The 72,089-nt window shown below is 43.0% G+C and overlaps 1 protein-coding gene and 3 long non-coding RNA genes across 16 annotated transcripts; all 4 read left to right on the top strand.

Annotated features, from left to right (window-relative positions):
- The first annotated feature begins 8,691 nt into the window (after window positions 1-8,691).
- On the top strand, window positions 8,692-18,165 carry LOC147971059 (uncharacterized). Its single transcript, XR_015604479.1, has 3 exons — window positions 8,692-8,974; window positions 13,557-13,768; window positions 17,921-18,165. It is a non-coding gene; the product is annotated as an uncharacterized LOC147971059 (long non-coding RNA).
- A 13,595-nt stretch (window positions 18,166-31,760) lies between these two features.
- LOC147971060 (uncharacterized) lies at window positions 31,761-32,630 on the top strand. The gene has a single exon (XM_087523804.1). The coding sequence runs from the start codon at window positions 31,761-31,763 to the stop codon at window positions 32,628-32,630; it is 870 nt and encodes a 289-aa protein (XP_087379930.1).
- An 8,289-nt stretch (window positions 32,631-40,919) lies between these two features.
- LOC147971061 (uncharacterized) lies at window positions 40,920-42,864 on the top strand. Its single transcript, XR_015604480.1, has 2 exons — window positions 40,920-42,375; window positions 42,443-42,864. It is a non-coding gene; the product is annotated as an uncharacterized LOC147971061 (long non-coding RNA).
- Window positions 42,865-55,904: 13,040 nt separating this feature from the next.
- On the top strand, window positions 55,905-59,896 carry LOC125508308 (uncharacterized). Of its 13 annotated transcripts, none has more exons than XR_015604488.1 (6): window positions 55,905-56,136; window positions 56,524-56,574; window positions 57,084-57,556; window positions 57,790-59,056; window positions 59,415-59,508; window positions 59,573-59,896. It is a non-coding gene; the product is annotated as an uncharacterized LOC125508308 (long non-coding RNA). The 13 variants fall into 13 exon arrangements; XR_015604490.1 differs by having other exon boundaries at window positions 59,415-59,482; XR_015604492.1 differs by having other exon boundaries at window positions 57,790-58,629.
- The last annotated feature ends 12,193 nt before the right edge of the window (window positions 59,897-72,089 follow it).

A 72,089-nucleotide genomic window follows, 5' to 3' on the forward strand; every position in this document is an offset into this window, starting at 1 on the left:
GTAACTGGGTGATTATAAAGATGCTCTACAGGTGTCTCTGATGGTGTTTGTTGAGTTGGCATAGATCGTGATTAGGATTTGTCACTTCGATTGTCGGAGAGGTATCTCTAGGCCCTCTCGATAATGCACATCGCTATGAGCCTTGCAAGCAATGTGACTAATGAGTTAGTTACGGGATGATGCATTATGTAACGAGTAAAGAGACTTGCCAGTGATGAGATTGAACTAGGTATGATGATACCGACGATCGAATCTCGGGCAAGTAACATACCGATGACAAAGGGAACAACGTATGTTGCTATGCGGTTTGACCGATAAAGATCTTCGTAGAATATGTAGGAACCAATATGAGCATCCAGGTTCCGCTATTGGTTATTGACTGGAGATGAGTCTCGGCCATGTCTACATAGTTCTCGAACCCGTAGGGTCCGCACGCTTAACGTTCGATGACGATATGTATTGTGAGTTATGTGATTTGATGTACCGAAGGTTGTTCAGAGTCCCGGATGTGATCATGGACATGACGATAAGTCTCAAAATGGTCGAGACATAAAGATTGATGCATTGGAAGGTTATGTTTGGACACCGGAAAGGTTTCAGATAGGTTCGGGCATTTTTCGGAGTACCGGAGGGTTACCGGAACCCCCCGGAGGGTTAATGGGCCTTCATGGGCTTTAGTGGAAGAGAGGAGGAGGTGGCCAGGTGAAGGCGCGCGCCCCCCAAGCCCAATCTGAATTGGGCGGGGGGGCTTTCCTTCTCTCACTCTTCCTCTTTCCTTCCCCTCCTAGTTGGACTAGGAAAGGGGGGAACCTACTCCTAGTAGGAGTAGGATTCCCTCCCTTGGGGCGCGCCCCATGAGGCCGGCCAGCCCCTCCTCCCCTCCTTTATATACGGGGGAGGGGGCACCCCATAGGCACACAAGTTGATTTCTTAGTCGTGTGCGGTGCCCCCCTCCACATATTTCCACCTCGGTTATATTGTCGTAGTGCTTAGGCGAAGCCTTGCGTCGGTAACTTCATCATCACCATCAACACGCCGTTGTGCTGACGAAACTCTTCCTCGGCCTCAGCTGGATCTAGAGTTCGAGGGACGTCACCGATATGAACGTGTGCAGATCGCGGAGGTGTCGTGCGTTCGGTACTTGATCGGTTGGATCGCGAAGACATTCGACTACATCAACCGCGTTACTCAACGCTTCCACTTTCAGTCTATGAGGGTACGTAGACACACTCTCCCCTCTCGTTGCTATGCATCTCCTAGATAGATCTTGCGTGATCGTAGGAATTTTTTTGAAATACTACGTTCCCCAACAGGGGTATCCCCAAGCTTAGGCTCTTCTTACTCATTATTCCTTCATCCATCGTGATCTCACCCAAAACTTGAAAACTTCAATCATACAAAACTCAACAAAATCTTTGGGAGATCCGTTAGTATAACAAAGCAAATCACTACTATAAGTAATGTTGCAAACCCATTCATATTTTATTCTTTCATTTATCTACTATATTCCAACTTTGCTATGGCTCATACCCCCCGATAGAGTTCATAGATTCATCAAAATAAGCACACAACGCAAAGAAAACAGAATCTGTCAAAAACAGAACAGTGTGTAGTAATTTGGAAACTTCGAATACTTCTATAACTCCAAAAAATTCCGAAACATTAGGACAACATGGGAAATTTGTATATAAATCTTGTGTACAAAAATCAGGATTTTATCGCGTTTCTGTTAAAAAATTAAAAAAAAATTACTGGACGCAAAAGTTTCTGTTTTTCAACAAGAACAAATCAACTATCACCCAATATGATCCCAAAGGGTTTGCTTAGCACAAACACTAATTAAAACATAAAAAACACAATCATAGCAGTAGCATAATTGTGCAAACACTCAAAAAAAGAGAAAGGGACAAAAATAAATTTTATTCATTGGGTTGCCTCCCAACAAGCGCTATCTTTTATGCCCCTAGCTAGGCATAATGCAAAGATCTAAGTATTGTCATTTTTATTTTCCAACTCCTTACAGGTACTTTTGTCAGGAGGTTTTGCAAAAACGACATAGAACACATTATCCATAGAAACCTTAGCACTATCAAGTTGCTTATCATCATATCCCCTTTGATTTCCGGCAATAATCCAAGAATAGCGTTGGTTAACATCATTGAAAACTTGTTGGATTATATCTAAAACAGGGACTTCCTTTTTAAGATTTTCATCAAAGATTTGATTATCCTCAAGCAAATGTCTTAGCACATAATCACTATTATAAAGAATCTCATCTATCACCGGTTTTTCACGATTCATACCATAGAAATCAAAAATTCCCCTAGCTTCCCGTATTATGTAATCAAATTCAATCAAGGGCAAGTTGTTCCCCTGCATCAGTATCATGTCACGATTCGGATGTCCTCTTCAACTTCGGCCAGTTCTTTTCTGCTTTCTGCAGTTTATGCACCTTGTGTGAGCATTGAAAGGGTTCGATTTTTTGAGGCTGTTAATAGTGTTGCAGCAGAGGCACACACTCCGTGGATAGTTTTGGGGGATTTTAACATGTACCGTTTTGCGCATGAAAAGTCACGTGGATGGATCAACTGGAATCTCATGGAAGTGTTCAATGCTTGGATGAGAGAGCACGAGCTGGATGATATCCATGTTGACAACAGAATGTTTACTTGGTCCAACCAGCGATCTTCCCCCATGTTGGTCAAGCTGGACCGTGTGCTGGTTAATGCAGCATGGGGTTTATGTTTCCTACAAACCTCGGCCTCTGTTGTTCCTGCCACCACCTCAGATCACACCCCCTACTTGTCCAGTTCCAGGTTGATACGGCTAGAAGTAGTTTATTCAGGATGGAGAATCACTGGCTTCATATGGAGGAGCCCAGAAATATCATACATGATTGTTGGTCCAGGGGCTGCCCTGCATCCCTTTCCTCTGCATCACTCATTAACTTCAAAATGAGACGGATTCGGGCTGCTCTACGACAATGATGTAGATGTCAGCCTAGCCTTAAGATGCTCATTGATAATAACAAGCATGTTGTCAGCTTTGTCAATGCAGTTGAGGAAAGAAGACCTTTGTCTTTGATGGAGGCGGTTCTAAGGGAGTTTGCTGCTGCAAAGGCTGAGCAACTTATTTTGTGGCAGGCTGCCATGTGGAGGCGGAGGGCAAAATTAAGATGGTGTGTATCAGGTGACGAGAATTGCAAGTTCTTCCATGTAGCTGCCAACTGTCAAGCAAGACGTAACAAAATCCGGGTTCTTGTTGATGACAGTGTACATTTTTACCAGAACAGACACAAGCTTAGATTGGTAACTGCTTACTTTGCCAATATCTTGGGCCAGCCTGCTCCTTCATTGCCAACAGTGTCACTCTCTGAGTTATACAATCCTGTTGACTTGACTGAGTTAGCCAACGTCTTCTCCTGGGCTGAGGTGGTCCAGGCTATTGACATGTCACCTAACAATAGAAGCCCAGGGCCTGATGGGTTTACAAACGAATTCTACAAAGCTTTTAAGCTGCCGATCAAGGATGACATACTCAAGTTCTTTGGGGATTTCCATGCAAACCAAGCTACTTTGGATAGCATTAATATTGCATATATAACCTTGCTGCCTAAGGTTGATGCACCTACAGAGATGAGGGATTTCAGGCCAATCTCCCTCGTGCACAGTGCTCCTAAACTAGTGTCAAAGGTTCTAACATGTCGTTTGCAGGGAAGAATTCCTGAGCTGGTGCATTCCTTGCAGTCGGGCTTCCTAAAAGGCCGCTCGATTGTGGAAAATTTTGCTCTGGCTGCTGAAATGATACAAGCAGCGCATAAAAGGAGGCTGTCGGTGATTGCCTTGAAGCTGGACTTTCGGAAAGCGTTCGACTCTGTTAGTTGGGACTGCCTTACACAGGTTTTGCACGCAAGGGGCTTCCCTTTGCGGTGGACGCAGTGGATCCATACGCTCCTCTCTACCGGACGCTCCAGGGTGCTCATCAACGGTGAACCGGGCAGTCCCATCTTGGCAAAGAAAGGTTTTCGGCAGGGGGATTCCTTGTCGCCGTATCTCTTCATCATCATTGCTGATGTGCTCCAACGCTTATGCTGCTGGCATTTTCAGAATGGCAGACTGGTGCACCCTCTTGGCTCAGATGGTTTCTTCCCAGTCCTGCAATATGCGGACGACACTCTGATTCTTTTTCAAGGGAAGTGGAGCAAGCTAGAGTTATCAAGAGCATCCTCACGGCGTTCTCGGAGTTCTCGGGACTGACTATTAATTACCGAAAGAGCACCTTGGTGCCTGTCTGTGTGCCCGAGGATGTGGCCATGGAAATCGCCCAAATTTTTGGATGCCCGGTCTCTTCCTTTCCATGTACATATTTGGGGCTGCCTCTCTCGTTGCATAAGATCAAGCATGGTATGCTGCTCCCGGTTATTCAGAAGGTTGATCGTTGTCTCTCCGGTTGGTTGGCTACTTTCCTTTCTTGGGGTGGTCGGCTAACTCTCATCAATTCTGTCCTAGCTGGCATACCAAGTTACTTCATGACTTGTTTTCCATGGCCCAAGGAGTCTCTCAATAAGTTAGATGCCCTCCTTAGGGCTTTCTTCTGGCAGGGCAAAAATAAAGCCAAGGGAGGTCACTGCCTCCTGGCTTGGGATGTGGTTACTCTGCCTCGTGTCAATGGTGGTCTGGGCGTAAGGAACCTGGAAGCCCACAATCAAGCCTTGCTATGTAAGTTTGTGGCCAAAATTCTTCAGTCTTCTGATATCCCTTGTTTTAGTTGGTTTGCCTCCCAATACTGCAAGGATTCCCTGCCGCTAAAGGGACATCACAAGGATACTGCTATATGGAAGGGTTTCAAGAGTTGCATCCCTATGGTTATATCTTCCTCATGATGCTCTGTTGGCAGTGGCCGGCATGTTTCTTTCTGGCATGACCATTGGCTGATTGATGGCAGTTTGAGGCAAGCCCTCCCAGTTCTGTTCTCCTTTGCTCGTAACCAGGACTGCTCTGTTCAATCTCAGTTTATCAATGGGAGCTGGAATGTGCATTTGCACCCCAACCTCTCTCAGACCGCTACTCAAGAGTTGCAGCTACTTAATGAGCTTATTGTTCACCTCACCCCGGATGTTTCAAGTTTGGATACACGGGTCCCCGCGCTTGGAGGAAATAGCTTAAGTATGAGCTACTTTTATAAGTTGCTTACCTTCCGTGGTATTCTTTGGGCTCCTGCTTCATGGGTTTGGGACACTATTATTCCCATCAAGTACAAAGTTTTCTTGTGGCTAGCTTGCTGGGGGCGTCTAAACACCAAGGCCAACATGGTTCGGAAAGGATGGTCAGGTATCGCTCCAACTGCTGGCTGTGACTCTTGCCCGACTGTAGAGACAGCTGATCATTTGTTTCTCCGCTGTCGTCCCGTTCATGCCCTTTGGCGCAGGCTATCGCTGGAGTCGTTGGCATGCGACTCACCCAACATTCAGCACTTTGTTTCTCAGGCGACAAATCATCTTCAGTTCAAGGTCAAATGGAATGTTGCGTTCGTGGCATGCGCTGTCACTCTTTGGCAGGCTAGAAACGACCGGGTTTTTAATGACAAGAGTTGGTCAAAGCCATATATCAGATTCTACACAGTTAATCTGATTCGTCTATGGAAACACAGGGCCACCAAGCAGCAGGACAGAGATGATTTGCAGACCTAGGTTAGCTTGCTCTCTGACTAGGTTTTAGGTCCTGTTATCCTCCTTTTTTCTTTCCTCCCTCCTCCTCTCTCTTTTTATCCTAGGCTGCTTGTGGCCTTGCACCTGGGTGCACATCACAAGTTTTGTAACCAAACCATGTGGGCTCATGCCCTTTTTGAAATATAAGGTCGGACACGCGCCACCTTTTTACTTTCAAAAAAAAAGTTCACTCATAAGAACAAGGGTGCTAACTTTTTAGCTTTGGGGTTCTTTATAACGGGTAGCTCAAAAAACAATCTTTGCAAGGTAGGATGGGTATAGATAAATTTATTTTCAAGTTTCAGAACTAGTGCTGATATGGCTTCTACATAAGATTTAGTCCTTTTAAGTACAGGAATATTGTCAAGACTTAAATTTCCTACACAATTGAAAAATTCTTGGATACGTTCTTTTCCTATAACATTCCCTTGCCCTAAAACAAAAGTTTTAGCATCAAGATTGCCAGTTCGTCCAATTTTAGGAGTTAGGCCATCATCTATTCCTGCCATATCAAAGTCACTCATGGTCACAAATTCAAGCAAATAAGAGATCCGACAAGAATTACGCATTTTCGTCACAAATCTGCCTAGGGCAAAAATAAATAAGAACCACAGCCAAGATGATGGAAACTCGATGAACTTCCATTATGCACTCTCATATTTGAAAATAGAAGTAATCCATGTTTAATAAATTTACAACACTGTCAAACAACATTAAAATGGACGGGCGCGGCAACACGCCTCATCAACGATCTAGTACACTTGTAAAATCCGCCTCTCAGGATTAGAGTTGATGTAACGAGCGATTGCGCTAGGTCTATGCAATGTTAGCATATTTTTTAAACATGTTGACATACTTTTATGTGTATGACAATTTATGAAACTAATTACGTATTCTTTTTAATAAAATGTTTGCACATTTTAAACATATGTGCATGAAATTAAAGCTCGCAAAATTTTAGAAGTGTTCACGGAAATCTTGAAAAGGGTTCATGTATTGCAAAAAAATTATGACATTAAGTGTCTCCATAGATTTGTTAATTCAAAATTTTAATTATTGTTTGCAAAATAAAAAGATAGAAAAATATTCATGTAATTTATAAAATTGGCCATGCAATTTTAGAAAGTGTGTCATGTAGTTGATAAAATATTTATGTAATTTTGAAAAACTACTCTACAAATAAAAATATGTTTTAGTTTTTTAAAATATTCAACTTTTCAAAAACTGTTTTGACTCATTTTAGAAAAAGTGTTGAGATTAAATTATCAAAAATATATATTTATATACTTTGAACAAAAAGCTAAACCAAAAACGGAGAAATAAAAAGACAAGAGAGATAATGAATAGAATATCAGCACACAAACTGACAAGAAAAAAGGAAACAGGAAAATATCCCAAAGAAAAACAGAGGAGAAGAAAAAAAAACACTAAGAAAAGGGTAAATCCAGTTTTTTCTGAGGGAAAGGATCAGCGAACTATTAGAAACCCTAAATCATTGTTACGGGTTACCCGCTGCAAAGATGACTCCCCACATTCTCAGGTTTGACAAGTGGCGAACTGTATGTCCGATTTGCGCCACTTGTCATAACATGTGAGTTTTCCCTTTTTTCGTAGGTTAGTTTATTCAAAATGTTTTACATCTTGAACCGTTCATCCAAATTCGAAACCGCTTTCACTGTTAACCTTTTCACGTCAAGATCTTTGAAACTAGATCTCGTGTATATGTTTCAAAAAATAAAAAATAAAAGAAGCCGAAAAACCAGAAAAAATACAAAGAAAGCAAAGAAAACAGGCAATTGAAGAGAAAATGAATACCAAAAAAGTGGAAGAAAAAAATTGGAGCTTGAAAGGACAATTGAGGTCTTCACTTTTTTCCTTTTCAGGAGAGCACAACTGTGTGCTTCTGCGAAAACAAATATGTGCTTCCACGAGAAGCAAATTGTGCTTCTCGTGGATGCACAAATTGTTTCTTCTAAAAAACGTAGGTGTGTGTTTCTCGCAGAAACAAGTATGTCCTGACACGAGAAGTAAAAACGAGCTTCTTGTGCAAGCAACGATTTTTTTCCTGTTTGAGAAGCATGTTCTTTTTGTGCTTTTGCGGAAGCAAATCGATGGTTCCCCAGAAGCAAACATGTGTTTTTCTTGGAATCGCATTTTTTTCCTTTTCAAAAAGCACAGTTTGCTTAGTAAAAACAAACAATTTTTTCCTCCAAAACAAAGAAAAAACCAGGCGAAAACTGAAAAGCAAAAAAAACCAAAACAAACATCCAAATACTGAAAACGCGTACGGAAAAAGTAAAAATAAAAATGAGTGACCAACACGCGACAGGTAGGTGCGTCCGGATGCACCAGTTTGCACGCTTCCAAGCCCAAAAAGTAAAACTTGCACAATGGGCCGACCCATCGCGCTGGTCGTCCACAGGCCTTAAGCGCTCGTTTTTTTTTCATATTTTTTGTGTGTTTCTGCTTTCCTTTTTTACATCTATTTATATTTATAAATATTTAAAACATATATAATAAAAATAACTTTACATAAAATTTTGTATCTCTACTCCTAATGAAGCAGTTGGTAGGATTGTGTCTAGGTTTTTTTCGTCCCACCACTTTCATCCGGTTTTATTTTGATTGGTTTTTTCTGTCCCCCCCTCCCACCACCCCCTCTCACTGGTTTATTTTCGCCTCATTTCTCAAACAATGAAAAAAATCTGAATGGATCAGAACTTTTCCATGTGAGGGCAAGTTATTTAGTAATGTCTTTATGTGAAAGAATCAATCACGATCAAACTCTAAAAATCAAATCTAAATTAATTAATCTTACCATAAACCGCTCGATCACATAAATTAATCTTTTCGTACATCACCAAAATTACAGTTAACATTACCATATGTTACCTAATCACATTAATGTCGCATGACACATCTCGCAAATCTATTCCTAACAAAGTCGTACCCCTGGCATCCACCGATCGATAGCCTACGAGGGACACATCACGCATCTCTCCTCCCCCTTCATCTCCCCACCAGATCCCGTTCCCATCAGCCGCGTCCCTCCCGCCCAGCGGCGGCACCGGCAACCGGCGACGATCGGAGACCTAGAAGACGGCATCGCGCCCGTGGTACTTCCATTCCCAGTCCGCTAACTCTCTACCCTCCCTCTATCGAGGCCCTTGGGCCCTGTCCGCCCGACCTCCAGGCGACGCCACGACGACAAAGGATGGTTGTGCATCCCAGCGCCTCTCTTCTCCATCGATCCACCAACTCCTTCAGGTGAATCTTCTCCAAAAGTACCCCTCTTCTCTCCTATCCGTCAATCCACCATCTCCTCTGCTCTTTTTTTTCTATCACTCATTCGTTAACCCTGGAACTTGACGGCTCTAGACTGATATGTAGAGTTCCCGGTAGAACTGCGATGATCATTTACTCCCATTAGCAGCGGCACATCTCTTGCCCCACTAGGTACATTCATTTTAACCTTCATTAGTTGAGCAAACCATCTCAACAACACTATCAAATGTTGTGCATCCATCAGCGTTTTCCCAATCACAAATATATTTTTTACATTTTTTGCGGGCGATTTGTTTAGGTTTCTTGGTCTATGTGTGTGTGGATGTGGCATTAGAAGGGTCTTGGGATGCCACAACTGACTGCCACAATGTTATAGTTAGTTGTTCGTTAAGAGGACTGTCACAATGATTTGCACAGTAGCGCTCTTGGAAATAATTATGAATGTTGGTGAAAACTGCAGATGTTATAGTGTCAGGGGGCCTCGGATAGAACAACGGACGCATGCACCTACTCTAAGGCGACCTCCTCTTCTGAAGTCGTCAGATGTGGAGCTCAATGGACCTACCCTGATGCACACGCATCAGGGTCCAAAATCATTTTTGGTAGTCCCTATTGTCACTTTGAACCCAATGCATCACCCAAGCCCACGTCTTATGCATCACGGCGGCCAGCTATTTATTAGATATTTTGGCGTACAGCTAGCCCATTAGGTGTAGATGGTAGGTACCAGGAATAGGTTTAATTCGGCTGATCAAATAGATAAGCCGTTGATTTTTGGGTTACCCTGAGTGCTAGATAAGATGAATCTATCATTCTTGTGCTGCTTTGCCGGAACTGCTCAAGTGAGATATTTAAGCTTGTGGTCATTTGCTTTATATAATACATATGCATCATATTTTTTTGAAATCGATTTGCTTCATATAGTTGAATACTCCATCACAATTGCTTTACATTTTTATAATAGATGCATAAATTTATTTAAGGAGTACAAACCCAAATTAATTATATTATTATTTACTTTTTCTTCATAATGCTTAGCAAACTTCTATGTTGCTTATTAGACCGGAGTTAATTTGGATTCATAATGATCTACTTGACACCAAGTATCTTCTAATGTATGTATTCATGTGTCTTTTATCAAATGTACATACATTATAGACAAGTATCTTCTGAAAAAAGCGCAATGGCAAGAACAAAATGATACAATAACAGAAAATGAATTGGAAAGAAGAAATCCTATATGATTATAAAAAAAATGGTAACAACAAAGTGATACAACATTATGAATATGTAGTCTCAAAGTTCAGGAGTAAATTTTACATGCGCGTCCTGAATCGTTTCTCCCCTCCAATCCGTTTTCTGCAAAATAAATGATATGCGAGAATGAAAAGAGAGTCGAACTGATACTACACGTGCTTGAGAAAAATGAGAACCTCTACTATACCATATGTGCTCATACCAGTTTATTATATTTACACCTTCTTATTTATGTGTAACTATCATAAAACTAGCTGGACCAATTTTGTCTTGTTTTGTCAGGATGAATGATAGCAGAAGGAGTAGCTTTAGGGCCAGTCATTTTTATACAACTCTTTTCACTCATAGAAGTGTAGCACCTAGGAACTACAACCTTTTGTTTAATAGGCCCGAAGCTTTATTCATTAGAAATAACCAGTACAGTTAAGAATTATAGCCCTTCTTGTACTGTGGACGAAGTTTCTACAAAAAAATAGCACATAATGAAAGATAGATTAGCATTAATTCAATCTTAATGCAGCTATTTTCTGGAAAAAATAGTATTGCCATTGAGCTGAAGGAGCAAGGTGCGGGGGTTCATTGGGATATTTTCAGTAGCCCCACAGCCAAAGAGTTGAAGTGGGTGGTGCGTGACAGGGTACGGCGGGTGATGCAAGCTAGACAATGGGGCTGAATATGTTGCCACTATAGGTTGGTAGTAGAAAAAGTGCAAATATGCACTCGAAGGCCATTACCTTCAGGTTTAGTAGGGCGGAACAATTTTGTAGAATGACTTGTCATTTGATGTGATTTATGGCGAAGAGTTTAGGAGTCCACTATAAGAATATGTGTCAATTCTTAATCTAAAAGCAAACAAGGCGTGAAGTATAGGAGAAGCTTCACCTTTCGACCACCAAGGATATGTCATTAACTACATTGTTCATCAGGCTGCTTAGAAGAGATATGACCAAAAAGTATTATCATTTGTAAATACTCTTTTTGAGTGTGATGAGCAGCAGTAGCAAGATAGATAACAAAGTTGATGTTTATTTTGATTTTTTAATTTCTTTGTTTTTTAGAGTTGGCATTTATCTGAATAAGATTTATCGGTTAATAAGATTTTTTTTGACTTCAAACATTTTGGTAGAATTCACTCATTTTATTATGAAGTTAATAACTATGGATCATGCTTTGGCCTATAATTTCTAATCAATATTTCTAAATTATGATGAAGGTGTGCCATAGAGCTGATTTTTAGTGCTTATGAAATGTGCAACACATGTACAATGAAGGGGCACTTAATTTGATTTGCTCGGCTATAGTTTACCCCCACCCCACCCCACCCAAATCCATAATATAAGTTGTATTTTGATTGTCTAAATTATTACTTTGTCTATGGATCTCTATTGAAAAAAATAGTTGATGGTTACAAATCATAATCATATGAAAGCGAGCTTGAGTACAAAAACGAGATAATGCTCAACTGATTAATCACCAAAAATGGGATAGAAAATATATTTCAAATCGTTAAAAAATTATAATATGTGAAAGTACATGATTTTTGAAAATAGTGATTGGACATGGTGGCAAAAATGAAGGCGGATGTGGGGAGAGGATAAAGATATATATGCCACTTTGTATTCTTGCAATGAAAGGGTGGTTAAGTAGACACAATGATCACCAAGGAGGAAATGAATGGGAGAGATGAGGGTCCCAAGACAATGTCATTGAAAGAGGCCGAAAATTCATCGAGTTTTATACACCAATTAGGAAAAAATTATAAGGCCCGTCACCCGTGGCAACGCACGGGCGTTCTACTAGTAAACTTAATTCGTGCATTTAAAAAGTGTGAATCATGTATGGGAAAATGTTTCCGATGTATACGAAAAATGGAGAAACTGTTTGAGAAAAGTAGATATAAAAATGTATATTTGAAACAATTGATAAACTTGTATAAAATATTGTTTTTGATGTATAAAAAATGTACATGGCGTATGGGAAAAAATAGACATCAAAATATTTATTTCACGAAAATGTTAATCATGTACTTCCTCCATTCTAGAAAGTGTCTCATTTAGTATAACCTTCTTAGAACCTTGTACTAAATCAGTGACACTTCTTTTGGGATGGAGGGGTTATTGGAAAATATTGAATGTGTATAAAAAAATATTCCTGATGTAAAAGAAATATGTACTATATTTATGAGCAAATATGTCAATCATGCACATGAAACATGTTAAACCTGTATAATAAAAATGGTTCTTATGTTACGTAAAATGTACAATTTGTATGAAAAAAGTAGACATAAAAACGTTATCTGAAAATATGTTACTCATGTACTCAAAAATGTTAAACATGTATAAGATAAATATTTCTTATGTATACAAAAAGTGTACAATTTGTATGGACAAAGTAGACAACAAATCATATCTAAATAAAGTTTAATCATCTTTTCGGAAAATGTTTAACAAGTATAAAAAATGCTTCCACTTTATTCGGAAAAATATATAACTTGTATGGAAAAAGTGTACCTAAAAATATTCTAAAAAATAGTAATCTTGTATTTTAAAATCATAATTGTGTAAAAATATTTTATTTGTATAAACATGTAATGTGTGTGAATAGAAAATAGGCATAAAATGATATTTGAAGAAATGTTAGTTATTTATTTGGAAAAGGTTAAACATGTATAAAACAAATCTAATGTATCTGAAAACACAGACTTGTGTTAAAAGCCCAATGAAAACCAGAAAAAGAAATATCAGAGAAAAGTAGGATAGCAAAAGGAAGAAAAAAAATAAAACACCAAAAAAAAAGCTGGAAGGAAACAAATAAAACCAAAATAAAAATAAAAATAAAAACTGGAAAAATCCATCGCAAAAAGTCAATATCCTTGCTACAGTACTGGGATGGCCCTGAATTGTAGCTACGTACGAGGGGTGCTTACTTTTTGCTTGGTTGTTTGGATACAGGGGATTAGATGTGAGATTTTAGAAAACAAGTTTTGGAAGGATTTTTAGAAAAATCAGTTTTGGTTAGTTATTCTGTTAAGGTAAGTATACACAATACCTTGTTTGGATGGGAAAATTAGAAAAACACGATTTTGAGTTCCTCCCAAAACAATTCATGGAGGAGCGGTGCTTTGGCTTGCTCTTGGCACCTACACGCATACCGGCGGACAACCACACCGTAAACGACACTATCTCGTGAGGGTGCGCGGCGCTGAGAGCCGCCAAGGTAGTCGCGCTGCTCGCCTGATCGTGCTCTGCTTCGTTCGCCGGTGTCATCCATGTTGGCTCAGGTTCTCATCTCATCCATGTTGACTCAGGTTCCCACGAAGATACACGTACATGCAGTTAACATACGGCAAGACACGAGTACACGGCGTATTGATTGATTCTTCAGGCCGGGCACACATGTAGCACCCTAGCTAGCTGCTGGGTTGATTCGCCGGTAACACCAGAGGCCAGAGCACAACACACATGCTAGGGAGCGCGGCGACGACGGCGTACAAGCTGGAGCATATGGACGACGACGGTGGTTGTGAAGCGGCTGATGGACACGACGGCAGCTGGCCGAAGTCCGCATCCGCCATGGAGGATTGGAGGCTCTGGGCTAGGTGGAGCGTCCCAACCTGCTCTGGCTGCCTGGTCGAGATCGGCAACGACGTCTTTTGACTTTGTCAAGCTTTTGTCGTGGCCGGCAGGGTTTACCATGATCATCGCGTGACTTCGTTGACCTTTTGATGCATATAGAAAACGCGTTTGTATAAAAACGTCTATTAATCGTTTTTGTATAAACTGGGTTTTTGAGCTTATGGAAAACTCAGTTTAGTATATCCACGAGTTAGTTAGATGATCCAAACAATATTTTAGGTTGTTACACCAGAAATCAGGTTCAAGGAAAACTATTTCTCTATAATATATGAGTATTTGTTATTTGTCGGCGGGTCCGTCCCAAGGGGTGACGGTAGCGTTTTGGAGAGCGGCGATCACGGAGGCGATTAGGGTTTCCGTCTACGTTCTCGTCTAGTGCCTTGGCTCGCCGCCCTGATCCAGATCTCTACGGGAGTGCAGCCAACAACAGTTCTGTTCTCGATCCAGCGCATTGCTGGGTGGTAGACGCACCAAACCAATCCACAAAGAGGCCTTTCGCGCGTGCTAGGGCGGGAGATTGTAAACCACCAAAACCCTAGTAGTCAAGTCCTAGAGATCGGAGGCCGGGAAGATGGAGAAGATGGCGGGGTTGATGGAGAACTAGAGGTTGTCGGAGGAGGAAAGAAGGAGAGTGAAGATAAGGAGGACGGAGAAGGAGAAGAGCAAACAGGTAGAGATCAGGGCGGTCGGCAAGGTCCTGTCGGAGAGGCCGGCGCATCCAGATGCAATTTGCAACTCGCTGGGGAAGGTGTGGAGTCCAATTCGGGGGGTCGAGTGCAAGGAGCTGGGAGACAACGTGTTCCTGTTTACCTTCAATCAGGAGAGGGAGAGGAGGAAAGCATTGGATGATGGCCTGTGGATGTTTGACAATGATCTGGTTGTGATGGAGGAGTTCGTGCCGAGGAAGCGGATTGAAGACTATGAATTCAAGGAGATTCCGGTCTGGATCAGGGTATTTGGGATGCCACTAGGGTACATGGATGAGGATACCGGAGAGATGATCGGGAATATGGTGGGTGAATTTGTAGAAGCTGATACTGGTGCAGATGGTGCGGCCATAGGGAAGTATCTGAGGGTGAAGGTACGGATCCAAATAGCTGATGAGAGGATTCAGGCTTGACACAAAACAGGAGGAGGATGAGGGAAGTGAAGGTGAGGAGGACCAGGCAGAGAAAGAAGGGGAGTCACAGCAGAGGAAGGAGGAGGAGGATCCATGGTGCAGGTTTGAATACGAGTATCTTCCGGACTTTTGTTATATCTGCGGGAGGCTGGGACATGTCGATCGGGATTGCTCGATCAAGCTGAAGAAGGGGGGGCGGGCACAATATGGCAGATGGATGAAGGCGGACGTGGGGATGCGGAGGGGAGGGGGGACTGATGGATCAGGGAAGAGCTCGTCACGTATTAGTGGGGGGAATCGTGGGTATGGCTTTGGAAAATCGTTATCTCGTTCGGGCAGTGATAGCCTGACATGGAAGAAAGAAGGAAGTAAAGCAACAGGTGGAGGGATGGCTGCTGAGAGAGATCTGGAAGTAACGAGCCCGTACAAGGAACGCCCACCAGGAGGGAAAGGAGGGAATGCAAGGAGGCTCACTTTTAGTGAAAAATGGAACAGAAATACGGAAGGCCCAGGACATAACCAGTACACTAGTGATCAAGGAGAAAGTGATGGTAGAGGAGACAGGGAAGCATATGGACATGGATGCAAGTGCGAATGGTAGTAAGGAGGACGAGAAGAGTAAAGGAGGCAAGGATGCAGTGGTCCACGGAAAGAATGGGGGTAAAGAGGGGAAGAGTAGACAGCAAGGAACATTTAGGAGGAGGGCGAGAGAAAGTAAGGTGGTGGTAGGAGAAGGATCTAAAGGAGGCGGCAGGGATGGCAAGAAGAGAGCTCTCGAGGAGAAGGAAGTGGAGGAGGAGGATAGTAGGGCAGCAAAGAAGGAGCGGAGGGTGGAGGAGCAGCTGGGTGGGGACAAATGCGAAGAGAACAACCTTATCAACCTATCGGCCGGGCTGCAGGAGCAGTCGCGCCGGTCGCAATGAAAATAATAAGTTGGAACTATCGAGAACTCGGGAACGGCCCGGCAGTTCGCGCCCTCCTAGAGCTTGGGAGGAAGGAGGACCCCGATGTTCTGTTTTTAGCAGAAACGAGACTGACGGCGGAGGAGATGGATTGGCTGAGGTGGAAGCTAGGGCTCGCTGGCATGGTGGCTTGGGACCCGGAGGGGCGGAGTAGGGGCGTGGCAATGTTCTGGAGGAGAGGGGTGGAAGTGATGCTGAGATCGATGGGGAGGAGACACATTGATGCAGATGTGACAGATGAGAAGGGTGTATGGAGTCTTACCGGAGTGTATGGGGAATCACAGTGGGACAGGAATGTAACGCCCACGATGCGGCTATATCTCCCACGTGTCGAAGCACGACTTAGAGGCATAACCGCATTGTAAGCAATGTCGCAAGTGAGGTAATCTTCACAACCCATGTAATACATAAGGGAAAGAGATACATAGTTGGCTTACAATTGCCACTTCACACGATACATGAATAAAGCATTACATCATCCAGATACAATCAAGGTCCGACTATGGAACCAAAATAAAAGAAGACTACCCCAAATGCTACACAGATCCCCGATCGTCCCAACTGGGCTCCACTACTGATCAACTGAAACGAAACAACACAACGAACAAGGTCTTCATCGAGCTCCTCCTTGAGCTCGGTTGCGTCACCTGCACGGTATCATCGGCACCTACAAACTGGTTTTGGAAGTAATCTGTGAGTCACGGGGGCTCAGCAATCTCACACCCTCGCGATCAAGACTATTTAAGCTTATGGGTAGGGAAAAGGTATGAGGTGGAGCTGCAGCAAGCGACTAGCATATTTGGTGGCTAACATACGCAAATGAGAGCGAGAAGAGAAGGCAAAGGCACGATCGATGAACTATGATCAAGAAGTGATCCTAGAACAACCTACGTTCAAGCATAACTCCAACACCGTGTTCACTTCCCGGACACCACCAGAAAGAGACCATCACGGCTACGCACGCGGTTGATGCATTTTAATTAAGATAATTTTCAGGTTTTCTACAATCGGACATTAACAAATTCCCATCTGCCCATAATCGCGGGCACGGCTTTCAAAAGTTCAAATCTCTGCAGGGGTGTCCCAACTTAGCCCATCACAAGCTCTCGCGATCAACGAAGGATATTCCTTCTCCCAAGACAATCTGATCAGACTCGGCATCCCGGTTACAAGACATTTCGACAATGGTAAAACAAGACCAGCAAAGCCACCCAGATGTGCCGACAAATCCCGATAGGAGCTGCACATATCTCGTTCTCAGGGCACACCGGATGAGCAAGACGTCGGGTAGGCCAGCCCAGAGTTGCCCCTGGTAGCCCCGAACATCGCTCAGTTGGACCAACACTTAGAGAAGCACTGGCCCGGGGGGTTAAAATAAAGATGACCCTCAGGGTGCGCGACTCCCAAGGGAAAAAGGCTAGGTGGCGAATGGTAAAATCAAAGTTGGGCCTTGCTGGAGGAGTTTTACTCAAGGCGAACTGTCAAGGGGTTCCCATTATAACCCAACCGTGTAAGGAACGCAAAATCAAGGAACATAACATCGGTATGATGGAAACTAGGACGGCAAGAGTGGAACAAAACACCAGGCATAAGGCCGAGCCTTCCACCCTTTACCAAGTATATAGATGCATTAAGTAAATAAGATATATTGTGATATCCCAACAAATATCCATGTTCCAAACATGGAACAAACTCCAATCTTCACCTGCAACTAACAACGCTATAAGAGGGGCTGAGCAAAGTGGTAACATAGCCAAACAACGGTTTGCTAGGACAAGGTGGGTTAGAGGTTTGACATGGCAATATGGGGGGCATGATAAGCAAGTGGTAGGTATCGCAGCATAGGCATAGCAAAAGAGCGAGCATCTAGCAAGCAAAGATAGAAGTGATTTTTCGAGGGTATGGTCATCTTGCATGAGATCCCGCAAGGAAGAAGAACGAGTCCATGAAGAAGGCAAACGGACGTAGTCGAACGAATCCTCACAAACGCGACGTTATCGGAACCAACCCGAAGAAGCACACCGGAAAGAAGCAAACAATATGGTAAACAACCATCACATGAACATGGCATGATGCACAATCAAGTATGATGCATGTCCGTTTTAATGAAGCATGGCATGGCAAAGTGCACAAACAATCCTCCAAATTAAGTGGAGCTCAATATGCAACGAGTTGCATATTGACGAAACACCACGTCAATTATTTAGTTCCTCTTGTTTATGTACCCAACAATATTAAATGTTGTTAAACATGGCAAGAGGGTGAAGCAAAGAAAACTACCTATCTAGGCAAGTTTAAATGAGGCCGGAACAACAAAACGACAAGTCCGAAAACTCCTCATGTGCATATTTTAGGTTTGGTACTGTTCTGCCCTAAACCATATTTTATAGTTGCTAAACATGCAAAGTGATGCCACCATGTTAAACTAGGCATTTTTCTACCCCATTTACATATAAAGTTTTTTATGTTTGGAGCTACGGTTATTTAGTTATGAAATAAATCATTTTAGCATGGCATATGGACAAAATTACACAAACATCATTTTAAACATTTTAAACATAGATGAAAGTGACATATTATGAAACTAGACACAATTTTAAGCATTTTTCATATATAAATTGTTTTAATCCGATGCACGGTTGAAAAGTTATTATATGCATGATGTTGGAGGGTTTTTCTATAAAACTGCAGTCTCTGGAAAAAGATAAATTCGCAAAACAAAAAAACATAAATGGGCCGAAACAAGGACAAGCCCAACAGCGCATAGAAGGCTGGAAGGGTCTGCTCACATCTCTCCAGGGAGCTGGGCCTTAGCGCCTGTGCTGGGCCGGCCTTGGTGGATCGAACGAGGAGATGGTGGGGGCGCGGTCAACGCAGGCGCTGACGAGGCATCGTCCTGCATCGAGCCCGAGCAAGGCAATGGTGGCGGCGGCGGCTTGGCAAGGAGGGTCACCGGGTGGTCGAGGAGGCAAGGAGAAGGCCGAGGACAAGCTCCAGGGGCCGGATCTGGTGGTTGTCTCTCCGTTCCCAGCGTCGGCGGCGAACTCCGGTGACAATTTGGCGTCCTGCAGAACGGGAGGGAGAGAGAGGTGAGCTCGGGAGAGAGAGCGGGAAAAGGAGAGGAGGGGGAGGAGGAGGAGGAGACAGGGAGCGGTGGCATGACCTGGTTGCCGGAGTGGCGAGGCAACGAGAGGAAGGAGGAGGAGCTCGAGCGGCTCGGCGGCGGCCATGGGAGCTCGTGCTCCTTGTTGCTACTCGGGATGGTCTGCTGGTTGCTGCTGCTCGCCGGCAGCGGCTGGGTCGACGACGGGGTCGAGGTGCACCTCGGCGCCATGGGTGCTACGGGAGAGGTAGGCGCACGGGCAGAGGAGCTCTGGCTCCTGTAGGATTCGGGCGACGGCGGTGGTTGGACGGGAGGGGAAAACGAGGAGAAGGTGGAGGCTGTGATTCGTCTCGGGTGGAACTGGATCGGGATGATCCCGAGGGGGATTGTGAGTGGGTGGCGGCGGCGCGATGGGACAAGGGGGAGGATTTTTAGGGTTGGTCTAGAATTAGACTAGGGAGTATATATATATATATAAGGAAAGAGGGAGAGTTTAGGGGCTAATACGTCCCTCCAAATAAAATCGAGCGGTCGAGAAAAATAGACTAGGAAGTCCAAATGAGAAAACGGTGATGTTTTGTAGATGTTTGGGGATGATCCGGATCCAACGGTGACGACTGTCCGGGTCGGGTCCGGGATAGCTTTTTGGACGCGCAGGCGAGGAGGGCCACGGCCTGACGAGAGAGGTTAGGTTGGTCCTGGTGGTGGGTAGAGGACTGTGCAGAAGGCCTCAGGCTGAGAGAAGAGAAGAGAGGCCCGGCGACTGTTTCCGGAGACCGAAAACGTCCGACTATTTGACCGACTATAATGTCGCTATAGTTATCCGTTGGGGCGTCAAACGGACTCCGAATGCGATGAAACTTGGCAGGCGGCCTACTGACAACATAACAAGACCGCATGCCAACTCTCATCCCATTCCAAGAACCTTTTTCGGCCACTTATAAAATACTATTTCGGACATGCCGCGGGCGCGTGCAAGTGTGTCTGGGCTTGACACGGACAACGGACAGAACTGGGGAAGAAACCCGGACGAATGCAATTTTTGAAAACATGCAGATGCAATGTGGATGATGACATGGCAAGATGCAACACGCAAGCGAATGACATGGCAACGCCGGCGAATAACTGGAAGACACCTGGCGCAACGGTCTCGGGGCGTCACAAGGAAGGTGGAGACTTGGAGTGTTCTACGTACACTAAAGCAACAACACCAAGATGGAAGGCCCTGGATGTGTTTGGGAGATTTCAATGAAATCTTGAGCAATGACGAAAATATGGGAGGGGCACCAAGGGGGCAAGGATATATGGACCGGTTCCGGGAGGCTCTCAACTACTGTGAGCTCCAAGACATTGGTTTTGAGGGCGATATGTTTACACGGAGGAATCACAGCGAGGAGAGTGCAACTTATATATGTGAGAGGTTGTTGGGGAACGTAGCAGAAATTCAAAATTTTCTTACGTGTCACCAAGATCTATCTATGGAGAGACTAGCAACGAGGGGAAGGAGAGTGCATCTACATACCCTTGTAGATCGCTGAGCGGAAGCGTTCAAGTGAACGGGGTTGATGGAGTCGTACTCGTCGTGATTCAAATCACCGATGACCAAGTGCCGAACGCACGGCACCTCCGCGTTCAACACACGTACAGCCCGGTGACGTCTCCCACGCCTTGATCCAGCAAGGAGAGAGGGAGAGGTTGAGGAAGACTCCATCCAGCAGCAGCACAACGGTGTGGTGGTGATGGAGGAGCGTGGCAATCCTGCAGGGCTTCGCCAAGCACCACAGAAGAGGAGGGAGAGAGAGATGCAGGGCTGCACCAACGAGAGATCGAATCGCGTGTCTTCTGGGCAGCCCAATGCCTCAATATATATAGGGAAGGGGAGGGGCTGCGCCCCCTCTAGGGTTCCCACCCCTAGGGGGGCGGCAGCCCTAGATGGGGAGCAAGGGGGGCGGCCAAGAGTGGATGGGAGAGAGAGGCGCACCAATATGGGCCCTAAGGCCCATATCCCATTAGGGTTTGCCCCCTTTCCACCTCTTAGGCGCATGGGCCTTAGTGGGGCTGGTGCCCTTGGCCCATGTAGGCCAAGGAACACTCCCCACAGCCCATGTGGCCCCCCCGGGGCTGGTGGCCCCACTTGGTGGACCCCGGGACCCTCCCGGTGGTCCCGGTACGTTACCGATAAACCCCGAAACTCTTCCGGTGACCAAAATAGGACTTCCCATATATAAATCTTTACCTCCGGACCATTCCGGAACTCCTCGTGACGTCCGGGATCTCATCCGAGACTCCTAACAACATTCGGTAACCACATACAAACTTCCTTTACAACCCTAGCGTCATCGAACCTTAAGTGTGTAGACCCTACGGGTTCGGGAGACATGCAGACATGACCGAGACGTTCTCCGGTCAATAACCAACAGCGGGATCTGGATACCCATGTTGGCTCCCACATGTTCCACGATGATCTCATCGGATGAACCACGATGTCAAGGACTTAATCAATCCCGTATTCAATTCCCTTTGTCTATCGGTACGATACTTGCCCGAGATTCGATCGTCGGTATCCCAATACCTTGTTCAATCTCGTTACCGGCAAGTCTCTTTTACTCGTTCCGTAACACATCATCCCGTGATCAACTCCTTGATCACATTGTGCACATTATGATGATGTCCTACCGAGTGGGCCCAGAGATACCTCTCCGTTTACACGGAGTGACAAATCCCAGTCTCGATTCGTGCCAACCCAACAGACACTTTCGGAGATACCTGTAGTGCACCTTTATAGTCACCCAGTTACGCTGTGACGTTTGATACACCCAAAGCACTCCTACGGTATCCGGGAGTTGCACAATCTCATGGTCTAAGGAAATGATACTTGACATTAGAAAAGCTTTAGCATACGAACTACACGATCTAGTGCTATGCTTAGGATTGGGTCTTGTCCATCACATCATTCTCCTAATGATGTGATCCCGTTATCAACGACATCCAATGTCCATGGTCAGGAAACCGTAACCATCTATTGATCAACGAGCTAGTCAACTAGAGGCTTACTAGGGACATGGTGTTGTCTATGTATCCACACATGTATCTGAGTTTCCTATCAATACAATTATAGCATGGATAATAAACGATTATCATAAATAAGGAAATATAATAATAATCAATTTATTATTGCCTCTAGGGCATATTTCCAACAGTCTCCCACTTGCACTAGAGTCAATAATCTAGTTCACATCGCCATGTGATTAACACTCACAGGTCACATCGCCATGTGACTAACACCCAAGAGTTTACTAGAGTCAGTAGTCTAGCTCACATCACTATGTGATTAACACTCAATGAGTTCTAGGTTTGATCATGTTGCTTGTGAGAGAGGTTTTAGTCAACGGGTCTGAACCTTTCAGATCCGTGTGTGCTTTACAAATCTCTATGTCATCTCCTAGATGTAGGTACCACGTTCTATTTGGAGCTATTCCAAATAACTGTTCTACTTGGAGCTATTCTAAATTGTTGCTCCATTATACGTATCCGGTATCTCTACTCAGAGCTATCCGGATAGGTGTTAAGCTTGCATCGACGTAACCCTTTACGACGAACTCTTTTACCACCTCCATAATTGAGAAAATTCCTTAGTCCACTAGTTACTAAGGATAACTTTGACTGCTGTCCTGTGATCCATTCATGGATCACTCTCGTACCCCTTGACTGACTCATGGCAAGGCACACTTCAGGTGCGGTACACAGCATAGCATACTGTAGAGCCTATGTCTTAAGCATAGGGGACGACCTTCGTCCTTTCTCTCTATTCTGCCGTGGTCGAGCTTTAAGTCTTAACTTCATACCTTACAACTCAGGCAAGAACTCCTTCTTTGACTGATCCATCTTGAACAACTTCAAGATCATGTCAAGGTACGTGCTCATTTGAAAGTACCATTAAGCGTTTTGATCTATCCTTATAGATCTTGATGCTCAATGCTCAAGTAGCTTAATCCAGGTTTTCCATTGAAAACACTTTCCAAATAACCCTATATGCTTTCCAGAAATTCTATGTCATTTCCGATCAACAATATGTTAAAACATATACTCATCAGAAATTCTATAGTGCTCCCACTCACTTCTTTGGAAATACAAGTTTCTCATAAACTTTGTATAAACCCAAAATCTTTGATCATATCATCAAAGCATACATTCCAACTCCGAGATGCTTACTCCAGTCCTTAGAAGGATTGCTGGAGCTTTGCATACTTATTAGCATCTTTCAGGATTGACAAAACCTTCCGGTTGTATCACATACAACCTTTCCTCAAGAAAATCGTCGAGGAAACAATGTTTGACATCCTATCTGCAAGATTTCATAAATAATGCAGTAATCGCTAATATAATTCCAACAGACTCTTAGCATCACTACGAGTGAGAAAGTCTCATCGCAGTCAACTCCTTGAACTTGTCGGAAAACATCTTAACGACAAGTCGAGCTTTCTTAATGGTGACATTTACCATCATTGCCCGTCTTCCTTTTAAAATCCATATGTACCTAACAGCCTTACGACCATCAAGTAGTTCTTCCAAAGTCTACACTTTGTTTTCATACATGGATCCTATCTCGGATTTTATGGCCTCGAGCCATTTATCGGAATCCAGGCCCACCATCGCTTCTCCATAGCTCGTAGGTTCATTGTTGTCTAGCAACATGACTTCCAAGACAGGATTACGTACCACTCTGAAGTAGTACGCATCCTTGTCATCCCACGAGGTTTGGGAGTGACTTGATCCGAAGTCTCATGATCAATATCATAAGCTTCCACTTCAATTGGTGTAGGTGCCACAGGAACAACTATTTGTGCCCTGCTATACACTAGTTGAAGTAACGGTTTAATAACCTCATCAAGTCTCCACCATCCTCCCACTCAATTCTTTCGAGAGAAACTTTTCCTCGAGAAAGGACCCGATTCTAGAAACAATCCTTTATTGCTTTCGGATCTGAGACAGGAGGTATACCCAACTGTTTTTGGGTTGTCCTATGAAGATGCATTTATCCGCTTTGGGTTCGAGCTTATCAGCCTGAAACTTTTTCACATAAACGTCGCAGCCCCAAACTTTTAAGAAATGACAGCTTAGGTTTCTCTAAACCATAGTTCATACGGTGTCATCTCATCGGAATTACGTGGTGCCCCTTTTAAAGTGAATGTGGTTGTCTCTAATGCTTAACCCATAAACTATTGTGGTAATTCGATAAGAGACATCATGGTATGCATCATATCCAATAGGGTGCAGTTATGATGTTCGGACACACCATCACACTATGGTGTTCCAGGCTGTATTAGTTGTGAAACAATTTCCACAATGTCTTAATTCTGTGCCAAACTCGTAATTCAGATATTCATCTCTATGATCATACCATAGATATTTTATCCTCTTGTCACGACGATCTTTCAACTTCACCCTGAAATTACTTGAACCTTTCAATAATTCAGACTCGTGATTCATCAAGTGAATATACTCAACATCTACTCTAATCATCTGTGAAGTAAGAACATAACGATATCCACTACACGCCTCAGCACTCATTGGACTGCACACATCAAAATGTATTACTTCCAACAATTTTCTTTCTAGTTCCATTTTACTGAAACCGAGGCTTTCAGTCATCTTGCCCATGTGGTATGATTTGCATGTCTCAAGTGATTCAAAATCAAGTGAGTCCAAACGGTCCATTTGCATGGAGTTTCATGCATACACACCAATAGACATGGTTCGCATGTCTCAAACTTTTCAAAAACGAGTGAGCCCAAAGATCCATCAACATGGAGCTTCTTCATGCGTTTTATACCGATATGACTTACGTGGCAGTGCCGCAAGTAGGTGGTACTATCATTACTATCTTTTGGCATGTACATGTGTATCACTACGATCGAGATTCAATGAACCATTCATTTTAGGTGTAAGACCATTGAAGGTATTATTCAAATAAACAGAGTAACCATTATTCTCCTTAAATGAATAACCGTATTGCGATAGACATAATCCAATCATGTCTATGCTCAACACAAACACCAATCTCGATGGTAGAAGGAGCGTACGATATTTGATTATATCAACATTGGAAACACTTCCAACACATATCATCAGCTCACCTTTAGCTAGTCTCCGTAGCTTTTATTTCGAGTTACTAACACTTAGCAACCGAACCGGTATCTAATACCCTGGTGCTACTAGGAGTACTAGTAAAGTACACATCAACACAATGTATATCCAATATACTTCTATCGACCTTGCCAGCCTTCTAATCTACCAAGTATCTAGGGTAATTCTGCTCCAGTGGCTGTTCCCCTTATTACAGAAGCACTTAGTCTCGGGTTTGGGTTTAACCTTGGGTTTCTTCACTAGAGCAGCAGCTGAATTGCCGTGTCATGAAGTATCCCTTCTTGCCCTTGCCCTTCTTGAAACTAGTGGTTTCACTAACCATCAACAATTGATGCTTCTTCTTGATTTCTACTTTCGCGGTGTCAAACATCGCGAATATCTCAAGGATTATCAAACATGTCCCCGATATATTATAGTTCATCACGAAGCTCTAGCAGCTTGGTGGTAATGACTTCGGAGAAACATCACTATCTTATCTGGAAGATCAACTCCCACTTGATTCAAATGATTGTTGTACTCAGACAATCCGAGCACAAGCTCAACAATTGAGCTTTTCTCCTTAGTTTGTAGGCTAAGAAAATCGTCAGAGGTCTTATACCTCTTGACGTGGGCACGAGCCTGAAATCCCAATTTTAGCCCTCAAAACATCTCATATGTTTCGTGACGTTTCAAAAACGTCTTTGGTGCCTCAACTCTAAACCGTTTAACTGAACTATCACGTAGTTATCAAAACGTGTATGTCAGATGTTCGCAACATCCACAGACAACGTTCGAGGTTCAGCACACTGAGCGGTGCATTGAGGACATAAGCCTTCTAAGAAGCAATGAGGACAATCCTCAGTTTTCGGACCTAGTCCGCATAATTGCTACTATCAACTTTCAACTAAATTTTCTCTAGGAACATATCTAAACAGTAGAACTAAAGCGCGAGCTACGACATAATTTGCAAAAAACTTTTGACTATGTTCAGGATAATTAAGTTCATCTTATGAACTCCCACTTAGATAGACATCCCTCTAGTCATCTAAGTGATTACATGATCCGAGTCAACTAGGCCGTGTCCGATCATCACGTGAGACGGACTAGTCAACGTCGGTGAACATCTTCATGTTGATCGTATCTTCTATACGACTCATGCTCGACCTTTCGGTCTTCTGTGTTCCGAGGCCATGTCTGTACATGCTAGGCTCGTCAAGTTAACCCTAAGTGTTTTGCATGTGTAAAACTGTCTTACACCCGTTGTATGTGAACGTAAGGATCTATCACACCCGATCATCACGGCGTGCTTCGAAACGACGAACTGTAGCAACGGTGCATAGTTAGGGGAGAACACTTCTTGAAATTTTAATGAGGGATCATCTTATTTACTACCGTCGTTCTAAGCAAATAAGATGTATAAACATGATAAACATCACATGCAATCAAATAGTGACATGATATGGCCAATATCATATTGCTCCTTTTGATCTCCATCTTCGGGGCTCCATGATCATCATCGTCACCGGCATGACACCATGATCTCCATCATCATGATCTCCATCATTGTGTCTTCTTGAAGTTGTCACGTCATCTATTACTTCTACTACTACAGCTAACGGTTAGCAATAAAGTAAAGTAATTACATGACGTTTATGTTGACACGCAGGTCATAAATAAATAAAGACAACTCCTATGGCTCCTGTCGGTTGTCATACTCATCGACATGCAAGTCGTGATTCCTATTACAAGAACATGATCAATCTCATACATCACATATATCATTCATCACATCCTTTGGCCATATCACATCACATAGCATACCCTGCAAAAACAAGTTAGACGTCCTCTAATTGTTGTTTGCATGTTTTTACGTGGCTGCTATGGGTTTCTAGCAAGAACGTTTCTTATCTACGCAAAGACCACAACGTGATATGCCAATTGCTATTTACCCTTCATAAGGACCCTGTTCATCGAATCCGATCCGACTAAAGTGGGAGAGACAGACACCCGCCAGCCACCTTATGCAACTAGTGCATGTTTGTTGGTGGAACCGGTCTCACGTAAGAGTACGTGTAAGGTTGGTCCGGGCCGCTTCATCCCACGATGCCGCCGAATCAAGATAAGACTAGTAACGGCAAGCATATTGAACAAAATCAACGCCCACAACTACTTTGTGTTCTACTCGTGCATAGAATCTACGCAATAGACCTAGCTCATGATGCCACTGTTGGGGAACGTAGCAGAAATTCAAAATTTTCCTACGTGTCACCAAGATCTATCTATGGAGAGACTAGCAACGAGGGGAAGGAGAGTGCATCTACATACCCTTGTAGATCGCTGAGCGGAAGCGTTCAAGTGAACGGGGTTGATGGAGTCGTACTCGTCGTGATTCAAATCACCGATGACCAAGTGCCGAACGCACGGCACCTCCGCGTTCAACACACGTACAGCCCGGTGACGTCTCCCACGCCTTGATCCAGCAAGGAGAGAGGGAGAGGTTGAGGAAGACTCCATCCAGCAGCAGCACAACGGCGTGGTGGTGATGGAGGAGCGTGGCAATCCTGCAGGGCTTCGCCAAGCACCACAGAAGAGGAGGGAGAGAGAGATGCAGGGCTGCACCAACGAGAGATCGAATCGCGTGTCTTCTGGGCAGCCCAATGCCTCAATATATATAGGGAAGGGGAGGGGCTGCGCCCCCTCTAGGGTTCCCACCCCTAGGGGGGCGGCAGCCCTAGATGGGGCATGGGCCTTAGTGGGGCTGGTGCCCTTGGCCCATGTAGGCCAAGGAACACTCCCTACAGCCCATGTGGCCCCCCCGGGGCTGGTGGCCCCACTTGGTGGACCCCGGGACCCTCCCGGTGGTCCCGGTACGTTACCGATAAACCCCGAAACTCTTCCGGTGACCAAAATAGGACTTCCCATATATAAATCTTTACCTCCGGACCATTCCGGAACTCCTCGTGACGTCCGGGATCTCATCCGAGACTCCGAACAACATTCGGTAACCACATACAAACTTCCTTTACAACCCTAGCGTCATCGAACCTTAAGTGTGTAGACCCTACGGGTTCGGGAGACATGCAGACATGACCGAGACGTTCTCCGGTCAATAACCAACAGCGGGATCTGGATACCCATGTTGGCTCCCACATGTTCCACGATGATCTCATCGGATGAACCACGATGTCAAGGACTTAATCAATCCCGTATTCAATTCCCTTTGTCTATCGGTACGATACTTGCCCGAGATTCGATCGTCGGTATCCCAATACCTTGTTCAATCTCGTTACCGGCAAGTCTCTTTTACTCGTTCCGTAACACATCATCCCGTGATCAACTCCTTGATCACATTGTGCACATTATGATGATGTCCTACCGAGTGGGCCCAGAGATACCTCTCCGTTTACACGGAGTGACAAATCCCAGTCTCGATTCGTGCCAACCCAACAGACACTTTCGGAGATACCTGTAGTGCACCTTTATAGTCACCCAGTTACGTTGTGACGTTTGATACACCCAAAGCACTCCTACGGTATCCGGGAGTTGCACAATCTCATGGTCTAAGGAAATGATACTTGACATTAGAAAAGCTTTAGCATACGAACTACACGATCTAGTGCTATGCTTAGGATTGGGTCTTGTCCATCACATCATTCTCCTAATGATGTGATCCCGTTATCAACGACATCCAATGTCCATGGTCAGGAAACCGTAACCATCTATTGATCAACGAGCTAGTCAACTAGAGGCTTACTAGGGACATGGTGTTGTCTATGTATCCACACATGTATCTGAGTTTCCTATCAATACAATTATAGCATGGATAATAAATGATTATCATGAACAAGGAAATATAATAATAATCAATTTATTATTGCCTCTAGGGCATATTTCCAACAGAGGTTAGACAGAGCAATAGCAAATGAGGAATGGTGTGCACAGTTCTCGGACTTTCGGGTGATCAACGGCGATCCGAGGCACTCTGATCACAGGCCTGTAGTGGTGACAACGGAACAAGCAGCAACGGCAGGAGCACGGGACACAACCTTTCAGTTTGAAGCTCGATGGATGCAGGAGGAAGGTTATGATGAGATGATTAAGAAGGCGTGGGAGGAGAGATGTCTCGGGCTTTGGAGGGAGTGGCCAGAAGGTTGGAAAAATGGAATAAAGAGGTGGTGGGGGAGCTAGGAATGATATTGAAAAAGGCGAATTGTGAGCTGGAGAAATGGAGGAGGCGTGACATAACGGAGGAGAAGGTGAAGGAGGAGGCCCGGTGGAGAGCGGAGGTCTCATGCCTAGAAGAACTACTTCATATCAAGTGGAGGCAAAGAGTGCATGTTTGGTGGCTGAAGGAGTGGGGGAAGAATACAAAATTCTTACATAAATGTGCTACAGCAAGGAAGAAGAACAATAAGTTGAAGGAGTTGAGGAGGGAGGATGGATCGGTGGTGGCGGAGAGACCCGAGATGACTAACTATGTCTGCTCTTTTTTTTAGGATTTGTTTAAAACCAAACAAAGTAGCAGAATGGAGGAACTAACGCAGAAAGTTCAACCACGGGTCACACCGCAAATGAATATAGCCTCATGAAGGAGTTCACAAAGGAAGAAATTAAGGTGGCTCTTGATCATATTGGTGACTTGAAGGCGCCAGGACCAGACGGCATGTCGTCTCTGGTGTATAAGAAACATTGGAACATGATGGGAGAGAGAATTGTTGACGAGGTTTTGAAGGTGCTGAATGGAGGTCCAATGCTGCACGGGTGGAATGATACATATGTTGTTCTCATACCGAAGGTGAAGAATCCAAGCAGGATAAAGGACTTGAGACCCATAAGCTTGTGCAACGTGTTGTACAAACTAGTTTCAAAGGTCCTTGCAAACAGGCTAAAACTCATCTTACCTGAGGTGATCTCCGAGAACCAGAGTGCATTTGTGCCAGGTCGCCTGATCACGGACAATGTCCTCATTGCTTATGAGCTATCGCATATGTTACTGAATAAACGAAAAGGGAAGGAAGGATACGCAGCAATCAAAGCAGACATGAGCAAAGCGTATGACCGTGTCGAATGGAGCTTCCTCAAGGCGATGATGGAGAAGCTGGGGTTTTGTGATGCTTGGGTCAGGTTGATAATGAAGTGCATTACCACAGTAAGATATCAAATCAAAGTCAAAGGCAGCCTTATAGAGCAGTTTGAGCCAACCCGAGGCTTGCGCCAAGGGGACCCGCTCTCGCCGTACCTCTTTGTCATTTGTGCCGAGGGGCTGTCTGCATTGCTACACATGGTGGAGAGGGAGGGGAGACTAGGAGGTGTCAAAGTGTGCCATGGTGCACCAGCAATCACCCACCTCTTCTTCACTGATGATTCAGTTTTGATGATTAAGGCGAATAACAATGAGGCCAGCGAACTGAAGAAGATCCTGGATTTGTACGAGGACTACTCAGGGAAATGCATCAATAAGGAGAAGAGCGCCATAATGTTCAGTGCTAACTCGAGGGCAGCGCAGAAGGAGGATGTGAAGCGGTGCATTGGTATTTCATGTGAAACTTGGAATGAACGGTATCTTGGTTTACCGGTGTATGTCGGACGATCACGCAAACAAGTTTTTGCTTACGTCAAAGATGCTATCTGGAGGCGAGTTCAGGGGTGGAAGGAGAGGCTTTTGGACAAGGTAGGCAAGGAGGTGCTCGTCAAAGCCGTGGCACAAGCCATTCCAACATATGTGATGTTATGCTTTTACCTTACAAAAACCCTTTGTGAGGAGATAAGTTCGCTCATTGCAAAGTTTTGGTGGAGCCATCAGGATAATGAGTCCAAGATACACTGGATAGGATGGCCCAAACTGACAAAGTCCAAGGCACATGGGGGTTTAGGGTTCAGAGACATCCATTGTTTCAATATTGCCATGTTATCGAGGCAGATTTGGTGACTCATTCAAAGACCCGACAACTTGTGTGCCCAGGTACTGCAGGACAAGTACTATCCTGACGGTAACATCCCCAATGCAGCACCTAGAGAGGGTATATCCTACACTTGGAGAAGCCTGCTTCACGGCCTGGATCTGTTCAAGCAAGGCTACATTTGGAGAATTGGAGACGGGCAGAATGTGAGTATTTGGGATGACCCCTGGCTGCCAAAAGCTTGGACTCGACGGGTGCAAATGCCTAGGAACGGAACCCTGCTAAGCAAGGTGCACGAGCTCATAAACCCGATCACAGGAGCTTGGGATGAACCCCTAGTTCGGGATATCTTTGTTCCGGAAGATGCCAACCTTATACTTGCGATTCCACTACGGGACGGTATGAAAGATTTTATCGCCTGACATTATGATGAGAAAGGGTTGCATTCCGTTAAGCAGGCGTATAAGCTGCAGGTTAAGATGCAGGAAATAGCGAGTGGGGCTGAGGCAGGAATGAGTGTCGAGATCCAAGGTTCGCTCGATGCCTGTGAGAGAACCTTTTGGAGCAGAATTTGGAAGATGTCGTGCCAACACAAAATTAGAATCTTCACCTGGAGGGTGGCTCATAACTCCCTAGCTACGCGGGCTAATTTGCTGGCCCGGGGGATGGAACTAGACGACACCCGCTGCCTATTCTGCAATAGAAACAATGAGGATGGTGGCCACCTATTTATCCGTTGCAAGGCTGTGAAGGAGGTGTGGCGAGCTCTGGGAAAGGAAGGAATCAGAACGGCTATGCAGAATTTTGGCAATGTGGGAGAGGTCATGGATCACCTGTGGTCGCTCCCAATGGAAGACAGAGTGCAGATCTTGTATTTCTGGTGGGAGTGGTGGAATGAGAGGAATAGGCTAAGGAAGAATGAAGGAAGAACCCGGCCGGAGGAGTTAGTGCACCGGACTCGGACGGCCACCATGGAATACTGGGATATCGTGGGTAAGCAGACCCATAGCAAGCCGAAGGAGAAATCGCAGTGGCGACCGCCGGGAGTGGACGTGCTGAAATTCAACTTTGATGGTGCCTTTGTGCCAGGGAGCAACCAATCTGCATGGGGACTGGTTGCGCGGGATCACACAGGTGACGTCGTCGCATGCATGGCGGGAAAGTGCGAGCACATCAACGATCCCTTCGCGGCTGAATTACAAGCGGCGGCTGGCGCAATGGAGCTGGCAACCCACCTGGGAGTGATCCGGATCTGCGTGGAGACGGACTCGCAGCTACTGCAGTCGGCGCTTCTACAGAAGGAGCCTAGCTTCTCGGCATACGCCTCTGCTCTGGACGACCTAAAGACTCAAATGAGCCTATGGTTCTCAAAGTGTGATATTATGGTATGTAGGAGGGAAGCCAACGCTGCTGCCCATGAGCTTGCTAAGCTAGGGTACGAATGCAATGTGAATGAACCCACTCTTTGGGATGTTAATGTTCCGCCGTCTGTGGCTGGACTGGTTGTAGGCGACATGCCTAACCTGGTTACGTAATAAAGCTATTTGCTTTGACCCTCAAAAAAAGTTCTCTATAATATATCTCGGGCGTTAGAAACGGGAGCTCCTGTTCGGAAAATCCTGTTTGACGCTCCTTTGCGTCAAACTGCAGGCACTTCGCATAGGCCAGCGGTCGAGCAGCGACGCAATGGGCTGGCCCAGTTTTTTATGTACAATCGCAGCAACTAGCCAGCCGGTTTTGGGAACCTCTAGAACGTTTCCATTTTTTACTGGTTTTTCTGTTTTCTTTTTTCCTGTTTTTTCCCTTATTCTTTTCTTTCATGTTTTTCGTTTTCTATTATTTTTTTCTTTTCAAGGTTATTTTATATTTTGTAAACTAAGTTCGTGTTTGAAAATTGTTCTTAAATTTAGAAAAATGTTCTTTCCTTTAAGAAATGTTTAAAATTAAAAACATTGTCGTTTTAAAAAAAGTTCATAAATTCGGAAGATTTTCACGATTAAATTTTTTTTTGTTTTTGATAAAATTTTGCGAATGATTTTGTTCAAAATTTTAACAACTTTTCAAAAAATGTTCGGGTGTTAAAAAAAGTTTATCATTTCCAAAAAATGTCCTTGCTTCAAAAAAATGATAGAAATTCAAAGACGATCATTTTTCCAAAAATAATTCAAAAATGTTCGCATACATTTTTCATAAAAAGTTTGGAATGTTTCTGCTCCAGAATTTAGTTTCAATAAATGTTTATGTTTTCAGTTTTTGAAGTTTCAAAAAAATTTCCCATGTCAAAAATTGTTCAGAAATTTCAAAAAAATGTTCATGTTGGCAAATTTTAGTCGGGAGTTTAAAATGTTCGCATTTGCCCAATTTTGTTTTGGAATTTTAAAAATTGTTCCTGTTTAAAAAAGAAGCTTCCTGATTTCGATTTTTTTTTGTTATTTTCGAAAAAAATTCAGTTTATAAAACCATTCTGAAATTTGAAAGGTATTTGTGTTTCAGAAAACAATCAATTTTTCGTAAAAAATGCATTTGATATTCCAAAAATAATTCGGATCTGCCCTGTTGGTTGGTTCTTAAAGATTGACGCTGCTATCTAACAAGAATTGCTCACTCGACACTTTGCCGCAAATTGTGGCATATAGGAGGGGAGCTCTTATCTGCCGCTCTTTGCGGCAAATAGCAGCTGGAAGCACACACAAACGGCCACCTGGGCTGGCCCAACAGCTGGACCGCGGTATGCAAAATTCCAAAAGTTAGTGCTGTTGAAGGGAGTCGAACAAAGGATCTTATGGTCTTAGAGACAGCGGCATACACATTATCGGGGCGCTGCAGGCGCCTGTCTGCAGAATACACATTATCGGGAGCCTGCAGCGTCAAATAGGATTCGTCGTTAGAAATTCTAAAGAATAGTCTCTCTTATAGCTGGGCAAACCACAAACGACTGACCCGGCTGTATAAGAATAGTCTCTCTTATAGGTGTGCAGAATGGGCCGACCCAGTAAGTGGAAGGTGCAGGTACTTTCTTCCGTTTATCACTTCTCTTCCCTGGTTACTTTTGTCTAAAAAAGAAACTTGCATGGTTACCTAAAAAAATAAATTGTTTTATTACTTCCCCGGGTTTACACCGGCTGTTGTTTTTCCAAGTTTCCGTTCTCCTGCATTTTAGTTGCGGTTTCCAGTTTTTACCTTTTATTTTTTATTTTCTTTTGTGTCGTTTGATGATTTCTTTTTATTTTATTTTTTGAAAACGTCAAACAACTATTGAAAATATAATAATGTTTTCTTATAATATGTGAATATTTTATAATTCTATGAACTTTTTTGAAAATGCATTAGTTATTTTTAAATTATATGATATTTTTTAAAATATAAGAACATTGTTCCTACATCAATATTTTTTAAATCTGGGAACAGTTTCAAAAAATTACATGAGCATGTTTTAAAAAGGCAAAGCACATTTTTATGCTAATACATGAAGTGTTTTTTTACTGTACTAGTTTATGAAAAAAGTGCGTAAGCAGTTGTTTTAAAAATATGTCCATATTGTTTAAATGCACGATCAAAATTTCAAACTAAGTGCTGATTAAAAAAATGTGAGACCACTTCTTCAAATTACATGGACATCTTAGAAAGGCATGAACCAGAAATTTCTTTTGGGTCCTAGGCTCCGTGGAGCACGGATTGTGGAAAATACAAAATTCCAGAAAAATACATTACACATGAACCTGGGATGTATACTACATCTCTATATTTTCGTGATGAAATATGTTGTGTTCAAGCTGCACACACAAAAACATAATGTGATGCCTTTCTACCACATGCTGTTCACTATAAAAGTCTGTGATTTTATTTTATTAAATACAATGCACACCAAAACGTATTTGATCACGAAACCTTACATAAATGGGAGTATACATGTGAATGTTCATGTGTATTTTGTCTGGGAATTTTTGGCAGTTTAAAATATACATGTTGAATTTTTTGCACTTCTTTTTTATGTGTGTACACTTTTGAATTTATATGATTTCCGTTAAAATAATACGTAAGCAGTTTTTCAGAACAAACGAATAATTTTAAACTATATGAAAATCTCTATAATACGCAAATAGGTTTTGAATCTGTGAATACCTTAAAGAAGATTTATACGAATAATATGTAAGCATATGAACACTTTTTAACTGTATAAAGATTTTTGAAAAATTATGCAAATTTCTGTATGGATTGATAAAATAATATTTGTTTCCAAGTAATTTTTTGGATCAGGTAAAATGATAAGAAAAAATGTGAAAAAAATTAAATGGGAGAAAACGGCTATTTTTAGAAACATAAGGAAAAGGTTTGTTTATGCATTTTTTAGAAACACATGTAGTTTCAATTCGTACGCGCAACCATTAAGGTGCATTTTTTCAAATCTAATATCCCTAAAGATACAAACTAAATCCTCTTGGAGACTTCTGCTTCGTGGTATCAATCTCCGCAAGACGAAATACTCCCAAGACTTCAATAAACAGATTGCACAGTTAGATTGAGACAATTATACTAGTACTCGTTCACCGGCACGAACTTGCCAATAAAGATATCTAAAGGCTCCTTTTCCCGTCCATCCAAAAGGATGGAAGGCCTTGAGCAAAGAACATAATTGGTCCGGAGATATACCCCTAGAGTGCAGGCTATCAAAACACAAAATCTTCACTGTAATATGAAAGAAAGATGCCAATTCCACAAAGAACCAAACCAACAAAAACAGTAGCATGACACAATAACATAAAGTCATCGGTTTTGAACAAACGGATCTACGAGGATACAAACATATATGTCTTCATGGTATCGCTGAAGAAGGAACATGTTTTTTTTTGGAAAACGCTATGACCAGCACTAGACGCGGGCAAAGAACATGAAACTCCTAAAAATCCGAGCCCACATACATAAAATCCTGTGCCAACCCTCAAGGATTGGATTAACTCCAATTGGGAAGATGATAGTTCTCTACTGATTTAATCCATGGTGATACCCACAACATGGTGATCCATGGTGATTCCCTAAGCACGACTCCGACGTTCGTTACCTGCCTTCAGAACCACCGCAACGACCATCAAAGGAAAGTGCAACGAATCACCTCGTCATCCGAGCTGGATGCTTGTGCAGACCTTCAAACTTGATTACCAAAGGCGAAGTCATTGTCGTTGAAAGAATATGATTGAGGCAGCACACGGACACGCTATCAAACTATAGATATGGCACCACCGCACGACTAAGATGCCGAAGGAGGAAACCATAACTGACAGCCACCAACTACGAACCCAGCACACGATCTGTCTTTCAGATGTCGTCGATATAGACCACTACTTGTAACAGTTCTTGGACTACCTCCCAAGCTCCATGACGACGCTGAAGCGGGCATCGTGGCAACGGCGGAGCGTGAGGACTCAAGGCCGCCGCAAGGATGTCGCCACCGCCGAGACATCCCTGCTGGAACAGAGCAGTTCCCAAATCCATCACCGACCATATAGCCGATCACCTCGTCGGGAAAGGATCTATAGCTTCTTTATTCAGCGTCGTCGTCGCCGTTGTCGAACAACCCAAAATCGAAGCTACTAGGCCCTAAAACCTGAAACTACACGATGCACATGTGTTGGATTCAATCGCTGGTCACAAGAAGAAACGCTTCGAAAAAATATTTGTTTTCATTCTTGGAAGCCGCAGTGTTGCGGCTAAGGTCTCTTCCAATGCAAAGATGCTTAGATAAGGTGTTAAGTGCATTAAATAGCTTAGCAACTCAAGTCCCTGATGCATAGGTGCTTTCTACCTCCGTCCTAGTTTATTGGTCCCTTCGTATTTTGTGTCAAAGTTTAACCATATATTTAACTAAGAAAATACTAATGCATGTCATAAAAAATTATATTGTTTAATTTGTATTTGAATATAGTTTTTGATGATACTATTTTTGTTATGTATAATTTATATTTTATTAGTTAGAATCATGGCCAAAGTATGACACTAAATACGAGGGGGCTAATAAATCAGGACGGAGTAGCTTTTTTTTCTTTTGAACGGGGAAAGGCGCCCTCAGCGCCAAATTCATTCAACTCAAAAACAGTGTACAACATGGAGTACAAAACCCTGTAAATTTAAGGTAGAAAGAGTAGAAATGGCAAGGCATATTTTGTTCCTGTGAGCTGAACCGAAACAACTATGGACAGGTTCCAAAGAGCGACTAAGAACCTGATGAGCTACACTGTGTGCAATTCCATTTATTTCTCTAGATATATGGAACACCTGCAGGTGTAGATTTTGGGTAGTCCTATAGAAATCAGCAAGAGATTCTCTAATCACCCAAGGAGTGGAATCTGTTGTTACATTCCTGTTCGCCGCCGCCTTGGCAAGAGAAATATTGTTGGTGAGAAACGTGGGCTGCTCGACTTGTAAGATCTGCGCTGCTTTGGCAGCAAGAAGAAGAGCTTGTGCTTCTGCTTGTAGAGGTGACGAAGTTAGTGGTGCGGATGCTTGAATCTGAACTTGGATACTTCTATTGTCCTGTAAAAAATTAAGAAAAACTCCAATGCCTGTAGCTGCATCTCCATTTGATAAACCTGGAATTTTTGAACATTTGAAAGAAGCATCAGAGAATATTTTGGCTCCTGAGATTAGAAGATCAGACTTAATGGTGCAGCCCTATTGTAGCACCAAATTGTTGTCCCTGTTAATATGAGCATGGATAGTAGAATTAGAATTGTCAGGAGGAACCTCTTGGATAGTGTTGCATTCAGCCATGGCCAGCGCAACAAGATGTACCTGATGAGGGAAAGTACATTTCCTAGCAAAAAGACAATCATTTCTTGATTTCCAAATGCACCATAAGAAGTTGAAAACGTTTGGGATCGATGCATAAGGATGATTCACATTGAGCAAAGCATAAATAATATTTTGCATAGAATGATGATTCTCTATAAGAAGATCTGTCCTAAGATACCAAGGATGAGCAAACCAAGATGCTCTCACAAACGGACATAGGAAAAAGAGATGCATTTCATCCTCATCTTGCGAACAACGACAACATGCTTTAGTAATATGCCTAGAAAAACGGCTAGCTCTGCAGCCTGTAGGAAGGGATTTTCTAAGAAGTCTCCATGCAAATGTTTGGACCCTTGGCACCATATGCTTTTGCTTCCAAACTTGATTAAGAAAATCTTTCACAAGGTGAGAAATCTATGTAGGCCGACTTCTTGGTTGGCTTTGAATGTCCTGCAAGCACAGTTTGTAAGTACTTTTGGTGTTACACTTACCATTAGGCATGAGATCCCAACAAAGAATATCATCACAGTCATCTTGAATGATCTTGGTTTGAGTAATAACAGAGGTTGTGGGTTCTTGAAAAATAGAATAGATGAGAACATTGTTCCAGGCTTTCTGTTCTTGGAGCCAAAGATCTTTGACTTGAGCAGGATAAGTAAAGTTTGTAGGTTGAATAATGAGATGATTGTAGATATCAGTCCAAGCTGGGCACCAGGGAGTACTCCAAATGGAATTTTTTCCTTGAGTGATCTGATAGAAGGAGTGAGCTTTGAGTTTAGGGAGCATCTTGAGAATGGAGGACCAGAAGGCTGATTTTGGAGCGCTAGAGGTGGCAGTCCAAAAAGAAGAGTCCCAAAAATATTTGGACTTAAGAACAAGATGCAGATGTGAGCCGGGAGAGTTGGCAATTCTCCAAGCAGAGGCTAGGATAAGACCTTGATTCATGGCTTGAAGGTTTTTTTATTCCGAAGCCACCCTCTTTTTTTGACATGCAGATGTCTTTCCAGGACCTCAGACAAAGACTTCTAGTAGGATTATCTTCTCTGATTCCTTTCCACCAAAAAGTTCTAATGATAGCAGAAAGTTTGGCAATAAATTTCTTGGTGAAGAAAATATTAGACATATAATAAACCGGAATGGCCGAAAAAACAGATCTAATGAGCTCCAGTCTAGCCACATGAGAAAGCATATTAGCCTTATAACAAGGAAGCTTAGCCATAAATTTATCTAGAACAAAATTGTAAGCAATAGTTCTATTCTTGGCAGGGAGAATCAAAGGGTGTCCCAGGTGGGTGAAGTTCTCATCCATGGCAGGAACAGGAAAGATGCTTTTAATATCTGAGACAACACACTGGTTAACCTGAGCACTGAAAAGTATAGAAGACTTGGACCAGTTTGGAGTCTGACCTGAAGAAGCGCAAAAACGATGAATGATATGAGCCATGGTACGAGCTTCCTGCAAGCTAGCTTTTCCACACACTAGTAGATCATCTGCAGAAAGTAAGGAGTGGACTAAAGGGCAATTTGATCCAAGCACGATGCCTTCAAGGTTGTTAGCAGCCATAGCATCATTAAGAGCCAGAGAAAGTTCATTGATGGCAAGCACAAAAAGATAGGGAGAAAGAGGACAACCCTGTCTTATACCCCTATCACTTTTGAATCTCTAAGTGGCTTGGCCATTAATGATGACAGAAAAAATTGGAGTAGAAATGCACGCATAGATAAGATTAATGAAGTGAGCATGCAACCCTCTACGTGAGAGAGTTGAAACGATGAAATTCCATTCAATACGATCGAAAGCTTTAGCAAGATCAATTTTAAGCATGAAGGCCTATTGTTTTCAAGAATTAAGGGCAAATGAATGAGTGATTTCTTGCGCAATTATAATGTTATCACTAATTCTACGCCCTTCAATAAAAGCTTGCTGAGAGGGATCAATATAATCAGGCAAGTGAGGTTTGAGCCTATTAGCCAAAGATTTAGCAATAATTTTATAGATGACATTACAAAGGCTAATGGGTCTATAGTTAGTAGGAACTTAAGGAACCAACTTTTTAGGAATGAGAGCAATATTCGTGTCACTAATATGTGGGGGTAAGATACCTGTACGATAGAACATGGTAACCAAGGCAGTAACGTCATCCCCAATCCAATCCCAGGTTGCAAGGTAAAACTCCACATTGAAACCATCAGGGCCAGGTGATGCATTTAGCTTCATATTCTTCAGAATCTGCAAGATTTCCTGCTTATCTGGTATGAAATAAGTGAAATCATCTGATTGTATTAGAGGCTGAGTTGCAAGAAAAGGTCTACCCATATTGATATTAGCACCTAAACTCTTCCATGCACCAATGAGCTTCCTTCATTTAAGTATTTACTTAGGTTGACGTGCTTGGCATTGGTTTTTCCTCGGGTCATCAAAGTGCTCTTCTCCTCCTTGTAGTGTCATGTCATTTTTTTAATGTGGCATGCTTAGCACCTGTACACCGTGGAGCACTAGGAAGAGCCAAAAGCTTCACCATGTATTGATGAGTTACCAGTAAAAGACTGTATTTATATCTTGGGAATTGATGTACACACGATGTTCTGTGCACGACATCCACCCGATAATTGCTCTGCACCGTCAGATGTTTTAGGCTGGTCGTAATGATAGTATCATAGAACAAGATAATTTTAATGAGGTGTCATAGAATTAAATGAAGAAAGAGAGTGTTGAGTATCATATCATAATACCGTATCATAATAAATGATATACTAATATGTGTCATGCATGGCAATAAATAAAGTACCATACGATACTAAGATATGATACTATGCATTAGGGAGGTGGTATCATACACTAGCATCATATGCATGATACTAGTACTCCCTCCGTTTTTATTTACTCTGCATATTAGGTTTGACTGAAGTCAAACTTCATAAAATTTGACCAAATTTATAGAAAAAATATGAAAATTTACAATAGCAAATCTATATGATATGAAAGTATATTCGATAATGAATCTAATGGTATTGATTTGTTATTGTATACTCCCTCTGTTCCGAAATAATTGTCTTTTTAGAATCTTAGTACAATTTCAATCACGTAGCAAGTTTTCTTTGCTTTCCCAAATTACCCTTCCACTCGCACGCTACTCTCGCTCTGTCGCTCGCTCCCCACTCACTCGCTCTCTCCCGGCCCAGTCGCCCTCCCCGCCGACCACTCGCTCACCGGCCAGTCGCCGTCCTCTCACTCGTCGGTGTCTTCCTCACCCCGCCTTGCTCCTTACCACCCCGATTCGTACCCCTAACCCTAGCAACCCGCCTGCTAGCTCTTGGTTAAAGGTGACATTTTTACAGCCGCGCTGCTCGATCTGTGGGCGGAGGTGCTCGATCTGTGGGCGGAGGTGCTCGATCTGTGGGCCGCGGTGGTCGATCCGTGGGTGGCGGTGCTTGATCCATGCTGGAGCAGCGGGAGGAGGACGGCGGTGCTGGATTGGAGACTGGAGCAGCGGGATGAGGAGAACGGCGGTGCTGGATTGGAGACCGAAGCAGCGGGCTTCTTCTGCTCGTCTTGGCCGTGGCCGCTACCTCAGCTGTCCGCGAGGCGGCGCAGCATGTCGGGATGTGCTCTGGCCTTGGCTCGCTTGCCTCTGGTGCCGCTGCTTTGCCTGACGGTGTGGCGCGGGAGGTGCGCCTGGCTCCGGAAGAAGGAGGCGTGCGTCTGACCGAAGCAGATGGAGGACACGACCTGCCTGGAGCACCAGAGAAGCGGCACCATCGTCCTCCCCATGCCTTGTGTCAGGTATAAAGCTGATCTTATCTACTCCTATGAAGATGATCTTGTCCTTTCCATGCCCTGCGTTAGGATGACTGAATTTACAGTAGTCAATTATTTGTTGTACTCCTGATAACTGAATTTACAGTACTAGCTGATCTTGACTACTCCTGATAAGATGGCACTCCTCTCCTGATTTGTTGTAAATTTACAGTAGAAGGTGATAACTGAATTTAGGAGTAGAAGCTGATGTACTGTAGTCAGCTTCAAGTGATGGTAGAAGCTGATGTAGTCAATTCTTTGGAGTATTTTCTTTGATCATCTTCAAAGTGATGGTACAAGCTGATGTCAGGAAGCTGATGTAGCCAGCTTCAAGTGATGGTTAGCTTTGATCCTTTGACAGGGATTCAGGCAAGACGCTGATACGTCTCCGTCGTATCTATAATTTTGATCGTTCCATGCTAATATTTTATAACTTTCATATACTTTTGGCAACTTTTTATATTATTTTTGAGACTAACATATTGATCCAGTGCCCAGTGCCAGTTCCTGTTTGTTGCATGTTTTTTGTTTCGCAGAATATCCATATCAAACGGAGTCCAAATAGAATAAAACCTGACGGAGATTTTTTTGGAATATGTATGATTTTTGGAAGAAAAATCCACGCGAGATGATGCCTGAGGGGGCCATGAGGCAGGGGGCAGGCGCGCCCCTGACCCTCGTGGCCATCCCATAAGGTAGTTGATGCCCTTCTTTCGCCGCAAGAAAGCTAATATTTTGATAGAGATCGTGTTAAAATTTCAGCCCAATCGGAGTTACGGATCTCCGGAAATATAAGAAACGGTGAAAGGGTAGAATCTGAGAACGCAAAAACAGAGAGAGACAGAGAGACAAATCCAATCTCGAAGGGGTTCTTGCCTCTCCCACGCCATGAAGGCCATGAACCAGAGGGGAAACCTTTCTCCCATCTAGGGAGGAGATCAAGGAAGAAAAAGAAGAAGGGGGGCTCTCTCCCCCTCGCTTCCGGTGGCACCGGAGTGCCACTGGGGGCCATCATCATCACCGCAATCTTCACCAACAACTTCACCGTCATCATCACCAACTCTTCCCCCCTCTATGCAGCGGTGTAACCTCTCTCTTACCCGTTGTAATCTCTACTTAAACATGGTGCTTAACGCTATATATTATTTCGAGATAATTAGATTTATGCCCTTAGTTGTGTCTCACTCGTCTGTTTTACCCCTAATTTTCAAAAGTCACCTGTTCTGTCCAAGTTACTTTGCTCCTCTTATGCTTTTGCCCTTTGACCGTTTGACTGTCAGTTTGAAAACTTCATAACTAATTCATACTGAATCAGAAAAATGCAAATAAGATACCAAAATGTTCAAAAAAACATCACCTATATGTCAGTGTCATTTGCATTCATGAAAAAAGTGTTGGAAAGTGCACATCCGAGTTTTAGCTCTTTTGATACCACCATGAATAGTAAAATCTAAAAAAATTTAAAAAAATTCAAAAAAAAATATGGTGACAAAGAACGACAAATGTTCTGAGTGCTTGCCAAGTTTCATCAGGGAACGACATTCGTGGAAGTCGTGGCAAACAAACAATCTATTTTGGAGTGTTGATTGTTTTTTCTCCTAGGGCACTCATGAATGTCATTCCCTGACGAAACTTGGTGAGCACTTCAAAAATTTCTCATTCTTTGCCACCAATTTTTTTTGAATTTTTTTAGATTTTACTATTCATGGTGGTAGCATAAGAGCTAAAACTCGGATGGGCACTTTCAAACACTTTTTTCATGAATGCAAATGACACTGACATATAGGTGATGTTTTTCTGAACATTTTGGTATCTTATTTGCATTTTTCTGATTTAGTATGAATTAGTTATGAAGTTTTCAAACTGACGGTCAAACGGTCAAAGGGCAAAAGCATAAGAGGAGCGAAGTGACTTGGACAGAAGCGGTGACTTTTGGAAATTAGGGGTAAAACAGCCGAGTGGGACACAACTAGGGGCATAAATCTAATTATCCCTATTATTTCTCAATGATGTATGGCTATCCTATGATGTTTGAGTAGATCCGTTTTGTCCTATGGGTTATTTGATGATCAAGTTTGGTTTGAGTTGCATGTTTTATTATTGGTGCTGTCCTATGGTGCTCTCCGTGTCGCGCAAGCGTGAGGGATCCCCGCTGTAGGGTGTTGCAATACGTTCATGATTCGTTTATAGTGGGTTGCGTGAGTGACTGAAACACAAACCCGACTAAGGGGGTTGTTGCGTATGGAATAAAGAGGACTTGATGCTTTAATGCTATGGTTGGGTTTTACCTTAATGATCTTTAGTAGTTGCGGATGCTTGCTAGAGTTCCAATCATAAGTGCATATGATCCAAGTAGAGAGAGTATGTTAGCTTATGCCTCTCCCTCATATAAAATTGCAATAATGATTATCGGTCTAGTTATCGATTGCCTACGAACAAATAACTTTCTCGTAACAACAAGCTCTCTACTAAACCTAACTTAGTTGTGTCTTTATCTAAATAGCCCCTACTTTTTATTTACGTAATCTTTATTATCTTGCAAACCTATCCAACAACACCTACAAAGTACTTCTAGTTTCATACTTGTTCTAGGTAAAGCGAACGTCAAGCGTGCGTAGAGTTGTATCGGTGGTCGATAGAACTTGAGGGAATATTTATTCTGCCTTTAGCTCCTCGTTGGGTTCGACACTCTTACTTATCGAAAACTGTTGCGATCCCCTATACTTGTGGGTTATCAAGACCTTTTTCTGGCGCCGTTGCCGGGGAGTCATAGCGTGGGGTGAATATTCTCGTGTGTGCTTGTTTGATTTATCACTAAGTAATTTTTATTTGCTGTTCTTAGTTGTTCTTTATATTTAGTTATGGATATGGAACACGAAATACCAAAAAAATTAGGTGTACTTGCTGCTCATGGAGATGAGGAACCTTCTAAAACCCTCGATGTTGGTTATGTGAAAGATATTATGTATTATTTTAATAATTCTGAGAAAACCCCATTCAATTATGTAATGAGAGTAACGTTGGATCAACGCGAATACTTTAGAGATTATCGCTTGACAGAAAAAGGGAAACTACTATGGGATCAAATTCATATATTGAATTGGTATGCTAGGCAACTATGCTTGAGATATGATTATACTTGTTGCTCTAGGATGAAGACTCCACACCTTCCCTTTTTATGCGAATTTAATAATAATAAAACCATAGCTTCTTATGCTAATGGTATATATGATTACTATGATGTGGAAAAAATAGAAGAATTTATTGCTTTTATGGGTGCTTATGAAATTGAATCTATGTTTAAAGAGTTTGAAGATTTTGATGATTCAGTTTTTAGACCTGAAAATTTAGCTATCCTTAAATATTGCTATGAGAATTATGAATACAATTCCGATATTAATGCACTTATTGAGAAAGTCTCCGTTGTCCAAGAAGAGACTAATATTTTGCAGGAATCTATGGAAGAAGAAGTTGATGAAACTGTGAGTTCATTGGATGAAAAAGATGAGGAGGAGAGCGAAAAACAAAAGGAGGAAGAGCGGATTGATCACCCATGCCCACCTTCTAATGAGAGTAACTCTTCAACTCATACATTGTTTAATTTCTCTTCGTGCTTACCGAAGGATGAATGCTATGATAATTGCTATGATCATGTTGATTCTTTTGAAATATCCCTTTTTGATGATGCTTGCTATGCTTGTGACCAAGATGCCAATATGAATTATGCTTATGGAGATGAACTTGCTATAGTTCTTTATGTTAAACATGAAATTGTTGCTATTGCACCCATGCATGATAGCCCTATTATCTTTTTGAATTCTCCCGACTATACTATATCGGAGAAGTTTGCACTTATTAAGGATTACATTGATGGGTTGAGTTTTACTATTACACATGATGATTTTGATAGATATAATATGCATGTGCTTGCTGCTCCTACTTGCAATTATTATGAGAGAGAAACTATATCTCCACCTCTCTATGTTTGCCACATGATAAAATTGCAAGAAACTGTTTATACTATGCATTGGCCTTTACTTTGTGTGCATGAATTGTTTTTTATGACATGCCGATGCATAGAAAGAGAGTTAGACTTCGTTGTTGCATGATATATGTTACTTTGTGCTTACTACTAAATTATAAATCATTGTTAATTAAAATTGGTTTTGATATACCTTGGGATCCGGGTGGATTCACTACTTGAGCACTATATGCCTAGCTTAATGGCTTTAAAGAAAGCGCTATCAGAGAGACAACCCAAAAGTTTTGGAGAGTCATTTATTTCTGTTGAGTGCTTTTATATAGTTTAAAAACAACAAAAATAAAGAGGGGAACCCAAAAAATTTTTAAAAAGAAAAGTGAAAGTGAGAAAGACAAGCATTGTTGAAGTGGGAGAGCTCCTTGAACTTTGTTCATGCTCACGGCAACTTTGTGAATCTTGATTACAGAAACTTTTCAACAAAAATAATTATCCCCTTGTACAATTCGATTGTATTATAAAAATAATGTGCCAAGGTTTGTCTTTAGGATGTTTACATTTGCTTGATGGTTTGTACGATGCAGGACAGAAACTTTGGCTGTAGTGCGCGATTTTACATTTTTAGTTGGAATGTCAAATGGTTCTGATTCTTTTTGCAATGTCTTCATATACAAATTTTTTATTTTTCCTAATTTTGGTAGAATTTTTCAAGTATCAAAAGTATGGTGAATGTTCAGATTATTACAGACTGTTCTGTTTTAGACAGATTCTGTTTTTTGATGCATAGTTTGCTTGTTTTGATGAAACTATCGATTTATATCAATGGATTAAGTCATGAAAAATTTATACTACAGTAGACACAATGCCAAAACAAAATATGAATTATTTTGCAATAATACTTAGAGTAGTAATTTGCTTTATTATACTAACAGATCTTACCGAGTTTTCTGTTGAAGTTTTGTGTGGATGAAGTGTTCGATGATCGAAAAGGTCTTGATGTGAGAAGAAGGAAGAGAGGCAAGAGCTCAAGCTTGGGGATGCCCGAGGCACCCCAAGTAAATATTCAAGTAGACTCAACCGTCTAAGCTTGGGGATGCCCCGGAAGGCATTCCCTTTTTCTTCAACAAGTATCGGTATGTTTTCGGATTCGTTTCGTTCATGCGATATGTGCAATCTTGGAGCGTCTTTTACATTCAGTTTTCATTTTTCTTTTATGCACCATGCTGGTACGAGATAGTCCTTGGTTGATTTATAGAATGCTCATTGCACATCACTTATACCTTTTAAGTATGGCTTTATAGAATGCTTCATGTGTTTCACTTATATCATTTGAAGTTTGGATTGCCTGTTTCTCTTTACATAGAAAACCGTCATTTGTAGAATGCTCTTTTGCTTCACTTATATTTGTTAAAGCGTGGGTATATCTTTTGTAGAAAGAATTAAACTCTCTTGCTTCACTTATATCTATTTAGAGAGATGACAGGAACTGGTCATTCACATGGTTAGTCATAAAATCCTACATAAAACTTGTAGATCACTGAATATGATATGTTTGATTCCTTGCAATAGTTTTGCGATATAAAGATGATGATATTAGAGTCATGCTAGTGGGTAGTTGTGGATTAGTAAAAATACTTGTGTTGAGGTTTGTGATTCTCGTAGCATGCACGTATGGTGAACCGTTATGTAACGAAGTCGGAGCATGATTTATTTATTGATTGTCTTCCTTATGAGTGGCGGTCGGGGACGAGCGATGGTCTTTTCCTACCAATCTATCCCCCTAGGAGCATGCGCATAGTACTTTGTTTCGATAGCTAATAGACTTTTGCAATAAGTATGTGAGTTCTTTATGACTAATGTTGAGTCCATGGATTATACGCACTCTCACCCTTCCACCATTGCTAACCTCTCTAGTACCGCACAACTTTCGCCGGTACCATAAACCCACCATATACCTTCCTCAAAACAACCATCATACCTACCTATCATGGCATTTTCATAGCCATTCTAAGATATATTGCCATGCAACTTCCATCATTATCATATACATGACTTGAGCATTCATTGTCATATTGCTTTGCATGATCGTAAGATAGCTAGCATGATATTTTCATGGCTTGTCTGTTTTTTTATGTCATTGCTACGCTAGATCGTTGCACATCCTGGTACACCGCCGGAGGCATTCATATAGAGTCATATCTTTATTCTAGTATCGAGTTGTAATATCGAGTTGTAAGTAAATAAAAGTGTGATGTTCATCATTTTTAGAGCATTGCCCCAGTGAGGAAAGGATGATGGAGACTATGATTTCCCCACAAGTCGGGATGAGACTCCGGACGAAAAAAAGAAAAAAAGAAAAAAAGAAAGGCCAAAAAAAGAGAAGGCCCAATTTTTTTAAAAAAATAAAAAAAATGAGAGAAAAGGAGAGAAGGGGCAATGTTACTATCCTTTTGCCACACTTGTGCTTCAAAGTAGCACCATGTTCTTCATATAGAGAGTCTCTTGAGTTATCACTTTCATATACTAGTGGGAATTTTCATTATAGAACTTGGCTTGTATATTCCGATGATGGGCTTCCTCAAATGCCCGAGGTCTTCATGAGCAAGCAAGTTGGATGCACACCCACTTAGTTTTCGGTCTGAGCTTTTATACACCTATAGCTCTTAGTGCATCCGTTGCATGGCAGTCCCTACTCACTCACATTGATATCTATTGATGGGCATCTCCATAGCCCGTTGATAGGCCTAGTTGATATGAGACTATCTTCTCCTTTTTGTCTTCTCCACAATCACCATTCTATTCCACCTATAGTGCTATGTCCATGGCTCACGCTCATGTATTGCGTGAAAGTTGAAAATGTTTGAGAACGTCAAAAGTATGAAACAATTGCTTGTCTTGTCATCGGGGTTGTGCATGATGTGAATATTTTGTGTGGTGAAGATGGAGCATAGCCAGACTATATGATTTTGTAGGGATAACTTTCTTTGGCCATGTTATTTTGAAAAGACATGATTGCTTTATTAGTAGGTTTGAAGTATTATTGTTTTTATGTCAAATGATAGACTATTGCTTTGAATTACTCGTGTCTTAATATTCATGCCATTATTTGATATGTTATCAAGATTATGCTAGGTAGTATTCAACATCAAAAATTATCTTTTTTATCATTTACCTACTCGAGGACGAGCAGGAATTAAGCTTGGGGATGCTGATACGTCTCCGTCGTATCTATAATTTTTTATTGTTCCATGCCAATATTCTACAACTTTCATATACTTTTGGCAACTTTTTATACTATTTTTGGGACTAACATATTGATCCAGTGCCCAGTGCCAGTTCCTGTTTGTTGCATGTTTTTTGTTTCGCAGAATATCCATATCAAACGGAGTCCAAACGGGATAAAAAATGACAGAGATTTTTTTTTGGAATATATATGAATTTTTGGAAGAAAAATCCACGTGAGACGATGCCCGAGGGGGCCATGAGGCAGGGGGCGCGCCCCTGACCCTCGTGGCCACCCCGTAAGGCGGTTGATGCCCTTCTTTCGCCGCAAGAAAGCTAATATCCGGATAGAGATCGTGTTAAAATTTCAACCCAATCAGAGTTACGGATCTCCAGAAATATAAGAAACGGTGAAAGGGTAGAATCTGAAAACACAGAAACAAAGAGACATATCCAATCTCAGAGGGGCTCTCGCCCCTCCCACGCCATGGAGGTCATGAACCAGAGGGGAAACCCTTCTCCCATCTAGGGAGGAGGTCAAGGAAGAAGAAGAAGGAGGGGGCTCTCTCCCCCTCGCTTCCAGTGGCACCGGAGTGCCACCGGGGGCCATCGTCATCACCACAATCTTCACCAACAACTTCACCGCCATCATCACCAACTCTCCCCCCTCTATGCAGCGGTGTAACCTCTCTTTTACCCGCTGTAATCTACTTAAACATGGTGCTCAACGCTATATATTATTTCCCAATGATGTATGGCTATCCTATGATGTTTGAGTAGATCCGTTTTGTCCTATGAGTTATTTGATGATCAAGGTTGGTTTCAGTTGCATGTTTTATTATTGGTGTTGTCCTATGGTGCTCTCCGTGTCGCGCAAGCGTGAAGGATCCCCGATGTAGGGTGTTGCAATACGTTCATGACTTATAGTGGGTTGCGTGAGTGACTTAAACACAAACCCGAGTAAGGGGGTTGTTGCGTATGGGATAAAGAGGATTTGATGCTTTAATGCTATGGTTGGGTTTTACCTTAATGATCTTTAGTAGTTGCGGATACTTGCTAGAGTTCCAATCATAAGTGCATATGATCCAAATAGAGAAACTATGTTAGCTTATGCCTCTCCCTCATATAAAATTGCAATAATGATTATTGGTCTAGTTATCGATTGCCTAGGGACAAATAACTTTCTCGTAACAACAAGCTCTCTACTAAACCTAACTTAGTTGTGTCTTTATCTAAATGGCCCCTACTTTTTATTTACGTAATCTTTATTATCTTGCAAACCTATCCAACAACACCTACAAAGTATTTCTAGTTTCATACTCGTTTTAGGTAAAGCGAACGTCAAGCGTGCATAGAGTTGTATCGGTGGTCGATAGAACTTGAGGAAATATTTGTTCTGCCTTTAGCTCCTCGTTGGCTTCGACACTCTTACTTATCGAAAACTGTTGCGATCCCCTATACTTGTGGGTTATCAACCGCCATCCATTGCAAATATAGCTCTTCATCAGCAGAATAATGAATGTACTTACTCAAGAATTGCCACCACTTAGACCAAAGGACCAGTTGGTATTAATTTCAGAGATAGATGTAATTTCAGTTAAATTCAATTATGCACACAAATTTCAATTAATAGCTTAATGTTTTGGACTGATAATGTTGCTGGAATTTGTACTACTGAAAATTAAGAAAATGTACTCCTTTAATTAACATTAATTCATTGAGATGGTGGTATGATCAAATTAAGAAAATTCAGTACCTTTTCTGTTACTGTAGAGTACTTAAAATTAGGAGTAGGTAGGAGCAAAATTAAAATTAGGATTAGGAGTAGGATTAATATGATTAGTAGGAGTAGGAGTAAAATTAAAAGTTTCTCTTCTTCTCTCTTCTTGCTCTCTTTTTCTCTTCTCTTCTCTTTCTCTTCTCTTTCATTTAAATGGAGTACTCCACACAAGCAAATGAAATTTTTGAAACAAAAATGATTTCTCTTTGGTTGATGCACCGAGTAAGTCTTGACAAATTGAATGTACTCCTGCTTGCTCTTCTCTGAACAATGATCCACTGTTTTCAGTAGTTAAAACTAAATGAATATTTCGTATTAATTAAATCTAAATGAAACCTTTTCAGTTAATTTTAATTAACTGAAACTTGTTTTTTAATTAAAACTAAATGATTTTTTTCAGTAAATGAACTTTTGAGTTAACTAAAATTAAATGAATTGCAGCAGGAGTACGCTCCTTCTCTTGACTTCTCTTCTCTTTTCAGCAAGTGCAGCAACAGTAGCATTGCTTGCTCTGCTATTCTCTTCTCTTCTTTTATTTTAATTAAAATTAACTCAACCTTTTCCTTTAATAAAATTAGCTGAAACTTTCCCCAGTTAATTAAAATAACTGAAACAATTCCTTTAATGCTTGCATAAACTTTTTATACTCTAATGAAGGTTTTGTGTACTCTACTGCTTGCATCAGCACTTTTAAAAATAAATGATTTTTTTCTCTCTTCTCCTTCTCTTTGTCTGCTGGAGTTAACTTTAAGAAATAAGGAATATGTCAATACTTTAAGAAAATGATCTCTGAACAATATTGCTTGTTGTGAACAATACTGTTACTGAAAAATACTGCTTGGAGTACTGTTACTGATATTAAAGTTCATAATGATCTCTGAACAATTGTACTAAATGAAGTATTACAAGCATGAGTAGAAATATACACATACAAATTGAGTATGGACAACTCAAACAGAAATTGATATGCATCAAAATTGGGATCAACAGTAGCATGGGGCCTTATCATCCTGGTTTTTGGATGATTTAGTTAATCAAATTCCTCAATTGAGGAACACCTGGACTTGTCATTCCGGTCTTGGGATCAACAGTAGCATATGGACTTATCATTCTGGTTTTTGGATGATTTAGTTAATCAAATTGACATCAATTGACCTGTTTTTTGGATCAATTGCAGATTCTCTTGATTGGAGTGGAAAGGAGCAGAAACGAGAGGAGCAACAGAAGTGGACAGCGCAGCGCCTGACCTCGAGCTCTTGATTGGAGTGGGGGAAGGCGGCCGTCGAAGGATCTGTGGCCAGCAGCGAAGGATCCGAAGTTGTGGCTGAGCAGGCAGCCAGCGGGAAGGGCGGTCGGCAAGGGAGCTGCGGACCGCGGCGGGGAAGGGCGGCCGATGAGGGAGCTGCGGACCACGGCGGGGAAGGGCAGCCGGCCGGCGAGGGAGTTGCGGACCGCGGCGGGGAATGACGCCGGAGATGCGGACGACGGAGGAGCCCGGCGAAAGGGAGCAGCGACGGCGGAGAAGCCTGGCGGAGGGGAGGAGCGACAGAGGAAGACGCCTTTCGATCGATTTCAAATCAGGGTAGTATTGTACTTTCACACTGTTTCACCTGGTCGGAACGATGCCCCAGCGACAATTATTTCGGAACGGAGGAAGTATGTTATTATTTCTGTCTATAAACTTTGTCAAAATTTATAAAATTTGACTTTAAGCAAAGCTAAAATGCGGAGTAAATAAAAACAAAGGGAATATATGATACTTCTCATTACAACCAGCCTTAGAAACACAAGTACAAATGGCAGTTTTGTGCATGTTGTTAAAAAATGTCGGCTGTATAGAAGTGCTCTTATATCTTTGATTAAAAAAACCTCTTTACCATTGAGACAAAACAAATCAAGCGGGTGGTTAATTAGGTTAGGGGTTTAAATTACTGGAAAAAGTCACTTGGTATAGTTTGGGATGGTAAACATACTTATCACCTTTCCCGCAAGAAGAAAACATACTCATCACTTTTCTTTTTGAGACAAACATACTTATCACCTAATGCGACGGAACTGGGGACTGGAAGCCCACTTCAATTGCCTCAATCTTATCACACGGGGTCATATAACGCGGTACGAGTAAGTACACGACGGTCGTTTCGTGCAAAAAACAGAAATAGTGCACTGATCTTGTCTCCCACGCCCTATATCGTAGCTATCCTATTCTCTTGGGGGCAACGATCTGACTGCATCCATATGCCGGTCTATCCAAATCGGTCAATCTATCATGTTCTACTCAATTGTCAAATCTTGCTTCTGCTGCATGCTGTTCTGCACGACCATTTGTTCACCCAAATAGTCCCATCTTTATCTTGATTAGATTTGTGTAGCTATGCTAGCTAGCTGCATCTACTACCTAAGAAGCTCACTTCATGTCTCTGATCACCACCTCTCAGTGTTGCTCTGTGGAGATTGATCTATGAGCCTGAAGTGGAGCCAATGACAATAATGGAGTACTGTCAAAAGAATACAACATCCAGCTAGCGTTGATAAATGTTACTCCCTTCGTTTCTTTTTAGTCTACATATAAGATTTGATCAAAGTCAAATTTTGTTAATTTTAACTAAGTTAATAGAAAAAATAGATCAAGATTTACAATATGAAATTAATATTATTAGATGCATCATGAAATTGTTTTTCATATCATATAGCTTTAAAATTATGGATGTTGATTTTTTTTCTACAAAGTTGGTCAAGCTTTTTTTTTGAAAGATCCGGATTTGCCGGCTTCATTGATTTAGGAGAAAGCAACAGGAAATACATGAAGGATCACGTGATCATGGGCACGGAAGATGTGCAAAACGAGAGAAAAGCAAGAAAAGGGTTTTATCTCACAGAAAAAACCTCAAACGGGGTCAAGCTTTATAATGTTTGACTTTAATCAAATCTTATATGCAGACCAAAAAAAACAAAGTACTTATCTAGTTAAAGCAAATGACATTATATCACTATCACAACGACATGGCAAACAAGTACGATAAACTAGCGTGAATAGCTTAACGTGTACCTTTCTATGCAAGTGCAAGCTAGCCAAGCAAGCTAATCAGCTCCATGACTTCTTGTCGACAGAGATGGATTACTGACCATCCACACAAGGATAAAGGCATCTCCCACGTACATCATTTTTTTTGCGGATATGCGTACATCAAATTCGACACACTAAACGTCCGTGGACGTGTCGAACGCATTCTTGGACACGGATATGAAAAGGCCGGCCAGCTAACTATCTGCACAAAACGTCTGCCACATTTCTAACTCAAATTGAACAAAACAAACGAAATTTGAGGAAGCTCGATATATTACATGCAAATCGAACGAAATTGGACACCTACATTAAAAATGCTAAACTAAACTATGTGAGGTACCGGGCGGTGACCTCGTACGCATGGCCTCCCTCTAGTGGCGGAGCTTGACAAGAATCTATAGAGGGCCAGGCCAGTGGCGAAGAGGCGAAGACAACGGTCCTAGGCGGGCCCTTGTTCCCCCTCCTCGGCGCCGGGATGTTCGCAGGCCACGCGTGCCGATCAGGGCGAGCTTCTCGTCAGCGTCGGGGTCAAGGGAGTGCGGCGGCAGGGCGGCTAGTTGCCTAGTTCGTGGATAGAGACAATCAGACGTGCGCGAGCATGGCTGGAGAATAGAGGCGAAGCAGCCGAGCTTGAATTGTGTGCGTGTGTGATGAACTGACGATGCAAAGATGTGCTTGGATGTGCTGCATGCATGTGGATGGCATGCTGGGTCTTTCCCAAAGCATGTGTATTGTTTGCAGACTACTACCACGTAAAAAATAAATCTCATTTGGGCTGGGAGGCCACGGCCCCCCTCAGCATTGTACATAGCTTCGCCGCTGCCTTCCTTGCCATCGGAATCGTCCTTGTCAGAGTCATTGTGGCCCTTCCAGCTAGTCGCTGAGGCGGCGCCGGCACCGGCGGATGTTTTGGCCGTGGTCCTCGACCGATCCTCGGCCCAGGCTAACGCGAGGTCCAAGTCGGTGATGACCCAGTCCGGTGCGATGTCGGACATGGCGAACGCCGCCCCACAAGTCGCGTTTCGGCGTCCCGATGCGCCTAGTCGGTATCAACCCTATTGGCCGCCGTAATGTACGTGTGTGAGGATGATGAGTATTCATCGCATCCGAGGTAGTGGAGGATGCACCCGCCTGTGTTGGCTACGGCATTGCCAGGCTCCTCCTCCTTATTCAGCGGGCGGTTCCTCCTTCACCTCATCTTTTATGTGGCTTCCTATTTGGTGACTGTGGTTGTGTGGTGGAGACGGGGATCCTTCTTGACACAACGTCCAATTTGAATGTCGATGTCGCGGTTTGCACGGAGGGTGAGCGTGACTACCCGTGACGCGGCAGCAGGGCGGCTAGGGTACCGCCGAGCAACAATCATGGCCCAACCTCTCGAAATTGTGAGCTCCATCATCCACTGGAACTCCGTGCTGGTCTGCGCCGCCTCGTCAAGGAAGGACGACGGCTACTTCTGCTCATCGTCGACGGAGGAAAGCACGACCTCCTGCACTAACGGAGCGATCGAGGATGACGGGCATGGAAACTGTGTGCGATGATGCCAGGATCCGGAGCTCATCCGAATCCACCATTTTTTTTAATCAAGACAAAATATTTGCCATTTTCATTAATTAAGGAAGAAGGTTTTAGACAAATAGCCGCAAAGCGTGGAACAAAGAACTACTTTCGCGGCATTACAATACTCAAGTGGATGGCACTTGCCATAGCCCAAAGATGTGCCTCCTCTTTGATCTTCGCGACGACCATCATCGTTGTAGCGGCAGTGTTGCGAAAGACCCTTGCATTGCGCTCTTTTCAAATCTCTCAAGACATAAGCATGAATAAGGAGGCGATAACCTTTCTCCGCACCATCTTGCATCGAGAACAAGACGTTCCTGGCGAACTTGGACTTCTTGGTGAGTGACGGTGTGCGCAGAGGACAGAAGACTGGAGGAAGGGTTTGGTCGGCGCGGCCTGCTTGCTTAAATAGATTGAATAGCACTACAAAAAAAAGACATATCTATGATATCTCTACTCCTAATGGAGCAGTTGGTAGTCACCGCCGGTCAATTTTCGTCCCATCAGATACGGTTTTTTTCGTCCTCGATCCCACCTCCCGCATCCCTTCGATTCCCCCTCCGCCCTTGAACCACGAAATAAAAATCGGTATGCTCGTATGATGTCAGTTGTGAAACACTACGGTTCATTGACAGAAAATCGTCCTAAAAAATTTTACGAGGGTTAACCTACGAAATTAAACCTACGCCCCGACCGCCGCCGCCCCTGGCGCGTGGCATGGGAGAGAAGGGGGGCAAGATCGGCGGGGCAGAGTTCTTTCGGAAGGACGGCGTGGTGGGCGACATGGACGGATACCTCAACTACCTGTCCCTCGAGTATGACTTCGTCTCGGACACCAATCCTGCTTGGTAAGACTTCCCGGCTCTTTCCTCCCTTCTATCCGTTCAGAAACTGAAAAGGTTGTGATGCAAATTCGATTTGTTGCTACCTGTATTCAGACTGATCTGCTATGGGTGCGTTTCCTTGTGGCAGAGTTCTTTATATTCCAATTAATTTCAAAGCAGATGATAAACTGAGATCTACTTGTCAATTTATACTGTATCTCAGATCTCATTTTGTGCCTTGAATATTAGCTTCTTCACGGCAATTTCAAAGTTACATGTGCCATAGCCAATCAAAATCTGCACCATATTAGTCTGATGCTTTCTTACCCGCTCATCCTGAATTAGTAGGCACTTTCCAATAGGATCAGCTTTGTTGTACAAACTCACTTGTATTTTCCATGTTATTTGCAGGGTATCTTCATTTTGGAAGCAGGAATCCTTTCCTCATAAGATGGATGAGCTGTAGGATTTGATTCTGTTCAGCTTGAATTAGTTTTTCATCATCGTGTTCTTTGTATTAGGAATTCATGCCTTCCAGCTCTAATTTTTTCGCATTGTTGGTGTATGCTGGGAGTCACATTATTATGCTGCTAGCAAACAGTAGGATTGGAAGTCTTACTCTATAGGTTAGTAATATCTTTTCCACTATACCGAGGTTCAGCAATTTGATTCGTATTAAGGTCACACAAGCAGTTTGGTTTTCAGATTTGTCTTGACAAACATATTTGGTTCAGCAATTTAATTCATATTAAAGTCACACAAGCAGTTTGGTTTTTAGATTTGTCTTGACAAACATATTTTGCAGATTATCCTCGCATATGAAATTGATTTCTGCAAGTTCCTTTCACTTCTTATTTATTTCTTCACTTGGTTATGATGTACTGCTATTCGTTTTCATGATGATTCATGCGTTTTGTAGTTTTCACTGACAGAATCTTGTCTTGAAACAAGATTGGTTCCCATTGTTACAGTGAAGTAGCTACCAAGCAGCGAGGCCATCGAGTGACACGAGACCGCGGGACGGCGTGAGAAGAAGCAGGGGGTGTCTGGCGGGATGGAGAAGACCACAGGGAAGTGTGGCAACGGAGTGCAATCCCGAAGAAGAAGAACATTGCAAAGAAAGACCCTGGCCAAGCGCCACCCAATTCTCTTTCACCGACCCATCTAATGGCCATCAATTCAATTGGTCCAAGCTGTTGTGTTGACCTTCCCATTGATCCACTACATCCTCGCTCAGCTGGTTCTGCTATGTTTCTTCTCCATGGCATTGCTGGTTGCCGGCGTGCCTGACATCGCGCCTTATGTGACCTGACATGATGCTCCTCTACGTGTTCTTCTCACCCCGGTTTCCATGAGGAGAGATGTTGTTCTGTGGTTCCGTAGTTCTACTCCATAGCAATGATGGAGTCGCCTCCATATGGATAGCAATTATCTCGGGATCATGGTGAGGTTACTAACTCGACCCTTTGTTTGGCTCTGTTCGTGTGGATCTATTCATGTGCATCTGTAAACTTTATTTAGGTACAAGTATTGTTCTAGTGCTTGTGTTTATTATTTTTGTAAAAATAAGATTTATTGATCTCATTAAATTGAGGTTTTATGTTCACATGAAATTCTAACTGAATTTGCTATTCAGCTGACAATTCCAACAATTTTTTGTATTGTATTTGCATGTAGAGAGCTGTCTACGCAACGGCCAGGGGGCATATGCTTCTCCTAGCACTAACACCTTCATCCTATTTGAGCCAGAATGGCTTTGGTGCCCTCTCTCGCTCATGGTGAGGCCGTGCATGCTTGCCATGGTTGTGGCTACGAAATCTCAGACTGAGTCGCTTCGGTCGGCACTATTCAGGTACAACTCACTTTCCTCCACCATTGTTGGTTGCTGTGCATCACAGGCTTGACGAAATTTCATTGATGGTGTCCATCTTGCTCTTGCTAGACCCTCCTTGTTATAAATCATTATTGGATTCTAGCTAGGGTCTTAGGAATTGATAATTTCTTGATTGTATCGCTGAAAATGTAGTTCTTACAAGATTCTCATTGCCAAATTGTTATGGCAGCATGAGTGAAAATATGTTCCTTTTAAATGCTTAGATTCTATAGAAACCTCTGATCTATATCCTAAATTACTGTATTGTGTGCTTTTGTAAAATAAACTGTATTAATTCAATTTATATATGTAGTACATTGGTTTTGCTCACATCACAAATATCTAACAACAAGAGTGATTACTGAAAGCATAAAATATATTGGCGACCAAACATCAGAGGCCCAATTAGTTACAAGACTGACTCATTGGGGTTTCGCTTGGAGCATTCTTGAGATGTTCAGTGGCGTTCAGACTTGGTGTGCCAAATCACCAGATGAGATTTATCAGTCAGTTGTCCTGAAGAAATAGAAACCGATGTTCCTGTACAATTTACCTACGAAGGTCGCTAATGTCCTCTCTGGCTGCTATGAGTATGACTTTCGGGATCACTCCTTGATGTTAGATATCTTACAGTCATTTGAAAGGTAACATGCTAAAACTCTGTTTCTGCTTCTGCCTTGTTAACTTACATAATTTGCTTAAACTGCCATGGATGGGTGATTTTACCATATTTCATTTTCATATTTGCTTATATTATATTGTACAAACTACTAAGCATTATTGAAGTTTGTCACATGAAAGCATGGAACTGCTTTCTTAGTTGTGTCGTTTATAGTCATATATGGTCAATGCACGTTTATTTTCCTCCAGAGTTTACTTTTACTATGTCCTGGTACTGGTTTTCTCTGCAGGTTTCTCTACATTAGCTTTGTGTATTCAAATTTTTTGTTCCTGACAAGAAGTGCATTGCACATGCACACTTATATGAATCAAGCCTTACATGATTTGCTCTTTTACTGATGGACTGAGGAGGTCAGAGATGTATAACAGCCGTATTGATCCAAATGACAAGTACGGCAGTGCTAACCTGCTTACCTAGAATTTTACCACATCCTAAGACTTGCAAATCTGTATAATAGGAATGGCTAGCTGTTTTCTGGTTTACAACCGTGACATGTGGTGGCATCTCTCATCATGTCTGCACATAGTGTTTAGGCATGATTCTTGCATACTGTCGAGACTCGAGAAGGGCGCAACATTTTTCCTGAACTGATTTTTAATTTTTTTTGCTTACCGGTTGAGCTCGGTTTCAACTCTTACCTGAGTAGTTGATAGGCAAGCCCGATGCAGGTGTATGGAAATTATGCAATTCCATGAGGTTTGGAGTTGTCCAGTATACTACTGAGGCCTACATATTTTGCTGATGCAGGTTGGAGGTGACACATGAACGCTGGCAATGCAAAATAGCAGATATAAAATAACTGCAGCTCAGGCCATGTAGTTCTACAACAACCAAGGAAGAAGTCCGTTTTTTAAGCCGACCTTGGCCAAGCATTTAAGCTTATATGGATGCTCTCTATTTTTCAGAGGTGCGTGTACTGAGGACGCCCATGATTTAGGGCCAAAAATCTAGACAAAGTGACAAAACTTTGTACGAGACTTACTTGAAGCCAAGGAGGTCAGGGGAGGAGGGCAACAAGGCTGGGGAGCGGAGGCAGAGGCCGACGGGGAAGAGAATGATCAAGCATGTAAATCTAGAGCACAAGCTCGTGATTTATCAAGGGAGTGGCGCTACCGCCGGATTAGAAAATCATATCTCACGTTAAGGTGTTTTTGTCTTTTGTTTTTGTACAAATTTGGTGAAGGCAAATTTTTGATGATCTATATAAGATGACTAGCATTATCTTTTTATTGAGTGCATGTTCGGGTAGCATTATATACTTAGAAAAAATTGCTATATGCATGTAGTGAATAACATCTGTAGGCGGTTTCCCACCTTGTCCCTTGCTAACCGTCATGCCGGTGCGAGTCAGTGGACTTTGTGATCAAAGTGGGGGTTGAGAATGAGCGCGGGTTGGGGTTGGGATTTGCAACAGGAGCAACACAGGTACTATGGATTATGGTCACTTCTAAGTACTCTCAACAATGCTAGAAGCACTACTCCATGATTACAGCAGCACATTTATTATGATATAAAGTAAGATTAAAATGTAGCTGACCAATGTAGGCTCAGGAAGAAGTTTTTATTATACTTGCTTAAATATCGTGTGAATGAAGCTAAAAGCACCATTTTCTAATATTGTGTGAGAATTGCGTAAACACAACAACAAGGAACAATAGATATTAATTTGTAATAGAATTTTAATTCGATCATCGCTCTATATGTATACATTGTTAATTTATCTCTTTTATCAATTTTACATTGCAAGTGAATTGGACTTCAACAAATATCCTGATTATGCCCGTGCTATCTTGTCTTTGCATGTAAAATTTGACATGCGTTGTGTTTACATAATTTTAGCAAAATATTTTCGTAGCATGTGACAAAGCACCGACATTCCCGTACTGTCTTATCTCTATATGTGAAAATTTACATCCATTATGTTTATACAACTCAACAAAAATATTTCAAAAGCCCGTGGCAACGCACGGGCGTTCTACTAGTTTTAGATAGGTTTCAGGCCTTAATCAATCGACGCGAGTCTTTCGCTACCCTGCAATTGTGCGAAAAAATGCTACATCTACATAGGCTATTACTCCCTCCATTCCAAAATATAATGCGCCCACGCTTTCCGAGGTCCAACTTTGACCATAAATTTAATCAACGAGACCAATTGCGTCGGGAGAAAAACTTATATAATTGAAAACTTCTTTCGAATACGAATTCACTGATATAATTTTTGCTCCCGCCGCAATCGGTCTTGATAGTTAAATTTACGGTCAAAGTTGAAGCACGTAGATAGAGGAAGCACTACATTGTGGAATGGAGGGAGTACTTGAGACTTTTTACGTGGATGTAGCAAAGCTTAGTTGTGCGTGTAGTGCGAGAAGCCCGCATATGCGTCTGGTGCCGGAAGTCTGCATGCGCTCGACCTAGGCTAGTCATAGTGGGAGTAACTTAGGTAGTAACATAGCGCATTTCGAGAAATTTTTGCTTATGTGGCAAATAGTTAATGAGAGATGGTAACATAATATGTTACTGTAACATAGCGTTTCTCAAGACAAGATGAGTCTATAAGCTATTAAATGAAACCTTCTATGACACTACTACTACTCCCTCCGTCCAGGTGTATTGGGCGCCTAAGGAGCTGCACCATGATCTAGGTGTGATGAGATTGGCCGTAATATTAAATATAATTAGCATTAAAAATCTTGTAAGTAGAGCTAATTGATTGCAATTTCTTCGCCTTACCAATCAACATGCAGCACGAAACGCATGCAACCAGAGTTATTGCCCATAAGATTGAAAACTTGTGCATAAAGGTGAAGCGAACGAGGCACGGGAGTGATACGAGGCTGATTTAATTCCTTCGCGTCTTACTCATTTGGAAATTCTAAAATCGCTAAGATGCCCAGTACACCTGGACGAAGAGGGAGTATGTTACTCCCTCCATTTCACAATGTAGTGCTTTCTCTATCCATGTGTTTTAATTTTGACCGTAAATTTAACTAACAAGACCAATTGCGGCGGGAGCAAAAATTATATCAGTGAATTCGTATTCGAAAGAAGTTTTCAATTATATAATTTTTTCTTCCGCCGCAGTTAGTCTTGTTGGTTAAATTTATGGTCAAAGTTGAACCTCGAAAAGCGCGGGCACACTATATTTTGAAATGGAGGAAGTACTTTGCACTGTAAAAGTAGTAATTTAAATTAATGTCATATGTATAACACTAGTCTAAGTTACTCTGCACTATGACCAGCCTTACGCATTGAGAACCAGATTGATGCGAGTCTAGTCTGTAGCTTTGCATGGTGCGCGAGTCGGCCAGTGATTTCGGCATGCTCCGGATTGCGGGCGACGGACGCGCAGACATGGAGATGGGCGGAGTCGTCCTCGAGAAGCGCGGCAGGTGGTGGCCCGCGCCTCCGGCCGGCACGGGAGGAGCTACTGGGCCAGCATGGTCGGCGCTGGGACCCATCCAGCAGTGACGCCGTCAACCTCTCTTATCAGAGCTTCCCGGCCTATCAGAGCAAGACAAGACTGCCGGACTGGATAACACATGGCCATGCAGCCCTGCAGCATGCGTCTCGTCTTTCGCACTGTGGCGCGTACCACGAGGCACTCGCCGCTCTTCACGTTGCCCTCACTCGTCACCCTCCCCCTGCAAACGCGTTTGATTGCACGATTTCTCCGTCCACCTTCTACGGGTGGCACGATTTCTTTCTTTCTTCTCGGAATGAATTACGGCCGGCACGCCTCGCGAGGAGCTGTACTCATTTGTCAGCAGTGTCGGTCCACTTGTCATCCGAGCGGCCAAGGCATTAATGGCGATTGTCCTCCGGTTCAAGCCAATGACACTCGGCCGCGCTGACGCTGATGACACCTTTATCGAGCATTTCTTATTTTTCCATCGCGATAAATGGAACATTTCGTACGTACTCGGGTTAAAACCTAGGCATGCAGTGTATGCATGCTTCCCTGTCGTCCGTTTGAATGGTACTACTACTCCCATTCCATGTGTATCGATGTTAAAGAAATACTATGTTAGGCATCTTCAATAATTTGTATGTTAGTTTGTTGGTAAAATATACTATATCATCAATCAACGCCTTAACATACAACAACTTCAATGAATTGTATCTAATTTGCCCAATAAGATGTGAGATAATAAATGGGGTGCTCTCTCATTCTACATTGAAGCTTGTGTAATGGGTGTTGGTTCATGTACATACAACCTTCCTCTCTTTCCTCATTTATTGTATGACACATCATCAAAAATCCTATGTGACAAATTCTATCAACAACTATCTTACAACCATTGAAGATGCCTTTATTGAATTTACTAGCAACGCGTTGCAATAGAATAATACATGTTCACAAACATGAAAGAAGAACACTCAAGTAGTACTATGTTTTTCTCTAGGATAAAGCTAGATTTTATTGCTCAAATTTCCGCATGTAGCGGGATACAAAACGGATCGTGGGTTGGATCAACCACAAGTGTCTCCCCTGATTTAAAGAATGAGAAAATATAGCTAAACTACGAGCTTTATAATTTGCCGCTCTTTCTTCAAACATGAACTTGTAGTTGAAACTCGCAGCTCTGTCTCTAATCTCGCCGATTATAGGTCCATAAGCTCCATGTGCGCCTATAGAGATATCGTTAACCACTTGTTTTGCATCCGAAGAGACCACAAAACAAGTGGTTACCGATAACTCAAAATATATTTCTCATGGTTGCTTTGATGAGGTGAGGAAGGGATATGGTTGGTTAGTACTAAGGGGTTTTCTGCAAATTGGAGCAGAGAAGTGGGGCCTTGTTGCAAAAATGCTAAAACTTATCTCACAGTCGTTGGATGCAAATCTGATGGTCAGAAATGACGGAAGAAAGGCACATCATCATCATCATCATCATCATCATCATCAAATGAGTCTTTTATAGAAGTAGAGATACCAAGATCACTGCAAAAAAAGAGGATTTATATCAGGATGAAGTTTTGGGAATTGCGTTGGGCTCCTGGGCTTCATGGAGCTTGGTTTTGGAAAATTCAAAATATATTTTTTAGGCTTCAACCTATGGATGTATACTGCTTGTCTATAAAGTTTCATTGCCAAATACATTTTTATGTGAGCAAAACAAAAAGGGATTTTTATTTCTGTGCCCTGGTTCCTTAGCTCTACTCATTCATCCATACTCTGTTAACTTTTGCTCACTTTTCCCCACTCCCTTGGCCGAAACCCTCAGAATAGGTTATAACGGACGTTGTCGTCGGGTCAATGCCTTTGACCGTTAACTCTGACGAGTGGGGCCGCGTATACATGGGCGCATGCAAGACCGCGGTCGTGGGGTAGCACGTGTCCATGGACATGCCCGAAATGTCCCATCATATAAAGAGGGACAACCACCTCCATCGCCCTACCATTTTCCCCCAAATCTCCTCCCTGCCGCATCGTCTTCCTCTCCTCCACCGGCGCCCTCTCGCTCTCCTCCAATGCCTCCACCGAACCGTCTCGCTCTCCCCCACCGCATCCTCTTCCTCACCTTCATCGCCTCCATCTGTCAGATGCCCGGTGCTCGTGGCGACGTCGGCGCAGCGGCCGGAGATGTGGTGGAGCTGCAGGGTCAGGGCGCGGTGACCGCGGATGTCGGCAGCGTCCATGGCGGTGCGGGGAAACTCGCAACCGTTGCGGATGTGGCGGGCTCCGCCTCATCGGTGCAAAAGGTGACGGCATCGAGCGGCGCAGTCCATCCCGATGCTCCTGATGCGCCGCCTGCCGTGGAGCAGCAGGTATTTGCACTTGCTTAGCTTGTAGAGTTAGTTGCTCCCTAGTTGCATTGGTTAGATTGTGATTCATACGGTAGTTCAGATGGTTGGAGTAGTTGGTTTGACGGATGGGCTGAGGTTTTTTGTATGGGTTGGGGGCGGGGGTTTTTGGACTAGGGTTTGTTGGATAAATTCATTGCAAAAATGCTGGATGTTGTGAACTATGATTTTAGGTGCTGCAATGATTGGAGTTTTAGATTTGTTTTCAGATTTGGATAAAATTGTTGCAAAAATGCTAGATGTGGTGAACATATGCATGCTTATTAGATTTGTTTTTAGTGCTCACAGATTGGGGTTTTTAATACTACTCAGATTCGTTGCCTTAGATTGGGTCCCTATTAGATTTGTTTTTGAATGCTACTCAGATTGGGGTTTTGAATGTCATATGCCCAAATGGAATCCATTGATTAAGAAATTATTTATGTTTAGAATCACAATCCTACCGTAGGAATCACAATATAAATTTGAGTGTCAAAACCAAAAGTAACCCTTGATTCATTAGTATATAAATTTGTCCACAATATGTAGTTATATTAGCTATGTTCAATTTGTGTGCATGACAATGGAAAATGCAAAACAATGATCATAGTATATTGGGAGTATATTAGCCCTATGATCAATGTGTAATGTGTGCATATCTAAATTTTCAATTGGCTTCCGTATTTACTAGTGATGGATAAAATTGTATGTTTAGGAGGATGATGGTTGGGGGGGGGGAGAAAGAGGAAGCTGGCCCAGTACGACCCGTATGATCCATAGGAAAGTGATGATGAAGAATATGAGGTAAGCCTACTTGAAATTTAGATTGTTCATTTAGTTCCTTTGACATAGTGTGACGCCCCCGATTCAATCGTACACTAATCATACACGCAACCATGTACGATCAAGATCAGGGACTCACGGGAAGATATCACAACACAACTCTACAAATAAAATAAGTCATACAAGCATCATATTACAAGCCAGGGGCCTCGAGGGCTCGAATACAAGAGCTCGATCATAGATGAGTCAGCGGAAGCAACAATATCTGAGTACAGACATAAGTTAAACAAGTTGCCATAAGATGGCTAGCACAAACTGGGATACAGATCGAAAGAGGCGCATGCCTCCTGCCTGGGATCCTCCTAAACTACTCTTGGTCGTCGTTAGCGGGCTGCACGTAGTAGTAGGCACCTCCCTAGTAGTAGTAGTCGTCATCGACAGTGGCGTCTGGCTCCTGGGCTCCATCGTCTGGTCGCAGCAATCGGGTATAGAAAGAGGGAAAAGAGGGAGCAAAGCAACCGTGAGTACTCATCCAAAGTACTCGCAAGCAAGGAGCTACACTACATATGTGTGCATTGGTATCAAATGGAATGAGGGTATCATATGTGGACTGAACTGCAGAATGCCGGAATAAGAGGGGGATAGCTAGTCCTTATCGAAGACTACGCTTCTGGCCACCTCCATCTTGCAGCATGTAGAAGAGAGTAGATGGTAAGTTCACCAGGTAGCATCGTGTAGCATAATCCTAACCCATGATCCTCCCTCGTCGCCCTGTGAGAGAGCGACCACCGGTTGTATCTGGCACTTGGAAGGGTGCGTTTTATTAAGTATCCGGTTCTAGTTGTCATAAGGTCAAGGTACAACTCCAAGTCGTCCTGTTACCGAAGATCACGACTATTCGAATAGATTAACTTCCCTGCAGGGGTGCACCACATAACCCAACACGCTCGATCCCATTTGGCCGGACACACTTTCCTGGGTCATGCCCGGCCTCGGAAGATCAACACGTCACAGCCCTACCTAGGCACAACAGAGAGGTCAGCACGCCGGTCTAAATCCTATGGTGCAGGGGTCTGAGCCCATCGCCCATTGCACACCTGCACGTTGCGTACGCGGCCGGTGAGCAGACCTAGCAACCTCCATTAGAAAGGAAGTTGCGTTACGCGGTCCAACCCGGCGCGTGCCGCTCAGTCGCTGACGTCATAAAGGCTTCGGCTGATACCACGACGTCGAGTGCCCATAACTGTCCCCACGTAGATGGTTAGTGCGTATAGGCCAGTAGCCAGACTCAGATCAAATACCAAGATCTCGTTAAGCGTGTTATTTTGAAATAACCATGGACGCCGACCAGGGCCAGGCCCACCTCTCTCCTAGGTGGTCTCAACCTGCCCTGTCGCTCCGCCACAAAGTAACAGTCGAGGGCCTTCGGGAACTCATGCCCACCTCTACCGGGATGGAGCCACCTGCCCCTTCAGCCCCCAACATCGGAATCACTCGCGGGTACTCCTACGAGTCGACCCGACTTTAATCACCACAAGTATCATATATTATGTATAAGTATATACCCGTGACCACCTCCCAAGTGATCACGGCCCGATAGTATAGCATGGAAGACAGACAAGAATGTAGGGCCACTGATGGTAAACTAGCATCCTATACTAAGCATTTAGGATTGCAGGTAAGGTATCAACAGCTGGAGCAACAATGACAAGCTATGCATCGTAATAGGATTAACGGAAAGCAGTAACATGCTACACTACTCTAATGCAAGCAGTAGAGAGAAGAGCAGGCGATATCTGGTGATCAAAAGGGGGGGGGGCTTGCCTGGTTGCTCTGGCAAGAGGGAGGGGTCGTCAACACCGTAGTCATACTGGGTAGCAGCGGCGTCGGTCTCGATGTCTAGCGAGAGAAGATGGGGAAGAAACAATAAATATAATGCAAACAAATGCATGACGATGCATGACATGGCAAGTAGCGGTGCTAGGGGTGCCCTAACGTGGTATGAGGTGATACCGATGAAGGGGGGAAACATCCGGGAAAATATCCCCGATGTTTTGCGTTTTCGGACAGATGAGGGAAAGTTGCGTGTTCGCTGTGCTAGGGATGCGTGGCGGATGAACGGGCTGCGTATCCGGATTCGTCTCGTCGTTCTGAGCAACTTTCATGTTGAAAATAATTTGATCCGAGTTATGGATTAAAAGATATGATTTTCTAAAGATTTTATTAATTTCTGGAATTTAATTAATTATTTAAATTAATTCAAAAATGGATTAATGACATCAGTATGAAGTCATGCTGACGTCAGCAGTCAACAGGGTTGACTGGTCAATCTGACCAGTAGGTCCCACTGGTCACACACACATTTTAATTAAACAATTTAATTACCCTAATTAGTATTAATTAGGGTGTGGGCCCCACTGTCATACTAATTAATTAGCTAATTAGATAACTAATGTTTAATTAGATTAATTAGTTGTTTAGTTTAGTTAAGCAAAATTAATTAAGTTAATTATTTCTTTAATTAATTATTTTTATTTTTATTTTATATATTATTATTTTCCAATTCCCTTTTTTTAAATCGTTCAAGGGGGGGCGTGGGCCCTGGCTGTCATAGGGCCAGGGGGCCAATCGGGGTTGGGCGCTAGCGGGCGCCGGGGAACGTGCGCCTGGGCGGGCGCTCGCCCGCAAGGAGTGCGACGAGGCGAGGCCGGTGTCCAGGGCGGCCTCGAGGAGCAGGGGGCAGGGCGGCGCGCCGGCGTGGAGCCGCGACAGGGTCACCGCAGGGCGGAGGCAGGGGGGTACGGCGGCGCGATAGTTGAAGGAGGGCAACAGCGGTAGAGGCGGTTTGGCCGGGAGCCGCGAGGCGTGCGTAGTTGCGCGGCGGCCGGCGAGTGTGGCGCGCGTGCGGCTTGGTGAAGGCCGGCGCTGGCCAGGGGGCAAGTAGCGGTGGCCAAGGCAAAGAAGAGCAAGGCGAGCGCGGGGATGCGGTGGGCGAGGCCACGACAAGGGATTGCGGGCTGCGTGCGTGCGTGCATGGCGGGGCAGCGCGAGCAGAGAGGGAGGAGGGGAGTCGGCGGCTCACAGGGGGCCGGTCGAGGAGGGCAGCGGGCTCGGGGTGGCCGGCGAGGCAGATCCACGTCGGGGGCGAGGTGGCGGCGACGGGGTCGACGACGGGGTGGTCGAGGCGGAGGCGCTCCGGGCGGCGGCGGGGTGACTTCGGGGCGAGGTGGCTCCGGTGCATAGCGGCGGGGAGGCGACGGCAAGCGGCGCTGGCAGCCCCGAGTGGCGGGGTGCGGCCGTCGAGGCGGCGTCAAGGGAGCGGTCCCGGGCGCGGCGGGGTTAGAGGCCGATCCCGATTGGATCGGGGGAGATGGAGAGTGGGGGGTATGAGTGGGGAGAGTGGGGAGGAGTGGATCGATCTAGGGTTTGCCACGGTGGGGGGGGGGTTAAGCAGGGGGGTGAGGGGCCGGTTGGGCCTTTGCCCAGTTCGGCCGGTGGCCTGCTGGGCTGGAGCCCAGTGAGGGGGGGGGTTTCTCCTTTTTTTTCTCTTTTGTATTTTGTTTTTTATTTCTTTACTTTTCTGTTTTCTTTTATTGTTTTATTTTAGTTTCTCTCTTACTTTAGTTTTACAAATTATAAAAGTAGCCCCTAAACTAGTGTTAATAAATATGCTATGACCCCAAACATTTTGGCACCTTAAATAAAGTATACTTCATTTATTATTATTTTAAATGCATTTTAAATAATTGTTTTATCGTTGTTATAATTAATTTAGTGCATTGGAACATTTTATAAATAGATGGTTTCTCCACCAACATTACTTCCGATTTATTTGCCACGTTTCGAACACTTTAGTTTTGACTTTTGAAAACTTTAATTGTTTGACTTGATTTTAAATTTGAAATTTGACGGGATTTGAATCATCGCAAGATTAACAACAGTAATCGTGGTGATGTGGCATCATTAGCGAAGGGTTACTGTAGCTTGAATATCCGGGCGTCACAATTCTCCTGCACTACAAGAAATCTTGTCCCGAGATTTAAGAGGTGTGTAAGGGGGAAAGATCTGGTTATGAAATTCTAACGAATCTTCTTGATCTTGGTTGCTCTTCTCGAAGAGGTCGATCCATTACGTGGATGTCTTCATTACTCTGCTCAGGTCATCATGATGAAGTCGGCATCCTTTATTTGAGAATTCCATCATACTTACGAAAAGGATAAGGGGTAGTTTTGGAAGAATGGAACTCTACAAGGTGGCTATCTTGGTTTATAACCCAAGGAATGTGGTAGAAAGTAACTCTCGAATGTAAACTTAAGACAATATCAAGATCAAGGTAAGTAGGTACCATGAGAAGTTTCAAGCGGGTAGGCAATCATTCGATGCCTGAAACAAAATGTGAAAGGGGTCTAGAGCAACGAGAATAAGTATTGCGTGTGATACCAGAATAGTTCACTTGGCAGGTGGCCCGTGAATTACATATGAAGTCAAGCGCGAGGAATAACTTTGACAACAGGGTGTACAGGAGAGTCAGGTTTCGATCCTGTGGAACTATGGGTTATGGGCCCACCAGGTGGGATAAAAGTAGGAGTGGTGACATCTTGCATGGTCACGATAGCAAGGCATGTCAGCGGCTAGCCTATCAGTTATGTCGGCAACAACATCGATACCAAGGGCGAGGGACGAAGAGAACCATTTTCCTGCTCGTTGTACGGGGCGGACTAATAGGCAAAGTTCTCGTCCATCGGTGGTTACCGGGATGCTATCAACAATGGTAACATGGTCTTACTGTTAGAGTTGTACAATGAGGTGCTTACTAAGCAGGGAATTATCACTGCTCAGTTAAGTCAGATTACAAGAAAGCTTAACAAGACAATGGAAAGGAAAATGTGATTATCAGGTTAAACAGAACAATGGAAAGGGAAATGTGTTTAAACACATATTCCACGGGTATATCTTTCCCAAGGACGAGCAGAGCATGATATCCATGACATGATAGAAAGCAGAAAAACCTTTAGGTAAGGGGAGAGAAATTTCATGACATTATAAGATTCTCAGGAATTGCACTATAGAAGCAAGTTCCAAAACAAAAGTTCATCATTAACCAAGGAGAGGGTGAGGAGGTGGCTGATGGACTCATCGCAATTCCTCAAGATTTTCAAAAGCTGGATTTCCACACTTATGTGAACAAGGAGATAACATTTGTCAAATCAAATGATATAACATTGTATGCTCGAGGAGAACATCCACGAGTAAACATTGGTTCAAAGCAATAGGGTTGCTAGAAGTTTTGAATTCACACATCATAGTTCATTTGTCGGTATTTCGGTTAGGATCAACACGAGGACCAAGAAGGAATGGTGATGGTGATAAGTATTACTTGTATCAAGAATTCTTAAGAGGTGGTGAGATTCTCACGACATTCTTGACATAAAATATGGTAATACTCCAAGGTAAAGAAGAACAAATGATGGGTAGCAAGGAACTCAAGGTATAACACAAAACACGAACAAGTTTGTGTTGGAGGGAAGGCAATAAAGTTGTCGATGATAACACAAATCATCAAGGGCAAGGATGGTCTTTCTCATCATGAATTCAATTGATATTCTGGAAGAGCTCAGAATGCTGATGATGATCACGACACATTTGTCGAGAGATTTCCTGAAGATGTAATCGATCGGCGATGACATCAAGTCAAAGGAACGATGAAGCGAAAGGTTATTGGAACCACGAGTACGACACAAACTCGAAATCAAGCTTGATGATCAAGGCGAAATGATATGATGAGGAAGATCGACGTAAGCTTAGCTCATTGTCGAAAGTTGTACTCCGGGAATAAGGACCAGGTATCACAGTTAAAATCAGCACAATAATGATATAGCCAATCAGGCTAGGAATGACTTGAAGGATTATTAAACTCGTAAGCAACAAGAATTACTTAGAGTTATTGAATCGTAGTGCAGAATCAATTCACTTATCGGTGTTCTCGGGTGACTAATAACTCAGAACCCGGGGAAAATCTGAAAATGGCGAGAAGCAATACTAGATGAAGACTCATAGGAAGCAACACAGTTCTTTGATATTCTCGAGATATCAGGGGGGTAATGCTCGACGACAGATCAAAGTAGAGGTTGGATTAGGGTATTGCTCTGCAGAAGACAAGTGCTTAAACTTGCACGAGAAATGATATTTAAAGGAGAACATGGTCGGAACCACGATTGCAAAAGGCCATATCCCAGAGATAAGATGAACTTATACCAAGGGAATAATTAATTTAAGAAAAGCTTTAATGATAAGATCTACATCGTGTCCATGGGCATGAACACAAAGTTCAAGGTCGACTCCCACTTCTCCAATGCATAACCTTTCATTCACTGCTCTACTAAAAATGATTTGAGTGCAAAGATCTACCTGGTGAATTACTAGAGTATGAACCTTGGAAAACTTTCGGGTTCACACAGATTAAGGAAGGCATAGGTTCAACCCATCAGGGCTTCTTAGAGCATATACCATGAACTTCAGGAGTAAATAACACAAGCTCAAAAGTAGAGCATGGTTGACAAAGTAGAGGATATAATTTACCACAGGCATTATGTATCAGGTAAAGAACTCACAAGAATTTTGGTTGTGAAGGACACTGTCGGATAATAACCCTATAAAGGATCTGACGGTCCATAGCGGAGCTGATGTGAGCACGGTACTCAACGAGAGGAAGAAAGAAGGCAAGGAGATCAGACTATAGAAACAACTGACTAACTCAAAGCTCAAATGCAAAGGAGTTATGAATTCCAAGACAAGGGATCAGGAGCAATACTCTAATTAGGGATGGATAAATGGAATAGCCTTAGTGTTACAATC

The sequence above is a fragment of the Triticum urartu genome, chromosome 5A, assembly GCF_056163025.1.
Source record: "Triticum urartu cultivar PI428250 chromosome 5A, HENAU_Tu73, whole genome shotgun sequence".
Taxonomy (NCBI): Eukaryota; Viridiplantae; Streptophyta; class Magnoliopsida; order Poales; family Poaceae; genus Triticum; species Triticum urartu.

Bases quoted from the DNA above. Each gene is read 5' to 3' on its own strand.
- LOC147971060 (XM_087523804.1), top strand. From the start codon at position 31,761: ATGGAACTAGACGACACCCGCTGCCTATTCTGCAATAGAAACAATGAG.